Here is a 71,717-nt window from a genome sequence, read left to right on the forward strand (position 1 = left end):
TTGATGACATCCGTGGGGGAGTCTAAGTTTTCTTTACTAATAAGAAAACTGTAGACGTCCTCTGCGATGCCCTTGAGGAGATCGCTAACGCGATCTTCGTCGGACATACTGGGATTAACGACTTTGCACAGCTGCAACACCTCTTCTATGTACGTATTCCAGGTCTATCCAGGCACTTGCGCTCTCTGAAGAAAAGACTACTCAACGCATTTTCGCTTCGCAACGGTGTCCCCGAAGCAGCTGTGGAGCTCTTCCACGAAGCGGTCCCAACTCGTTAAAGAGGCTTCATTGTTTGCCAGCCATGTTAAAGCGGTACCATCCAGAAAGAAAACGACATTGGCCAGCTCCAGAGTGGCATCCCAATGGTTGTATTTGCTCGACCGGGTAATTGGTGAGCCAATCTTCTACATCTTCGCCAGCCTTCCAGCTAAACGTCCACGGCTTACGGTAGTGCTGCCAAGCGGGCGCTGCTGCTCCGGTCGGACGTGTGGCGCTCAGCCATGGCACCACCACTCCGCCAGCAGTGCCCATGTGAGGAGTGACGGGTAGCCCTTGCTGGTGTGCACGCAGCCCGCCTCGCCACTGCGCCGACGGTGGAGCAGACGCCGCCCGCCTCGTCAGTTGTTCGCATGTTCGGAGTGACGTCAGTTGTTCACATGCACGGGGTGACGTCGAAGCACGCAGCTGGAGTGCGCACCGCACGCTTACATTACGCTAGCATTTCCAGCCTTCATCGTGGCGGCGCCGTGGCTGGTCACGTGTTGCGGCGCAGATGCCGGCGGCGCGGCACTGCGGCGAAATTGAGAGGGGGAGGAGTGGTAAAGGGGAGAGGGGGAGAGAGCGAATCCACGCTCAGGGACGAAGATAAAGAAGGAACGCCCACAGAAACGGAGCGGCGAAAGACTGGCTTTGCAACTCGACTCAGCGAGGTACACTCACCCAGCTGTAGATATCGCATCACTCCAGGTTTAACATGAGTTAAGCCGCAGGAAATTTTTGATGTAACTATTTCTAAGTTATTCTGAAGTTGTTAAGGCACGAAAACAGTCGAATTGCGAAATAATGCTCCCGATTACTTAATATGGTATTATTTCACGACTACCGAAATCTAACCGAATGGTATTGTTTTCATCGAATGTGCAACCATATGCAGCTGCCGTTTTGAACTGGATACGCAACTGCGCGATAAGTGGGGAAATGTCACTGCCCTTAGTCGCTGTTTTTGAGTTAATTGCAAGCAAATGCGGCAAGGTAGTCTGTGGCTGGTACACCAGACCATTAGATGCTTTTTGACGAACCGGCATAACAGTGAATAAATTTTGTCAAGCCTCGCCAATTGATAATGAACGGGTGTTACGCGGCGCGTGCCTAGTACGATCCGCAAAGACTTACGTCCCCCCCCCCCCTCCATAAAAACGAAGTGACTAAGAGACCGGGGCTGGAGTGACATCGTGGATAGAAACGCCATTCTTGGCCTCACCACGTGTCGTGTACGTGACCTACAAGTGTATCACACGCGTTCCACTCTCGTCTTCACGCGCCTATCTCGTGCCTTTCCTCTCATAATTACAGAGGCCTCAGGTTGTGCTATGTAACTTACTTCAGTGTCCGAATGTTTTTGCTACGAGCGCGTTCACACTTGCGCTGGGGACGTACGACGTAAGAAGTCTGCTTTGTCTCTCAGTGCGCGAAAAAAAAAGGGTTCCATTGCAATAGCACTACCTCCGATTAAACAACAGAGTGAAAGTACTGGCGCCCGCCCAGTCCCATTAGTGTGGGTTTTCGTCTGCTTTGGGAGGTTTACAGGTTTAGGACTGGTCTGACTCATGGCCGTTACTTATGGTATGCCAATGGACAATCTTCGAAAATTGAACATTGGTTAGGAGGAAAGGAAATGGAGCAGTAACTGCCTCACGTATCTCGATGGAGACCCGTGCTGCGCTGTAAGGGAAGAGGTAAAGGAGGAAGTTAAAGAAGAAAGGAAAAGAGAGTTACGTATTCGAGGGCTCCGCGTTAATTACGACCCCTTGGGCATGATTAATGGACAAATTTTCTTTTCTTCAATTTTGCTTCGTTCGAGACCATATAATTCCTGAATATTTTTTTTAACTCGTCAGCGTCCTATCCAGGTTGAAAGCAGCCCACTTACGTCTCGAATAACAACGGGACCACCCGTGCTCTTTGTTTCCAAAGTATTGTTTTCATTGTTTCTCAGCTGCCTCGACGATGATTTACAACCCCCTGTTTCTCCCTCCCTTCGTCGCGGGAGGCTGAAAGCGTGAATTTCACCTAGCGACTCCCTTTTTTTAGTGGGAGAGGAGATGCAGGACCACCTCGTTCGGGGTTCGTACCGCAACTCTTGGTACTCCCCTTCACGCTCAACCGACGGCTGGCGGCAGCGGTGCGGATTGTCGCGAGACGTACGGGGCCTCCACCTCACTTCCCTGCGACCGCGCCATGCTGGGTGTGCCGGCCGATACGAACAATGCGGCCGGAAGAGACACGGCGGCTGCTTGTGCAAGGTGTGCGCGATGCCACCGCAAGCAGCTATCGGAGAGGAGAGGAAAGAGAAAGCTGCTGCCGGTCATAGCAAGAAGGGACTACATAGTGAGGCAAAACTATCGATAGTACTATCCATACTATCGATTGTTGAGTCACTGTCAAACTATCGATGGTAAAAAAGACTATCGATAGTACTATCGATAGCGCGCTATCGATAGTTATTTTGATAGTATATCGATAGTTCTATTGATAGTACTACCCTATTGAAAGTATTGAGCGTGGATTCTGCGTGCCTATCTTTGCGTGTTTATTGCCACGCAAAATGCGACGATTGAGCGAGGTCGCAGAACGCGAGACATATTTCACATAATTTGCGCAAGCCGAGCAAGCTCGCAAACCTGAGACATCACTCACAGAAAGTGCGCAAGCCGCGTCAGGCTCGCACAGCAGGAGACATCCTCGCCTAATATGCACAAGCCGGATGAGGCTTCCAGAATGTCCGAGAGCCAAGGGTGAGCCCCAAATGTACAAAGCCGACTCTGGCTCACAGAGCACTAGACAGTGTCAAATGGAGTTACCATCATGATACCGATAAAACCTTGCATTGCTGCAAGGCTCCTACATCACTGCTCAACAAGTTACGCCAATGCCCTAACTTAAGGCCTCCTCATCTGTCTGTCACTGCCTGATTCAGCATGGAGGTTGTGAGCTAACAAGCTTTGCAGAAATGGTGCTTCGTGGGATGGCTCTCATGTGTGTAGCATGCTTGCAAAAAGACAGATAAGGTCACCTTAACTGCCTTTATTAATGCCACATCCCTCATGACGGGTGCCACAAAGTGGCTAAACAATTTCTTCAGTTTCTCCAAGTCCTGCAGGTTGGCGTCTTGATACAGGTTCTCACTATGCAGCACCTGCAAAAACGCAGCATTATATGCAAAAAAATTCAGTTAATCTGTTTTCTGGAAAGTCCAGAAAAGGGCACAAGTAGTTCCTCCATTAATGAACTAATGATGATTTCGAAAACTTTCAGGTTTGAAATACAGACATTGGAAAACCCGACTCAAGCACGCAGGGTGCTCAGCATCAAACCTGCACAAAATCTAATAACCGTGTCACACAGGCATTTTGAAGGCTTTCAAATGGCTATGAACTCAGTCGCACTTGAATGCAGCTAAATGGGGATTTCCAATAGCCACAGAGTCCCTAGAACAGTGTGGACATCTATCAAGGTTTTGAAGACTTTTCAGTGGTAGAAATTTGCACTCAGACATGGAGCACTCGCAACTATACACTAAGGAATAAAATCAAAGTAATTTAATCGCTGAAAGAATACTCAACATGAAATGTACAACTTATTTCACTGAAAAAAAAAAAGAAGGCTGGCCACAAAACACTGCAGCAAGCATATTATCACTGTTGCCAATAGCACAAAAACAATAAATACCACCTTTTCAAAACTGCGTGAGTGCTACAACAGCTTCCCGGCTAAATTACCAACTGTGACAGTGGCGCCACAACAGCTTAGTGCGAGATGATGAAATATCTCTACGGCGATCAAGTATTCTGTGTAGCAGCGGCATAACTCCAGAGTTGAAGTGCAAATCTCAAAGCTCAATCTCCCACCTTAACTGTTATCTTTAAATACATATTTAAATTCATTGGAGTGTGCTGCAGAAGTAGGTGGTCAGATCATTCGAGAGGATACCTGAAAGCTATCTCAGGAGACGAAAGATCTGATGAAGAAACGCCAACGCATGAGGACGTCTAACTTCAGAGATAGAATAGAACTAGGAGAGCTATCGAAGTTATTTATAAGTGCAAGGTAGCCAACATAAGAAAGTTTAACATGGAGAAAACCCAGCATGCTCTAAAGCATGGAGGTAGCCTAAAATCAGTGAAGAGAAAACTAATCACAGGTAAAAACCAGATCTATGCACTAAAAGACAAAGAGGGCAATGTCATAAGCAATATGGATAAGATAGTTAAAGTAGCCGAAGAGTTCTACACAAATCTCTACAGCAGTGAATGTAATCAGAACGTTACAGAGAGAGGCAGTAGAGCACAGCAATGGGACATCCCGCCAGTAACGAGGGAGGAAGTAAAGAGAGCCTCAGGAGCAATGCAAAGGGGTAAAGCAGCTGGTGAGGATCAGGTAACAGCAGATTTGTTGACGAATGGAGGAGAGATTATGCTAGAGAAACTAGCCACCCTGTATACGCTTGCCTCGTGACCACGAGCGTATCAGGAGCTTGGAAGAATGCGAACATTATTTTAATTCATAAGAAAGAAGATGTCAACGACTTGAAGATTTACTGACCGATCAGCTTACTATCCATTGTCTCCAAGGTATTTACTAAGGTAATCACTCATAGACTAAGGACAACCTTCGAATTCAATCAACCAAATGATCGGGCAGGCTTTCGTAAAGGATACTCAACAAGAGACCACATTCATGCAATCAATCAGGTGATTGAGAAATGGGCAGAATATAACGAACCCCAATATATAGCCTTCATTGACTACCAGACAGCAATTGACTCGATGGAACCACAGCTGTCATGCAGGCATTGTGGAATCAGGGTGTAGAAGAGTGTTATGTGAAAATATTGGAAGATATTCATAACGACTGCACAGCTACCATAGTTCTCCATAAGGTCAGCAGTAAAATTCCAATAAGGCAAGGTGTCAGGCAGGGAGACACGATTTCACCAATGCTATTCACCGCCTGTTTACACGAGGTGTTCCGGGGCCTGAAATGGGAACAGTTGGGGACAAGATTTATTGGAGAATACCTAAGTAATTTGCGATTCCCTGATGACATTGCCTGGCTAAGCCACTCAGGATATGAACTGCAAAGCATGATGAATGAGTTAGACAGGCAGAGCAGAATTGTGGGGCTAGAAATGAACATGCAGAAAACCAACGTAATGCTCAACAGTCTAGCAAGGGAACAACAGTTTACAATTGGTAGCGAGGTGCTAGAAGTAGTAAGAGGATATGTATACTTAGGGCAGGTAGTGACCGCTGATCCGGATCACGAGAGGGAAATAACTTGAAAAATAAGAACGGGGTAGAGCGCATATGGCACGTTCTCTCAGATCATGAAAGGCAGTTTGCCAATATCCCCCAAGAGAAAATTCTAACACAGCTGTATCTTACTGGTACTCACCTATGGGGCAGAAATGTGGAGGCTAACATTGAGGGTTCAGCTTAATTCAAGGACAACGCAGCGAGCTATGGAAAGAAAAATGATAGGTGTAACGTTAAGAGACCGGAAGCGGGCGGAATGATGAGGGAAAAAACGCGGGTTAATGAAATCTTAGTTGAAATCAAGAGGAAGATATGGGCTTGGGCAGGGCTTGTAATGCGAAGGCAGGATAACCGCTGGTCCTTAAAGGTAACAGAGTGGATTCCATGAGAAGATTAATGTAGCAGGGGGTGGCAGAAAATTAGGTGGGCGGATGAGATTAAGAAGTTTGCGGGGATACGGTGGCCACAATTGGCACAGGACAGGGTTAATTGGAGAGACATGAGAGAGGCCTTTGCTCTGCAGTGGGTGTAGTTAGGCTGATGACGATGAATTTTAACTAATGTATACAGCACTCTTTGCATTACAGTTATATATGTCTGGCCTGCTACAGCCTAGAAATCTTCCATTACAAAATAGGGAAGTGGATAGACAACTACAGCACTACAGTGGCTATGAAAACAGATACGGCACATCTGCAGGTAGTAGTCCTGGAAAGTGCATGTTTCCCAGTCAGAGCCAATAAAACACTAAATTCATAGATGCCATCTCTCGTGTATGTCAACAGGCTATGACAGAAGCTCAGACCAGGAAGACTATCAAGAAGGAATAGCACCCAGAGATGAGGGACAAAGGAAGTGCACAGCATGAGCAATGACTCACAACTGAATTTACTGCCAGAAACCTCATTGTAATCGTTATTACAATTGTAATCATGTAGGAAGGTTGATGCTTGCATTGCGCATGACACTGTTTTTAGCTGAGCGGTCCGGAGCTTGGCAGTCCCCTGCATCTGCTAGACATGGTGCCGAAAAACAAAGGCAGCATTGGAAAAATTCCCCTGTCCAGATGGACAAGTTACAATGACCCACAAGATTGTGGAGATGAGGCAGCTCGGTATGCAAGTTCTACTCCCTTAATATTGGGTTGATGCAACAGCCTGCCTGGACAAAGTACACCTGCCTTCAAACCGTAATGTGCGAAATTTATTGGTGCACTATATAATTTGCACAATCTCTAAATTAGGCTACGAAATCAAAAATTTTCACTAATACTGCCTTCCATTTACTTTCATTTACTTTGATAGCACCTTTATCTTCAATCATGTAGCAAAGGAACGAGAAAAAACACAACCGAGCACAGTTCACATTTGTTAAGCTGTGCTTGATATTGTGCTTTTTTCACTCACTAATGCCTGTCTTCCATTAGTCAATCAGTGGGCAAAGGTGCTCAAGCTTATTAGGGGCCAAAAGGCCCTCACAACCTTGCACCTGGCTCCAGCATTCTTCAAAGAATGAGATAACTGGTGTATGTACGGAATCATCGCTATCCTATGTCACTTTTCTTCCAATGGACGCATTTCCTGATAGCTATTTTTGGCAAGGCTTTTGCTACAGAGGTTAAAACAGATGCCAAAACACCAGCACCTTGAAGGCCTGCTACAAGTCACAAAAACCTTTCATTTACAAAATATATGCCCGAACGCAACAGAGCTGCAGAGGCAAAACATGTTATCCTAGCAGTAGCTGCAGTACAAGCACCACTGTCAAAAATCTAAAAAAAGTTGTACTGCTGTTTTTGCCCACCTATCTCACTGTTGCATTCGTGAGTATATTTGGCAGGACAAAATTTCTGGCGGTTATCAGCCAGGCTTCATTTTTTTTGTATGTTCTAACATTTTCGAGCACAAGCTTTGTAAAAAAATGTAATGGACAAAGAAATGTGATCACGGTTAAAGAATACAGTGCGAAAAGACAAAAACAAACGAAGAAATGGACACCCGCCAGTCCTGTCAACTTTTTCATTTGTCCTTGTTTTTTCACACTGCATTCTTTAACCATGATCACTGACCAACAAGTCCAAACAGCCACTTTAGTTGAAAAGAAATGTGGCCTTTCAATTGTGGTCATTCCATACTTACACAAGTTATATTATTCTGTAAGAACTCTACTGCTATACACGAGGTCGAAGTGCCTTTCTGATGCCTACTCAGCTTATTTACCACTTTTGGCCACTTTTTAACAAATGAAAGATGGGAGCATGTAAGCGAAACGAGTGCAGTATCGAGCACGCTGCGACTTGTCTAGATAGTGCTATTGGTGCTCTGTATCTAACTTGTACTCGAAGGTGTATAACCAGAACAGCTGCTACATCAGCCAGACATGAAAGGTGTACGAACTTAGTTCGTGGAACACTGGCCTCACGTGTCGCTGCTGATTGTAAGACATTCCTCTGTATTCCGAGTTTTCTAACACCACCATCATTTTTGGCACCGTGACCATACCATACAAGAATATGAGACCTACTGCATACCTAAAGAAAATATGTGTGTAAGCCAAGCATCAGCCGTTCTATGCAATAAGAAGTCTAAATGAAAAAGATTTGATGTAAATTAGAGAAAGCCTTGCCCTTTTTGTACTTCTGCTTCTATGACTGCTTGCTGGATTTTTTTCTTTGGTTGGAAGCATTCTTCCATCCCTTATGTCTATACACTATTCCTCTGCCAAATGACTGAGTAACCCAAATAGCAATTCCTAAGTAGGGAGGGGGCCTTCCACAGTGACCACACAGGCGCCTTCAAGTTCTTGCAGCAATCAAAACATCCCTTTGTAGCACTGGCCCTGAATGCACCACTATACTTTTGTGGCAGGCCAAATACTTATACAATTTATGTTTCAAAACCACACAGAAATCCACAACTGCCATTATGAAAACAACCTAGTAATGTAACCATAAGCGTACCTGGCCAGCATGATCAGTATGGAACGGCGCACAGCGTGTGTGCAGCTCCTAAAATGAAAGCAAATTCACATGATTAATTGCAATTTCCACAAAGACATTCTTGAAAAATCATGTTTTTGCACCTCTCAGCCTCCAGCCTGCCTTATTTCTCCTGCAGTTAATGAGGCAAATCTGAGCAGAGCTTGGGTGAGCTGGTGGTATCACATTACGCAGCTGACTCTATGTGCATCAATCCATTTGTATGAGCTTGGTAATGATAATGGTGGGCGGATGAGATTAAGAAGTTTGTGGGGATGCAGTGGCCGCAACTCTCAAAGGACAGGGTAATTGGAGAGACATGGGAGAGGCTTTGCCCTGCAGGGCTTCGAAGCGGACGCGTCGAAGCGGACGCTGGCCTAGCCACAAGGACGAGCCTGAGCCCGGAGGAACTTTGCCAGCTTTTGGAGTTTTGCCTAAGGAGCACAGCTTTTTCCTTCAAAGGAGAATTTTACAAGCAGACCAGCGGCACTGCCATGGGCGCCGCGATCTCGGTGACTGCTGCCAACCTGACGATGGAGGCCATCGAAGAGGAGGCACTCAAGACCTTTCAAGGAAAACCAAAGGTTTTCATTCGTTACATTGACGACTGCTTCTGCATTCTGAAGACGTCGCGGGTCGAAAATTTCCTGGCACACCTGAACTCAGTCGAACCTTCAATTCAGTTTACAATGGAACGAGAAGTGAACGACACATTGCCATTCCTGGACGTCTTCATAAGAAGAGAAGGGGCAGATCCAAAGTTCGGTGTCTATAGGAAGCCAACCCACACCGGCCGCTACCTATCCAACCACCCTACTAGCCACAAGGAATCCGTGGTCTCCTCTCTTCCGAGAAGGTCAAAGGCAATCTGCTCCTCGGAAGCAGAAAAAACTGCAGAAGAGGCCACCGTTCCCGCCGACCTACAAAGGAATGGCTACACACGCGGCTTCATTCAACGAGTTGGTCGCCGTCAGGCTCAGAGGGCAGGGGGAACAACACCCAAAAATGAAACAACGAAACGCGCGCGCGTGGTGCTTCCCTACGTGAGGAGAACCAGCGAAGCACTTGCACGCATTCCGGGAAAATATGGAATCTACGTTGCTCACAAACCTGTTTCAACAATAAGCCGCTTCTTGCCACGACCGAAAGACCGCGTCCCCAAAGAAAAACAACCTGGTGTCATTTAAAAAATCCCGTGCTCCAGGAGTCCGGCTTCATACGTCGGCGAGACGAAAAAACTGCCCCAAAGAATTAGGCAACACAAGAATGACGTCCGGCTAATGAATTCGGAAGCCAACCCCCTCGCCGTACACTGCGAGCGCGCCGACCATCCAATAGCCTTCGAGGAGGTGAGCGTCTTGGCCGTGGAGCCAAACCTGTTCAAGAGGCGACATGTGGAGTCATAGCACATCCGGCTCACAAAGGCGGCGATGAATAGAACTCCAGGAACGCCCCCCTCTGCGTACGTTAGTGGACTCCGCCACGTGCTAACAAAGGGAGAGCGAAGGCAACACCCCGCTGCTGCTGGCACACTTTAGTCACCCCTGAAGAAGGGACCGAGTTGGTCCCGAAACGTTGGGCTAAATTAAAATATTGTTTGACGTCAGTTTTTTCTCTCAATCACATTTCTTTCGCCTGCTGTATTTGTTTCGGTTTCAACAGCTGAATGATGGCTGTGACGTCAAAGCGAGGTTATTGGTCGCGTGAGGCATGAAAAACTGCAATAAAATTGGTACTTCTGGCTCTTAAGGAATGCTGGCGTCAGCGCTGTAGCGAATTAAAATGATGAATCAGTGATTATAAGTGCAGTTTTTCCACGCCTCACGTGACCTATAACCTCTGTTTGATGTCATAGCCATAGTCAAATTGTTCACCGAAGCAGGACGGCAGAAAAATTTGATTATAATTATTTAGCGGTCACACGCGAATACCAGATGGTGATTCATGCATAGTAGTGTCTTCCGCATCATTATAGAGAAGAAAACATGCCACCAAGATTAGGTGTCTATACTCTTTTAAGCTGAACTCTTTTTCATTAGCGCCGCCGCGGTGGCTCAGTGGCTATGTTGCTCGGCTGCTAACCCGAAAGACGCGGGTTCGATCCCGGCCGCGGCGGCTGAATTTCTTTGGAAAAGAAATTCGAGGCCCTGGTACTGTGCGATGTGAGTGCACGTTAAAGAACCCCAGGTGGTCGAAATTTCCGGAGCCCTCCACTACAGCGTCTCTCATAGCCTTAGTCGCTTTGGGACGTTAAACCTCACAAACCATAAACCATTTTTTCATTAGCCTCCACCTTTCTCTCCCAAAAGTGAGAAACATGCAGGCTAAAGAAAAGAAGATTTCACCTTAAGTACCAAAGTGTCTCTAATCACACGATGAAGCAGAAAAACTCTCGACACTTGAACAGAGAACAAATAGGAATTCCAACCAAATTTTAGATTCTTGTAAGGCTATCAAGCATTTCTGAATATTGTAAACTGCACTTTCACACATGCAGTGCGCATGTATGCCAAGTTCACATTCAGTAGCCCTGTTTTCCGGCAGTAATTATCACGGTCTGAGCTCAGTTACAGATTTAAAACCAGCCAAAAGATGCAACACAGGAAAAGAGAAGAAAACAGGTTGGACTATCAATTAACTTTTTGTGAAGGAAAGTAGGCCCGCATGAAGATGCGCACACAAATGACCCACACCAGCGAAAGGCAGGTCAACAAATAACTGTCACTGATATACAAGCACGTCATCTAAAAGAGAAAATTCTTTCCGGTGAAGATTGACTAATGGCTTCGCTACTCATGCAGCTGTTGCCTTGGAGATATGCATCATATACCTTACAGATTTGTTTACCACTTCCATACACCATTGAAGTGTCACAGAAATCAGGCGTGCACACTGATGGGTCATCTTATGATTTACACTCACGACATTGGCGCTGTAGTGCCAGATTAAAAGCTGCCTTCCCCCTAATCAGTTAATGCTCACTCAGGAACACATTAAAGACACCTGCACATATTCCTGAAATAATTTCTTGCACAAGCTAGCGGAATGTGATAAATCTCTTCTTGCAAGTCCTGAACCTAGATTTATGGGATACCATAATGCTATCCCGGCTTTTAACAGCAGCGCAAAGGCCGCCAACACAATGCTTGGCGCAAAAATTACATTTAAAAATTTTCCCCCCACTCGATTTGAACTCATGAATTCTACACAAAGGACTCCATGATAACCGTTCTGAGGTGAATGGCAGCTCAGCCTAGCCTCTGGAATCTGTGCCAAAAAAAAAAACGGAGTCAACGCATCGCAATTGACTTCCGAAATCAGCCGGTGCTGATGACAATTGTATTTTTTGCTTTCTCTGGCTTATAAAGATCCACTTTCAGAAAAAGTGACGTCTTTGTGGTTAGAATGCGGAACTCCATCATCACAGGTCAACTTCAGTTTGCCTTCAGTGTCCCTTTAATGCCTCAAAGTTGAACATTAGCTCCATTCATAGAGGAGGGCTGTGCATAAATTTCGACCACCAAAGATTCTTTAACATGCCCTGACATTGCATGACACACGAGCAAATATGCATTTCCCCTTGTCGAAACGAAGCCACCGCAATTCAATCCCGCGTCTTTGGGCTCAGCAGCCGAACACCAATGCAGTAGTCCACAAAAGCAGGTGAAAAACAAGAGAGAGCCCTTAATAGGCAACCTAACTTGCCAAAATCAACATGACGAGGGGTCACATAAGTAGCAGTGGACTAGGAAAATAAAACCTACTTGTGTCGGAAGATGTCTTCAGTGATTACCTCAAAAGCCTGCTTGCTTGCTGGGCATCCTAGCACCAAGTGAAAGGCTGGCACAGCCATACTGGAGAGCTTGGAAGAGGCATTGCTGGTAAAGCTATGTGGAGCTTGCTACAAGGTAAAAAGACACATTTAACAGCAGCACAGTGCAAAAAATGGACTAGAATCAAGCATGTAAGGCAACATGCAAGGCACAAAAAGGAGCCGGTCGCAGAATGAAACACGACTGTTTAACCACATTTCGAAGTGGGCCTGGCAACAAGAAATTCGTAACCACGGCAGTCATTCACAAGCTAGCCTCAGACGAGACATCGCTTGCATATAGATATCCAGCATCGTTTCTACAATACATGCCACCATTCAAAAGAACAGACCACCACAGAACGATATTTTCAGTAGAAGTCTGGTTTGCTTCAATTTCTGCATGCATCCCTCAATTTGAAATCTGCATGATTAGCACTGATTTCACACTCTTCACAGGTGTGATGAATTAATAGTGCCAATTGCAGAAAAAGCACACTTTTTCCTTTAACATCAAATAAAGTATTGGAGAGGTACCTCAGCATATTTAAGTGAAAGTCAGATTTATTTGCGCCACTGGTTATAATCACGAAATAATCAAGTTTATTCTTCGTACATATTAAAGGCTCAATTATCCTTAAATTTCACTGAAACTTCGGGATTTAGGGCAAATGGAGCTAGGGCACCTGTGTGCATTTTGCAGTTGTTTGTACCGTTTCAGCTCCGAGCCAAAGTATGAAAAAGCGAATGCCAAAATAGAGGCGAAAAACTTCAGAGCAATTTGTTTTTATCTCACCTTTCTGCTATTCAAGGCTCGACTACACTGGCTCGGCCATAAGTACGAACGCAGCTGGATCATACGGAGCTTCATACCTTAAATACACAATTTATAAAAGTACAAGTGAAATACAAGTGAAAGAGGAGGAACCTCAATCCTAACGCATACAGCTGAATCGCAGTCTACGTAGTTAAACTGCTCGAGCGCTGTTACTTCAATTACAGCGTAACATGCGGCGAGAATGTAAAGCCCGGGCCGAAGATCTATTCGCGGGCACATATTCCATTCTCGGCGAGAGATGAATGGCAGTACGGCGGCAGTACGGCGCCGATATCGTGCGCCCCGCGATCGGATCAGCTGTGCATATTTGCATGGCATACTGACCATGACCGTGTGACCACTGACCCTACACGCGCATTCATGCCCGTGTGCCGCCAGCAAAGAACCTTTCAGCGCTGCGTGCTGCCGCGATAGGCACTGCGTCTTCGCGTCTCTGTACTAGCTGTGTTGACGTGGCCAGTTGTGCGCAAAGCTAAAAGAGTGCGGTGAGGGGCTAGTTGGTATGACATTATGAGAACAAATAATAACTGCGCAAAAGGATGGGACAAGAGAAAGAGAACCACACAGGACAAACGCAGACTGACAACTGATTTATTCCACCAACTCCCCTTTCCTTCAGCAGCAAAGCGCATGCGCACCAACCCCAAAAACAAAAACAAAAACCACACTCATCTCATGGAATCAAGGAACTCGAACTCCGTGCGATACAGGTGTACTGAAGCATCGCTAACACACTTGTCAGGCCCTAATCTCGAGATTTCCAAGGCCTCGATAATTTCCCGTTCTTTCTTAACCCTCGAGCGTCCGATAATCTTTGTCCTATCGAAAAGTGGATTACAATTTTTGTCATTATTCTTGCAAGTGTGACAATGCTTAGGCAGATGCTGCCCCCTCGAATCATCTAAGGAATTTGCATGCTCTAATAATCTAATGTTGACGCAGCGGCCAGTTTGCCCTATGTACACACACCTACCACAACTCACAACTCAGGGGAATCTGATAAATTACATTGCATGTGCACTGTACGAACTTATTCCTGTGGTTAATGCCACACACAACCTTCTTGTGCTTATCTTTTCTCGCCAAATTGCACAAACGCGACAACTTGCAAGGTGCAGAAAAAATGACCTCAACGCCGAATTTTCCGGCGACCCTCTTCAAGCCGTGCGAGACCCTGTGAACGTAGGGCACAACTTCATACTTCCGCCTCTCCTGTGCATCCGCTCCCCGAGGTTTTGAGTTTGGGCGGAAGGACATCAACAGGGACTCAGCGACAGCCTGGAGAAGGGCCAGCGGAAAACCAGCAGACCTAAGGCGATCAACCTGAGCCTCAAAGCTAACCTGAACCTTATGTGGACAGGACTTGGCTAATGAAGCCCTGAGGCAAGTTGATACAATGCCCCTCTTGACCAGCTTCGAATGGCACGAGTTAAGCGGCACGAGTGCCTTTTTCGACCTAGGCATGTACGCCCAGCAGAGGTGGTCAGGATTGTTAAAAAATAATTTTAAATCTAAGAATTGCAAACAAGAGTTTTCAGGAAGTTCAATGATAAAATTAAAACTCGGAAATGCAGACTTAAAAGATTCTAAAACCCCCATCCCCACCAGGGCCAAGTCGTCGTTTTGGTAAATATTTAAAAGGATTAAAAAGTCGTCCACGTATCGGAACACTCGCACGATACGGTCGTCAGATAGTACTCGCGATAGCGAGCGGTCAATTTCAGCTAAAAGAATTTCCGATAAAACTGGAGCTACACATGACCCGATGCAAATGATGCGTTTCTGCACGTAAAATTTTTCCTAAAAACTCACAATCGTTGAAGTAAGATAAACCTTTAGAATTGCTAAACCTTTAGAACCTTTTTAGAATTGCTTTGCAAACTGCGCGGCGCAAAACAAGAGTTGCATTGTTGAGTCGAGTTCACCAGATGGCGCCAGCGGTAAAAAACTTTCGTGCCACATTTCGTAGACGGCGCTGTTGCAGTTCAGCGTGTTCATGTTTGTGCAGATCATGCACAAAAATAGGTGGGCGCGCAGAGTCTCTGACTATGTAAGTCAAAACTGCCTGCGGACTACATGGGTGAAGCGGTTCCAACACCTTCGTCCCAAGTTCGGCTTCTTCAGAAATGAAGTACAAACCGACAACGCGAGGAAATGGGCCAAGGCAGTTGATGCCCAAGGGCGTGCGCAGGATATAGGATAGGAAAACTTTTAATGTCCGACAGAGGGTAGCCAGCGGGCTACCCGCATAGACGACGGCCGAAAGGTCTTGGCTCTCGGCGGCGGCTTCGGCCAGTCGGACGAGTTGTAACTGAGTCGCCGCGTCGGAGCTCAGTAGTAAGGTCTCCCATTGATCTTTTTTGTTTATACCTCGTCCTTCCCGGGGGTCATGAGGACATTCCCACAGTATGTAGTCCAAGGTGGCCCTAAGTTCGCAGTTTGCGCATTTGTCTGAAAATTGCCCTGGGTACATATATAAGACTCCGAAAGGCCGGGTTAGGAAAGGTGTAACTTTGTAACCGGCGCCAGTTGATGGCTTGGTATCTGGTCAATGATCTATCCGCTGGAGGAAGTCTAGCTCGTTGCAGACGATAGTGCTGTGTAATTTCTCTGTAGGTCACCATGCGATCCCTGTCTGTAAAGACCACCTCACTCGGGTCCGCCCGGAAGGAAAAGCCTCGGGCGAACTCGTGGGCTCTCTCATTACCAGGCAGGGATACATGTGCTGGTGTCCAAACTAGTGTAATTTTCCTGTCTATTACATGACGGCTTAGAATTGTATTCGTAGAGGGGAGACCCGGCCCCTGCTGAAATTTAGAATGGCAACTTTGGAGTCACTGATGATGTACCTCGCTTTTGTGCCTACACAAGCCAGTGCTATGGCAGCTTCCTCTGCAGTCTCTCGGTTACCCGAGAGTATGGAGGCACTTATTTTGAGGAGTTGTTTATTATTGACGACATCGACGGTCATCGTGTTCTTACCATACTCAGCGGCATCCACGTAGACCACGTCCTCGTCTTTGTAGGAGCGGGAGCGTTTCTCTAGCGCCTCTGCCCGTTTGGCCCGGCGCACTGAGTGATGAATGGGATGCATATTTCTGGGTAATGCGGGTACAACTATATTGTCCCGAATTTCTCCGAGCATGTCAACTTTGGCGGTTGTTCTGTTATCTCGGCTAAGATTGAGTTTTTCTAGAATGGCCCTGCCGGTTGTGGTCCCGGCTAAGCGTTCGATTTGGGACGTTCTCACTGCTTTCGTAATTTCTTCCAGGGTATTATGCATGCCTAGCTCTAGGAGGCGGTGAGTGGATGTACGGATGGGCAGTCCTAGAGCTTGTTTCGTGCACCACCTGATAATTCCATTTATTTTTTCCTTTTCTGAAACTGAGATCAAGGAAGGGGGCAGCATACGAGATACGGCTAACTTCGAACGCCTGTACCAGCCGTAGGAGATTCTGCTCTTTCATGCCGTGTCTCCTGTTGGCAGTTCGCTGTATGAGTCGCATCGTTTGTTGCGCGCAGTTTTCCATCTTAGTTATTGCATCACCGTTATACCGGTTGCTTTGTATAATCATTCCCAAAATTCTGATTTTTTCAACATGAGGAATCTCCGCCCCTTGAGTTTGTAATTTGATGTTAGGGATGGTTCTAGTTTGTCTTTCATGCAAAGGTCGATAAAAAAGAAGTTCAGACTTCTGCGGCGAGCATTGCAAGCCCCTACGGCTGACATAGTTTTCTACCTCATTTATGGCCTTCTGTAGCGTACTTTCGATGTGCGCGTCGTGTCAACGGGTCATCCACATGGTGATGTCGTCCGCATACATGCAGAAATTCAAGCCATCTATCCCCTCCAGCCTCTTCGGGTGCCGTATCATGGCCACGTTGAAGAGAAGAGAGGAAAGTACCGAACCCTGGGGGGTGCCTATGCTGCCCAATTGTATGTCTTGAGAATGACTCTCACAAAAGTGGATGCGCGCTATCCTGCCCGAAAGGAAATTGACAATGTAGTTGTATGTTCGCTTCCCGACGTTTAAAAGAGCCAGGTTTTCTAGTATCGCCACGTGTTTTACATTATGGAAAGCTTTAGTGAGGTCAAGTCCCACTATTACTTTCGCATCGAGCGACTTAGTGTCTAATATGTCATGTTTGAGCTGTATCATGACATCTTGCGTGGAAAAATGCGATCTAAAACCTATCATCGAATGAAGGTATAAGTCGTTGTCTTCCATGAAATTGTTTAGTCACGTTTGTATGACATGTTCCATCAGTTTTCCAACGCAAGATGTGAGGGATATAGGCCTTAGATTTTCTAGATTGAGCGGTTTCCCTGGCTTAGGTATGAAAATTACCTTAGCGGTTTTCCACTGGTTGGGAATCTCACCCTTCTCCCAGCATTCTTGCATGAAATTGGTCAGCGCTGTTATGGATTTATCATCTAGGTTTCTAAGCATTTTGTTGGTTACACCATCGGGTCCGGGGGCTGATTTGGTTTTCAGTTTTAGTATTTCTGCTCGAACCTCTAATTCGTGAATAGGGGCGTCTAGTTCGCTGTTGGATTTACCCTCACAGCGCGGTAAGGAAGTTTTGGTGGCGGAGCCTATATATCGACAACAAATTGCATAGAGGAGTTCCTACTCGGAACCTTCAAATTTATAACCTAATTTGTGTAAATTTTGTCGCTGTGTTAATTTACTTCCTTCTGGATCGAGGAGGTGCCGAAGGAGGTTCCATGTTTTGGCGAGGCCGATATTGCCCTCAAGCTGATTACACATTGTTTCCTAGTTCTGATCGCAGAGTCTAAGTGCATATGCCTCAATCGCTTTGTTGTGGCGCGCTAGGCGTCTTCTGAGATTGCGATTCCACTTTTGTCTCTCTAATCGCTTTTCCATATTAGCTTTGGCCCCCCACATATGAAGAAGGCGGCTGTCTAGTACTTCAAGTTCCGCGTTGTCGTCGAGCGTTTTAGTCGCATTCTTAGCATCCCTGCGGAGTTCCTCCGCCCATTGTTCTATGTTTGTGATTTCTGCCTTTCTCCCGTCCTGGTTACGAACGTCGCGGAAAGCGTCCCATTCGATAATATGCGGGGAGCGCGTTTGGCGCTTGGCAGGGCCAACGTTAGTTTCCGTGACAAGCATGTAATGGTCACAAGAGTTGGAGTTGGTCATTGGAGTTGGACCAATTAGCTGTACCCGCATTCTCCACCAGAGTGAGGTCTGGGGACGTGTCAGCGCACAGGCTGTTATCCATTCTTGTGGGGGTGAGAGGACCCGTGAGCACGGTGAAGCCCATTTGCTGTATGTCTAGCCAAAGCTCTCTCCCCTTCGTACAGGGCCGCGGGTAGCCTCACGCAGGGTGGTGCGCATTGAAGTCACCTAGAATAACCAGTACGTGCTTGTCGCCGATACGCATCACTTTTCTGAAGAGGGAGTCGAATTTAACTTTCTTTTGACTAGGAGTGCTATAAATATTCAGAATGAAAGACTGCGTTGGCTCTTTTTGGCCGGAATAAGTTCCACAAGGGCGTGCCCATGTGGCGTATGCCCGTGTCATGCTCAATGGCCGTAATGTTCCTTCTAACGAATGTGGGAACATTAGGTTTGTCGCCCGCGGCGTTAAAAGCTTGATAACCAATTAATTTTGACGCGCCTCCAGTCTCCTGGAGGGCGATAACCTCTGGGTGGACCTTCAGAGAGGCGCAGGAGCGAGAGGCGTGGAGGGCTGCCATGGAGGGGAAGTCGACGCTGGAAGTGTACCGGTCAGCCAAGCAGGACATCTGCGTGGAGAGCTCCTACGACAACAGTGTAGGCAGCCGCCTGTTGTTTGAGGCACGCGTGGGTGCCATGCCAACGATTGTGTATCGCAAGCGCTTCGACACTACAGTCGAATACACCCAGTGCAGAGCCTGCCGAGAGCACGACGAAGCAACGGAACACATCGTCCTACTCTGCGAGAAGCTGCCATCGCCACCGCACGAGAGCGCTACGCTTCCGCAGGCGCTGGGTTTCCGTTCTTCGAACGAGGCCTGCACAGCGGATGCAGCAAACCGTGCGGCAGTTGCAGCGACGAAGCGCCGATTGACAGAGTGGTGGACGCTGGTGCGACATTAGACGAGTACTGTTTCGTCAGTGTTTGCGTGTGTGTTTGCCGCTTCGCGTTTGATAGTGCGGTTTTTATGTGTGTGTTTATCCAGCCAGGGCACCTTTGGTTGGCGCCCGCCCGTTACAAAGGGAAGGCTACATCATCATCATCGTCGTGTGTGTGTTGTGCTCTGTGTCCGCGCGCCGTCGTCGTTGTGCGGATATTTCCCCGTGCGTCTGAGCGCATGTCTTGGTCAAGCTCAACTTGATCGGCCTCCAGTCAGTCTAGCCTCGCTGTCGTGAACGCGGGAGTGGTGTGCGCGAACAAGCGCGCCGCTAACCTTCCTGACTAGCAGATGGAGCCCTGCAAGAAACGAAAAAGCCTTACCCTGGACGAGAAAGCGGACATAATTGGTTCTGTGACAAGTGGACAGAAGAAATGTGACGTGGGTGCAGCACATGGCATTCCAGCGAGTACTCTCTGTTCAATATTGAAAGAGAAAGATGACATCCTCCGCGCCACTTCGTCGGGGAATCTCTCGCGCAAAAAAAACGCTGAAGACTACTCCTGAAGGCAAAATCGAAGAGTCCCTCTTCGCATGGTTTATAGATTTGCGGGCGAAGGATATTCCCGTGAGTAACAAAAAGCTCGCTCTTTCGCGTGCTTGCGGGGCGACAACCAATTCAAGGCAAGTCCCGGCTGGCTGTCGCGCTTCAAAGAACGACACGGCAGCATTGGAAAAGTGCTCAGCGGCGAAGCGAGCAGCGTAAGCATGGCTGTAGTCGGCGACTGGCAGTCTGAACACGTGCCCGACATTCTGGGAAATTATGCCCCCAGCGACGCCTACAACGCCGATGAGAGCGGTCTCTTCTACCAAATGTTGCCTAAAAAAACGCCCTGAAGGGGCAGGCGTACCACGACGACAAACCCAGCAAACAATGGCTGACTCTTTTGATGTGCGTCAACATGGACGGTACCGACAAACGATACCCGCTTGTCATCGGAAAGAGTGCGAGGCCGCGACGTTTTAAAGCCACCAAAAAGCTTCCTGTGAAGTACGGCTGAACTTCCCCGAGGACAGCTTGATTTTGGATTTCATTCATTGTGGCACCTAACCTTTCAAGATTTTCCATGCTTTTCTCCCTAGCCTAAAGAGGGTCGTTCCCTTGAAGTTTGCGTTTCACCAGTGGCGGGACGGACGCCTCTGTGACCATCTTATCGTCGCCAGGAGGCTGTTGACGTGCCGTTGGGGACATCGTTTGTCTGATGGGTTGTTGTGGAGGAAGGACTCTCTGCTTCTCTAGTTGCTTTAAGTTTTGGATTTCGGACCTTTGCGATTCGACAATCCTCATTAATTTTTCGATCAATTCCTTTACTTTCTCATTTTTCTCGTCCCGTTTATCTCTGTGATTACTTTCGTGGGAGACGTTCCCCACATTACTCACACCCTTAAGCCCCACCTTGATGGACACTTCCGAAGCGTACCCGCGAAGCGCCTGCGCGCCCAGCACACGCCGCGATGGGCGTCGAAAAGTGACATGCACCTCCATGCTCCTGCTGCTGGCTCGCTCCCCCTCGCGAGCCGGCTTGTTTGTGTGTCAATTTTTAATGTATCTGTGAATCCTTTTCCCCTAAGAAAGGCAGTATGTTGTATTGTGGTTCATGTGTTTTCTGTACTTGTTTAAGTTCTTGTTTCGATTCTGTGGAATGTATTGGATTCTGTCTTGTGACGTCATCTCATGTATATATAGGCTGTGTCCGTCCAATAAAGCTGCTCCACTCGCTATGGTGAAAGAACTCGTGCATTCTATGTTCCTTCGTCACTGAATGTGTTGTCGTCAAGCGCATTTTCTGTTAGTACAAATTATAAACTAAAAAAACTATTGCGTTCATCTGCTTTCATCTGACCTTTAACTTCGTTTTTTTGGTATAATGTACCGCCTGTTTTGTCTCGTCGCTCCTTTCATGGTCATATTCCTGGACTTTCGTCGCCTACATTGCCTGATATACATTTGTTGTTGATGTAGTTTAGTGGATTCTACGTTTCTTCCGGTTAACTGTGAAGTCTGATGTGTTTGAACGTTTTTTAAGGCGAAAGCCTTTAATGTCTCATCGTTGTAAGCAGCAGTTGTCGGCAGAAATGTCACGCTTTTCAGTTGGTCGAAACGGTCGTGACGTCACCGTGCGCCAATTTCAAACGGGGCCATTGTACTTTGGCTAGTAACCATGCAACCAATTGAAGGGATCATATAGTGATGCTCCAAGTAAGTGGGACTGAGCTTAGTTAATTGCTTAATTACCCAATTAGCCTAATTAACTTTTCTAGTCAGGCCATATAAATAAATAAAACCGAGTAAGAAATTGGTCGAGCTCGGGAATCGAACCCCGGTCTTCGGAGTGCGAGACGAGCATGCTATCCACTCTGCCATGCCAACTTTTTTTTTCTTTATTGCCTGTCTTTGGCTCATGACATTGCACAACAAAAATACACATAACGCTATATACATACGACACTGTCGTGGTCAGCCAGCACGAGACTGGCTTCGTCAGCTTAAAATTCCCGCAACATACACAACGGCTCTAGTCTTGAGAGCCACTCGGGAGGCTCCGCAGCTGCTTTTTGGATTGCAAGAAACCAGTCCATGCTTCCCCGAAAATAAATTCGGGCCGGTCGTGCATCTTTGTCACAATGGTAGCCTGCCATTCTGGAGCGCCATATACAGTGGAGGGCCAAGAGCATTATGAGATCAAAAGGTGCCCCATCCTCATTATCAGTGCTTAAATAGCGAATTCCGTGCGTGTCAAGTGGTAGCTCTTTCTTTATGGTCCTTTGTAACACGTCCCAAAAATAAACCCCTTCCCAGCAATGCAAAAAAACATGGTCTATTGTTTCAGGCTGTTTACAAATTAAGCAGTTCGATCCCCACGGTAAAAAGAAATCATTTCCCTCTAGAAACTTTTTAACTGGTAACGTCCCGGTGTGTAACTTAAAAAAGAAAGTCTTTACTCCTGGTGGCACCTGCATTTTCTTCACCCTTTTTAAATCATCCCCTCCCGGGCCTCCACTGTACAAGGCCCTGTACATGGGCTCTGGGAAAACAATATCACAAAGATCATTGTACAACTTTTTCCTTTTGCTTTTATACAAATAATCGGTGGAAAAACGTGCCGAAAGAAACCGAACGCTTGCTACAATCTCTTTGTAGTAACCAACCGTTCCACCAGAGAGCTCTTCTGTGGATACCACAAACTCCGGCAGCAATCGCCGCAGCTTCACTTGGCACACGGTGCGCAAGAACGGGCCTGTGACGTCGCGAAAAAACAAAAAACGGTTCACCAGCTGCCTTAAAAAGAGGTGCCCTAGCCCTAGCCCCCCGTCTTTTACCCGCTGGAACAGGTTCGTTCTGCTACAACGTTCCCATTCGGACGCCCATATGAAAACTACAAAAATCCTGTGTAGCTTCTGAACGTTCACACGCGAGCAATGCAAAACCTGCATCACATACAACAGTTTGCTAATAAAAAAAAGATTGCAGACTGTAGCTCTGGCGAAAATTGAAAGGCTGGTGCCTTTCCATTTCCCAGCTCGGTCACGTGCGTCTTTAGTTTGCTCTTTCCAATAGTCCTCGCTATCGCGATAAGCATCGAGCGGAACGCCCAAATACTTGCCCGGGGTCGTCGCCCACGGTACGTTGGCGAAATGGTCCGGGTGGGATGGCCACCATCCATGCCAGAGCCCAAGGCACTTGGACCAGTTAACCCCGCTACCTGTGACTTCGCTGAACGCGCGTACACACCCGACAGCTTCATTTATGCTCCCCTGATCAACCGTAAATACTGCAACGTCATCTGCATAGGCCAGCAGCTTAACTTCAGCTGCTTGTAACCTAAAGCCATTAATACTATTGTTTTCTATGATTTTCATGCACAGCGTTTCGATGTAAATACAAAACAAGAGAGGGCTGAGGGGGCAGCCCTGACGCACCGAACGCTGCACGCTAATGGGGGCCCCCAAAGTCTTGTTAACAATCAGCCTCGTCGTGCAGTTTCGATACGCCAGGGCTACACCCTTACGGATAACTGAACCGACGTTCACATGGTCTAAAACGGTAAACAAAACTTCATGAGAAACACAATCAAATGCCTTTTCAAGATGAATCTGAAGCATCGCTACTCGCCCATTGATGTCGTCACAGCTTTCAAGCACACTGCGCGCTTTGTGAATGTTAGAAAAAATTGAGCGCCCTTTGATTCCACATGTCTGGTGGGGTCCAACAATATCCGATATCACTGTCTGCAGTCTACGCGCCAATACCTTCATAAAAATTTTGTAGTCCACATTAGTGAGTGCTATGGGTCGATACGCTGTAACCAATTGTAATTTCTCTATATCATCCGTTTTAGGTATGACAACTGTATGGGAGATCCCAAAAGACGGAGGTAATACGTTTATTTTATAGGCTTCATTGAAAATTGTACACAGGACTGGGGCAATTTCGTGCTTAAATTCTTTATAAAATGCCGCACTGAATCCATCTGGTCCTGGTGATTTTCCTAGGTTTAACTGATCTATCGCGTGCTCTACCTCGCTGTGAGTTATTGCTAGTTCCATTTTCTTTTTGCTTTCTTCGTCAAGCCGTGGCATTGCACCAAGAAACTGATGCGCAAAGGCTACTGCGTCTACAGGAGTCGATGAAAAAAGCCTCTGGTAGTATTCATTAAAGGCTTCTTTGATGTGGTCAGTGTCTGCCGATAAGATACCCCCCCATTCTATTTTATCGATGTGATTTCTTTCAGCGCGCGCTTTTTCTAGACCAAGAGCACGTTTCGATGGCGCTTCGCCAGCAGCTGTGTCTTCCGCCCTTGCCCTCACTAGTGCTCCGCGATAACGCCGTTCTTCCATAAGCTCTATCTTTTGTTTTGTTTTCCTGGCATCTTCTATCCATTTCCCAGGCTCTTTGCATTCCTGCTTCATCAGCGTTTGAAGCAGTGCCCTTAGCTCAGCTTCGTCTTGTTTTTCCTTATAACGGATACATGTCGCCCTTTCTATTGCTTTGATTTTTAAAGATTATTTACTTAGCTCCCACTGTTGCCAAATCTTCAGGTTCTTGCGCGGGTTTATTTTACCTATTTCATCCTTTACTGCTCTGCAGTAGATTTCGTCTTGAAGAAGCGTGTTGTTTAGCTTCCACATTTCCCACGAAAATGCCTTGCTTCGGTTCACACTTCCCAGGCAGCACTCAACTAAACAGTGGTCTGAGAAGGAGACTCCCACAACTTCATAATGGTTGCAAACAGGGGCAAGGTCGACTGATGCGTAAATGCGGTCCAGCCGTGCATGGCTTGAGCCCTGGAAATGAGTGAACTGCACTGTCCGCGCACCCTCAATAAGTTCAGCCACATCCTCAAGGTTTCCGTTCTCGATCATTCGCATCAACACTTCAGTGCTCCTGTCTCGAAACCCCCGGATGCTTGACCTATCGCGCGCGTTAAGAACACAATTGAAGTCGCCTAATACAATGAGCCGCCTCTCCGTACAAAGGCGCTCTTGGAGGCTTTGGAAAAAGGCAACCCTTCCCTCAACCACATTCGGCGCGTACACAGTAACAATGCGCCACTCATTGCCGTTCAGACAAAAATCAAGCACAATACACCGGCCATACACACACGAGAAATAAGACTGCACCTCTAGCCCCGGCATCTTCTTTACAAAAAGCACGCAGCCAGCCGATGTTCCCACTGCTTGACTGACGACAGCATAAAATCTAGTCGTGAAACGTCGCACCATGCTGTCGGTTCCTGCGTTGCCGTCCACTTTCGTCTCCTGCACGGCCAATACATCTATCTCGCGCTCCGTAAGAAGTCGGTACACCTGACCTTGTTTTTTCCTTGCCGCCAGGCCCCTCACATTCAATGTAGCGACTCTAAAGGCGGAGGCGGGAGCCATTTTTACACAAGAGGAAGGAACCAACAGCACGGTGCTTACCTTCCACGTCTAGCGCGCCGCTAGACGCCACTGTTGCCGCCGGTATCATCCGGCGCAAGAACATCAGTCTGCTCGAGTAGTACCTTGCCTGCGGAGGAGTACCGTTTGTCAGCCGCATGGTTTGGGCGTGGCCGTAACGACGAACGCCGGCCTTGAGTCGTCTTTGCAGGGGGCTGCTCGACGCCGGGTGCTACCACTTTGTCCCCTTCAGGACTGGCCTGGTCATGGGAACGCTTCGCCGGGGTGTTAAGGGGGGGGGGGGGGGGTGACGCTTGTTGTGCGGGCGCCGGTATTCTCGTGGTAGTCCTCGTTCAGGTCCTTTCCCTCGACGACTACGGGCTCTGATGGGCACGCCCCGTTCTCTGGCGTCTCGTTAGAGACGCCGAGGGAGCCTCCCGTCGGCTGTTGGCTCTCTGGTTCGTCGGCCGCTTTGGTGTCGTCACTGGGAGTCCCTGACGTCGCAAGTGTGGAAGCCGACTTGCCTGCCTCGTACGTACCAGTGGCTGCTTCCTCCGCCTCGGCGATGTCCATGAGTTCCGCAGTGTCGTTCGCCTTTCCGAGCCCGGTAGCTGACGCGTAGGTACGGACGCAGTCCGCATCCATGTGTCCGTAGCGCCTGCACAGGGAACACCTTGGCACCTTGCAGTCGCGGCGAACATGACCCGTGCCGTGGCAACGCAGGCACTGCATCGGTCGCCCAGGGACAACAACGAGGGCCAGCTCACCGGCTACTCGGACCTGGTGTGGCAAATCATCCACCTTAATTCCCGGCTTCAACTTCAGTAGCACGGTCCTGCTGGTCGAGCCTTTCTCCTTCAAGCCTTGGACACGCCAACGCTCCCGCGTCACCTCCGTCACGTTGCCGAACGCCGCGAAAGCAGTCCGGATGTCGTCGTCCGCCACACCGTGCAGCATCCAATGCAGGCGCAGCTTTACCTGCTGACCTTCAGGGTCGAAAATAATGCACCGGCGCCCTTTCACTTGTAGCTCTTTGCAGGCAGCAAGTTTCTTCGCAGCTTCTGAGGTGCTCATCGTCACCGCCCACACGTGGTTAATCTGATACGCCCCCAACGCCACGACGTCGGGGAGCGCACCAGCGTTGGCCAGGGCGTCCCGAAAATCTTCCACCCTGTAGGGCCTCGCTCTCACGTCTCCGTGAAGAAACACCGTGTTAAGAACAACACGTCCTGTAGGCAAGGTAGGCAAAACAATTTCGTATTCCTGATCTGCGTCGGCAGCTAACCTGTTTCCGCGGCCAGCAAGTGCCGCTATCGCCGCTCCGCCGGAGCTGATGATCCTGCGTCCGTCACGCTCGGTGGCCGGAAGATCTCACTCTGCCATGCCAACTCGATGGTTTGGAATTAACAAAGGCGCGTCTAGTGAATACGGTGTCTTCGCTCACTTCCATCCTCCTCCCTTCCCTTCCGGTGAGGTTTAGCTGTCCACCGATATATGAGAGAGAAATACATTTCCTTTCCTCAAAAACCAATTTACCGACGAGCGAGGCGTAGAACCGAATGGGCGATGGCGTTCTTTGGACTCCCTGGCAGCGTTGCAAGACGCTCTCGCGTTCCACTCTTGGAGGCGAAGCTTAACATCTTAGCCACACATCAGTGACCGCACTTTAGGTCACAAAAGTGCACCCCCACCCCCTGAATTTTGACGGGTGTCCACCGAGATATGTGAGACAGTTACTGCGTTATTTTCTTTCCTCAAATACAATTTTCATTTTCTTCACTACGGGCCATCTTTGTCTTTCTTCTTTCACTCCCACTTCCTCCCTTCCTCTGCGGTGCGGTTCAGGTGTCCACCAAGATGATAGAGAATTACTGCGCCATTTCCTTTCCTCAAAAACCGTTGCGTTCAAACGGCAAGGCATCGCGCCGAACGGGTGGTGGCGTTCCGTGGACTGCCTGGCAGCGCTACAACAGGCTGTCGCGTTCCACTGCTAAAGGCGCAGCTTAAGGGTCATTAATTAGCAGTTAATTAGTATTCAGGTATTAATCAGTAATTAACCATTAATTAGTGATTTGTCAACACTTAGTAATTAGTACTCCATTACATGTGACGCCACCAGTGCCACAGAAGCAGTGAAAGTGGTGCGTAAAACGCTTTCACCTCTACGCACTTTAGACAGTCAAAGTGCCCCCCGAATTTTTTTTGCTGTTCCTATTTTTCTGTTGCTTTTTGCTAATCTTATTTTGTAAAGCGTCGCACGCGACTTGCCGCTACCTTCCAGGCGCTGCCATACAAGCCCAATGAGGCTTCGGCAGGCCTGAATCTGTAAAATGTATTTGCAGTGCAGAATAAACTGATTGATTGATTGGTCTAGTTCTTGGTCATGGAGGCGGCGGCACGGACTCGACTCTTCTTACTAAGACGGCACACACCACATTGGCGACGAGGGTTGCGAGAAAATTTTTGGGGAAGCTGAAAGAGCTTCGAGCCACGAAGAAAAGAGTCCCCGAGAGCCCCGCGGTTCTCCCATTGTTGTCAACCGCACCCCGCTTCCGACGTGCGCGCTAGCGCCCGTACGCAGGCGCCTAAATCTGACATGCACAGATATCTGCGCCCTGCTCGCGCCTGCTCGCGCGTCGCGCCTCGCGCATGCGCAGACAGGCTCAAGTGTACGCCCGTGCGCCTAGGCGCTTCGCCGGTACGCCTCGGAAGTATCCGTCGAGGTGGGGCTTTCCGCTCCTTGCTCCTTCCGCGTCTCCGTGGGTTGGCAGGATCCTTAGAGCTCGAGGGCCCCTTGGACTGGCACCTGGCACGGGAATCGGAGCGCACTCTTGGCGGCGGCGGTGGTCTGTCTTCATTCGTGTCCGAATTAGGGAAAGAGTCCTCCCGGTTCCGAAGTCTTCTCTCACTTTGGGTTGGCGTTGTCGACTCTGATGTAGCTCACCAGTCGTCGCTGCTTGCTCTATCTTTTCCCATTCGCGATTCTTTACTTCGTAGCGAATGCGGAAAAGTTCACGACACTTGGGGTCTTCTTGTGCGTGGCCTTTGCCACACTGCAGGCATTTCAGCTCGCATTTCTGTTCACGTTACGGGTTCCCGAGGCCGCAGCCACGGCACTTGATGTTTTTCGGATCCGGGCACACGTCATCGCAATGCCAGAGTCGGCAACAGGCGACGCACACTTCGTATTTTTTGCGGTGCAGTTAGCACGTGTGCGCCGCACCATTGAGATAAATCCATCTTGGCACTTCTTTCTCCTCCAGGTCAGTGCAGGTCAGTGCAGCCTTGAGCGTGATTGAACACGGACGCCTAGAAAGGGCGCGCGCGTGGACTGTTGCGTCGCGCCTTCGCTGTAATTTCCCGGAGGAGCAAGAACCCGAATATTTGTCAGTCGACGTGGCGTTACCCCGCGACGCCAAGGATTGGGTGGCGAGTTCTGCGACACATGAAGTCGCGCAACAAGAATTCGGTCAGTGAGTAACTTCCCCATGAGGATGTATTTGTTCGGGGCGCTCCCCCTCCGTGACCAAGGGGCTTAATTAACTCGCGCGAACTCTGTGACTCTCTACTGTAAACATGCGTTTAATGTCCATTCACACTCGCAATAGCAAAGGCCATGCGGCCAGCAGTCGCTTGCGATCGGGCAGCAGCTCCACGACACTTCCTCACACCTACAAGAGTGACCTGCAGCTCGCCTGCTCGTTTGATTCTCAAGTGAAATGAGAAGTCTTGGGACTGACGTCAGTCGATCGCGCGCTTTGGTTCAGTCTCCTGCGCCCTCGCGCTTCGTCCTCTAGAGTGTTCTGGTCCCTCACGCTCGGTCCACTAAAGTGTTCTGGTCCCTCGCTATTAACAGTGTGCTACGACAACCTGAGCGAAGAGTAGAATGTCGGGGCGGTTTTGACGTGCGCCACTGCCATGCAAGCTTAAGGGCGCTCTTCTCGGGACCGGCCTGCCAGCCTGGAAGCCGGCGCCAGAAAAATTCAGTGGTATTGTTTGTTCACGTCCATTTACTAAGCTCTGGGATAGAGTATCGTCAGCCAATATCGAGTTGTTGGTAGAAGCGATAACAGGAAAACAAATTTTCTCCCACAGCCGCTTCTGCTGCCCATTGCAGCTCGCCTGGCTTCTGCTAGCTCTGCTCCTGAAGGGGTCGCGGAAACCGAGCTTATTTCACTATGACGCGGGGCTCACAGTAAAACGGTGGCGAGGGTAGCACCTCAGTGCTAGCCAGTTCCGAATCGCACTCAGCTTAGGCGTCGATGTGCAATCGGCTAAGCTTATAGCGACGACAAGGGTAGCTAGAGAGCAGCGCGCAGTTAGTCGGCCGGCGCGCCCGCGGGCGGCGTCGTTGCCGAACGCTTGGCTCGCTCAATGATTGGCTCAGTAGCTTGCGAACTGAGCAGGCAAGGCTGGAAAATCGAGCAGCGAGCGTCTGTCCTGCGACTGAGCGAGACTTTATTCTCAAGTTTGCAGCATAGGTGAACAAATTTAGCACACATATATGCATCGAATATCTGCTGCCTTACGGCGTTTATTAAGCTCGTCCTCGACGTCACCGTTAGCGCGGAAACCGCGCATATCTTTATTTCACTACGACACATGGTTCACAGTACAACGTACAGTGAAGAGAGTAGCACCTCAGCGCCAGCCAGTTCGAAAGCACTCTCAGCTCTGGCATCGATATGAAACCTGCCAGGCTTAGCGACGAATACGACATCCAGGGAGCAGTGCAAACTTGTCGCCCGGCGCGCTCGCGGGCAGTGTCATTTCTGAAAGCTCAGCTCCCGCAATGCTCAGCAGCCAGCGACTTGGGCTCGCAAGGCTGGAAAACTGAGCAGCTAGCGGCTGGACTGCGACTGAGCCCACGTTTGCAGCACAGGTAAACAACTTTTAGCTCACATATACGCTTGGGATACCGGCTTCGTTGCGGCCACCTTAAGGTGATTCTTACGCTCGTCATCGAGGCCATCGTCACCGCTCGTGACGCACTGGCTGAGAACTACAATTCGAGTGCGTGCTAAAACAAGCTGCTCGTATTTCGCGGAACAATCTGAACTCGAAAACACAGTTGCTTCTATCGGCTTCCATGTGGGCTCTTGCTCAATTGTGAAAGTACACGCGAGCAAGATGCGGCGAGTGCGAGCCGCTGTTGCATATCAGCAAAAGTGTGACGCAACTATCGGCGTAGTTTCGCAAAGCAGTTGATATCAAAGTTATCCGCTTGTACGGGCCACAGTTAAGCCCTCAGTTTCGTGTAAATCTCCGTCGAGCATGCCCGCGTCAGTCAAAGTAATGCATCGCAGCTGCTCTCAGTCCTACCGCTCACGTCCAACATATCCTTGATATGCACCAGCTTGAGGTACGGTGCATTTCTTTGCCCGTTTTATCGCAATTAAGAGATTTTAGCTGGCAGCAAACGAAATTTCATTCCGTCAACAGCGTCGTCTGCGCCGTCGTCTGCTCCGTCGTCTGCTAGAACATCCGGGGCACCCTGGGTGATGGGATCACAGGATCGCAGCTTCTACAAAAGTATTTAAAAGCGCTTTAGTATTCGCACTTAATAAAAAAATAAATTTAAAAAAATTGAAATATTTTTTTTCTGAACATAATTTAAATATTAGTAGTAAAAAAGCGCATTTGAGTTGCAGTTTTTCAACGACGCAAAAACAAGGGCAAAGCCGCTGGCGCCGGCGCCATGTCAGTGCGTGCGTTGCCTCACGTTTTGTGTTATTTGGATTTTCATGGCATTGTTTGAGTGCTTGTGCGGCGGACATGTGTGAAGAACAGAAGTGTGTTTTGGAAGCCAACGACGAGTATTACGCCCAGTCAACATCGGTGAGTTTGGACGGGCAAAGCCATGAAGAAAGGCAGCGCTACGACGTCTTGTCATCTGAAAAGGCAATGAAGACGACGGCGCGGTTTTACTAAGCCTGGATGAGCTGCATGATTGGTGAGTACCGTCACCGCTTCTCTATTACTGATATGTATTCACACGCGTTATTAGTGTGCGGCTATATAGGGATGACAGTGGAGGCAGTCTGCGTGCGGTTGCCTCAGCTATAATGCGTTGCCTGAAAAGAACGGACGTATAGCCTGCGTGACAAGTCTTGCTTCATAGTCTATGTCTGCGTTTAGTACTCAGGTGCCGTGGTAAATAAAAATGCCACCAGAGATCACAACAGAGTTATGCGGTCGCTTGCTAGCGCTGCGAAAAACTACAGAGAATGTTTACTACATTCAACTGGCATGGATTTCTACTGCGTAGAAGACGACGATGGTGCCGCGGGTGAGAGCGCTTTTGCTTGGCCAGCTGAGAACAGGCTAGGGAACTGACAACGGGCGATTTTGCTCGCGGCTGGTACCCATCGGATGGATTTGTGCTATTTAGAAGATTATTATGAGCGGCAGTGCTGCGCGATGAAGCACTCGCGCTAGGCGAACTGCGAACAGACGACGGATGATTTTGCTCGGTGTTGGTGCTCATCGGATCAGTGCTTACTTCTTAATATTCGTCTTGCAAATTTTTTCGAAGACAGTGATCGCATGTGGAAGGCTGGCGCATATTTACTAGTCATTTGTAAACTTTTTATCTGTGCTTCCCCATTGGAACAGAATTTGGCAATATTATGTCAGTTAGGTCGTTCTTGTGTCTTCCCTGAACTGTAGGCGTCCATGCTTCCTCTCCTTCAGGGCACTGAACTGTTGGGGATGCAACTGCACACTTATTTGGGATTTCAAGCTTTTTGCTGTATGCCTCGCTTATGCGGCCCGCTTACAGGTCGTTCGCAATTGGTGATGGTTTGTTATTCATTTTCACTTTCTCTTATTTATTCTTGGTTGACTGCCGGCAGCAGTTCTCCGCACTCGGAACTGTTCCCAGGCACGGAACCCTACCCACAGACCTCCCTGCACCTCACTCACCAGTGTTCTTCGGTATTTTTTTTTTGCTCTTGCCCCTACTTGCATTACCACTCGACAAATGTTTTGCTGTTTTTATTTGTGTGGAATTTGTTAAATGCACTACTGATTTTCGTATCATGCTCAGTTGTGACGTGAGATATCGGACTCCTTGGTTTTGAATGCATGTCTTTTGCATTTTCTCTTCTCATTTATGCAAGGTAAACTGGTCGACTGGGTGCTATGTTCAATTTAAGAATACATTAGACGCTGGTGCAAGGCACCCTAATAGTAAATAACTAAAGCCTGCGCATGCTATATTCGAATAGTTGGGCTCTTTTCATCATGCATAAGAATAAAGCGGTATTCCAGCCAGCTCATCTTTCAATGTGGTTATGACAGTCATGTAAATGTACTCAAAGAATGTGTATGGGTGTTTCACATACAATCTCCTTATTTATTTTGTCATGGGCCACCTCATTGCTTTTTGTGTTCCTATATTAATACCTCATTTTAGTTTCTGAAGCAGTCGACAGTTTTGTCGTCATTCATGACATTGTCACTGGCACTGACAGCTGTTGGTCGGGACGTATTTATCTGCAGTTGCCAGCTGCCAGCATCTGCTGGGCCATGCGTGCTTCCTGCCTTCAGCTGTGCCATCCCTCCAAGCCATTCATGGTAATTATCTTTTTCAGTTACGCATACCTTACCTGCCTGTTTTGAAAAATTTTTTCAACATAGGCTCACTGCTGTGTTTAAAAATGCATGCAGAACTCTACATGCACTTTACAGCAGTACCTCAGCTTATTACATGAACTGCAAATTTGTACGAAATATAGCCGCTCATGTAGCTCTTGACACTGCGCTGTTATTATAAAGTAGAGCCTGCTTCAGGTGCAGTGACTATTCCACACCTGTTGCCTTTTATGCATGTGTGTCCTCTAAAAGGGCCAAAATGTTTGTTTATCTTTTAAAAACGTTGTGCTGTACAATAATACTTTAATGGTATTTCTTGCTTGTACACTGAAATATCAGTCAGTAAAGTAACATTGTATGATGACACCAAATCTTGCGTGGCATAGCATCCTTGCAGCGTACTTGGCAAGCTCCTGTCAGCGCAGATGTATTGCTGGTTTATTGCTGTGGCATGTGGTTATACTGTACAGTTTGTACCTCTACGTTCTTGAAAGTATTCTTGAAAAATTTAAAATTGGTTTTTGAGCCAAGGAAGTGACAGAGTAACTGTCTCACATCTTGATAGGCACCTGAACAATGATGCAAGGGAAGGGATAAAGGAGGGAGTTAAAGAAGAAAAGAGGTGCCGTAGCAGAGGGCTGCAGAATAATTTTGGCCACCTGGGGATCTTTATCCTGCACTGACATCAAACAGCATGCAGTTTAGCCTGTGTTCACTTGGGCCTGCATAAAAAAAGCGAGCAGACCTTCTTAGAACTAACATTTCATTGCACCAGCTACTTTGTAGCTTTGACTGTAGTGACCTGAAATCAACTGTTGTTTACTTTGCCCAACCCACATACCCTGAACAAGATTTGATGATGCTAGACGAGGTGACCCTCTCTGCATAGCAGCAGGTTGGTTCAGGAAATGCGAAGACTCATGGAGAACCGCTCAGTTATATTTGATTTCATGTTATTGTAGTATTAATGGTGAGTTGTATAAGTGATGAATTCTTGCAAATGATTGAGGACATCAATACTCAGTGTGAAAATGAGAGCTAAATCAATACTTAATAATCAGGAAAGAGGCCTTTTTATGAAATGCAGTAAGGTACTGGAAGTCGAAACAGAATACACCTCGGCCAGGTCATGCACAGATATAGAGCATTTGAAAGAAATGGTTGGGAGAATAAGAAAGGGGTTTATTGCCTTAGGCATGCACTCAGAAGTTACGAGCAGCACCTTGCAGTATGCTCAAAAAGAAATTTTAAACTGCTTTGCCTTTGCTAAGCTGTCGAGAAAAGTGGGGTACTTTACAAAGGGCTTCAAATTGAGAACAGTGCGGTGAACCACTCAGGAAAATCATAGGGTTAATGATAAGAGATTGGGAGAGAACTGAGTTGGTTGGAAATAAATGCGAATTAAAATCTGAGCGGGAATCATAATGGACATAGGCAGGACATACATTTTTTAAAGAAGCTGGCTATCCTTTTGGATAGTGGAGCGGTTACTCACAGCAGGAAATTGTGCTGTTCTTGCTTTCATTTTATGGACATATGCTTTGTGTCTTACATCTCTTGGCCTGCCATAGGCAGCATATGCTCATAATAAATTTTTACCTCTCTAATTATGTGGCACATACAGAATTGAACTATATAACCTCATCAATGCACACCCTCTCTGAAGTGAACTTTGTCAGCACCGTCAGTCTCCACATTGATGCATGTCACCCCAAATGGGAGCCGTCATGGTGGCTGAGTGGTTATTGTGCTTGGCTGCTGACCCGGAAGAGGCAGGTTCGATTCCAGCCAGTTTTGATTCCAGCTGTACTAGTCTCATTTCAATGGAGACGAAATGCTAGAGGCCCAGGTACCGTGTGATGTCAGCACACCTAAAGAATTTTCCAGTCCTCTACAATAGCGCCCTGTATAGCCTGCGCCGCTTTTTGGCATTAAACCCTTTAAAACCATGTAAAGTAATGGATACATCATTTCCAAAAATTGTTTAAATTTATTATTTTCTACACGTTAACAATTTTCTGCACCTGTTTTCCTTCGTCTTTCCCTCTTATTTCCTCCCTCATGCTGAGTAACAGGTCAGTGATTTTAAGTAAATATTTTGTTCATTTCATTAGCAAAGTTTCTCTGTCTCTCTCTATTGCTTTGCTTTTTGTATCTGCAGTATAGTATTATGCAGAAATATGTCAAGATTAGATCCAAGAGATATGGCCTAGATTTTAAGTTCTATAGTCAACCACACATTACTTATTACGCTATCAAGGCTTTTTTTTGGCATGTGCTACCTGGTACAGAACTGATGTGGCCTACAGCGGTAAATATTGTTTGAATGTGCATAAATTGAATAGGAAGGCAAATTTCCCATTTGACTATGTAAATAGATTGGGCAGTCATGTACTCACAAAGCTCATAAACTTTTCTGTTTCCAAAACTTTCTGTAAAAGGCACTGACTCACTGAAATACACTACAGTTACTTTTGCCTAATCCTGATATTATTTACTGAAGATTGGTTTGAGGGAAAGTCCACTGAGCTCGAATGAGTGCACGGCAGCTTGTCTTTGTCCAAAGTATTTGGAGAATAATGAATTTTGTTACCTGGCAGAGATAAAGCAAGGATGGCAGTGTTTTGTAATGTCCACAGGGCATTCTTCCAAAGCCCAGTATGCATGTAATTCCTTCATTTTGTGCAACATAAAATGTCTTCCCTTTACACTCATGGTTGAAACAAAATGCTATTTGAATACTTCACCACTCAAAAAATGAAGGCCATTGTGCTGCTCTACAAAATATCAGGCTGCAGCGGTTGTTGCGAGGCAAATTCACCAGGTTGTCATCATCATCAGTCTAACACCCAATGCAGGGCAGAGGCCTCTCCCATGTCTCTCCAATTAGCCCTGTCCTTCGCCAGTTGTGGCCACCGTATCCCCACAAACTTCTTAATCTCATCCGCCCGCCTAACTTTCTGCTGCCCCCTGCTACGTTTGCCTTCTCTTGGAATCCACTCTATCACTCTTAAGGACCACTGGTTATCTTGCCTTTGCATTACATCTCCTGCCCAAGCCCATTTCTTCCAAATAACCCACGTTTTTTTCACACCTATTTGTCAGGCTCCGCGTTTTTTTCTCACCTATTCGTCAAGCTGCAAGCCACTTGCACACTCTACAAACCTATTTAAAGTACATTATCCAGCATTGTTGGCATGGAGTGTGTAGTGCTAAAACAAAAAATAATACAATAGCTGATGATCTGCTAGAGCAACAGAATTCCAAGAGTTTGAGAAGGGCAGTGGGAGAACTAGCAAGGCGGGATAGCGAAATTCGACAAGCAGTGGACAGGGATCCTGCAACTTCTAGAGGACAGGCAAATTGGAGACTTGTGGAAGGGGCTGTAGTCTTGAGTGCGCCTAGCCGGCCTTGTGATGCATTGTATAGGGCCCTTTGTTTTTGAGTAAAGCTGGTTTCTCCTGATTGTTGCATTCCAGAAAGATTCATCAAGATTGGGTTAAACCCAAGTTTCGCGTGCAAATGTGCCTGTAAGAAAGTGTAGATTGATAATGCATGAAGCTAAAGAACCACTGGAGAGTAGTGGATACGTCTCGTATTTCTTCGTAGCTATATTGTTTAAACAGTGCTGGCTATTTTAATTCCTTTTTAATGCTTATTGCTTGTCGAGTTGCATAAAATTTTAGGATAAATTGAAAACTGCAGGTAGGTTTAATTACAATAATTATACCCGTATTTCTGAAGCTCTGTTCGAAGAGAGGTCCACATTTTGTGTGCATGCTTTGAATTTGATTATTTTCACACTGCAAAATGGAGGACAGGTCTGCTGTGAGAGTTTTTTTGCAATGAAGCGAGAGCAAGTGGTGCGGAATGCTTTTTACTGTGTCGCCCTGCCAATATTTCTAGAACCCCTGGGACCACTGAGCTTGTGAGTATCTATGACTCAAAAGGTCGGAGCTGATTGCCCATTCCGTGGTTGTCTGTATTAACCGGTGCAAGGCCAAGGGCTCATCGCTAACAAGCATATGACATCATAGAACTAGATGCAGTCAGGCTGGGACTGTGCAGTATGTCAATGTTAACGAGGTCGTGATAAACGAGGTTTACTCTGCGAAGCTAGTGTGAAATAATAATTGTTCTTATGGAAAATATCGTTTTTTCTTAGTCATTGCAGCAATACAAGCATATCAAATCTGATATCTCTCACTCATCCCTCTATGTTTCAGTTTCAAGGGACCAAGAGTTGCGTGGAAGTCGTGCAAGCCACAAAGTTGCGTGCGGCTTGAGCCAGCAATCAGGAGCAGGCTGGGAATTTGCGAATTGCCAGTGGTATTCGCTCAGTCAAGCAGGCTTTACTGTAAGTACAGTGTTTTCGCCATCGCATTTCTTTGAAAAGTACGCATTGAGCTTGAATAGGACAAGCTGTCGGTCTAGTTGGTCTGATCCTTTGTGGTTGACAGAGCTTAGAAACACAGACTGGGGTCAGAAAGAAAAAATATGAGGGCACAGGTGCTGACTACAGATTTATTCCAGAATCACCGAAACACTGCATATATAACCAAAACACAGGCGCCAACAGGTGGCAATTTTATGCACTCGGGGCAACAATAAGTGATATGGCCAATAGTGGGAAAACAACACAAACTAGAAACAGAAACCAAGACTATAGAGCAGGGAAGGATGAAACCATAACAAGGTTAAAGGAATAGTTTTAAGCAAGTCATTTTTAAGACCACCAGCACGTGAAACAGTGGAACGGTTTGACCAAAATTTTCAAGTACTGGTCTGATAACACGGAACTAAAACACTACACGCAAACACAGATCAAGGGCAGTGAAATAAAAGTAAAGTGGCAAGAAAAAACATGCCGTGAAAAGAAAATGGTGATTGGGCAAGCAAACAAGAATTGGTTTACAAAGGTGAAGTGAGCTAAAAAACTGAAAGAATAAAAGGGGAATAAATGCACATGAGCAACAAAGGTGAAGCCAAGAATTAACATGGCTACAGGAGGAAGATGAGCTACTGTAAAAACGAGAGAGATAAAATATCAAAATATGAAATTCAATTAGTATTAAAGATAAAAGCAAACAAAAACGCGAAAATACAGGAGTTGGCAGAAAAGTCAAGGCATGCAAGATGTTTTTAAAACCAGGGCTAGGTCAAACATCCTGAAGAAAGTCAATCTTTTTTTCTGAGGGTGTTCTTGCCCATTAATCCTCGAGCCTCAAAATCCCGGCGGCTCCCACCAGTTCGTCATGTCGGCTTATTCTGGTGCTTTTTTAACACAATGGCACTTTTTCGAACATGGGTGGCATGGCTTTTTTCGGTCACAGTTTTGGCAATGGACTTGCAGATTTAGGACGTGCTTGTAGGCCAGTTGGTTGGAAATCGTTAGAAAAACCGCAAAACAGAATGGGACAAAGGCAGGCAAAACACAAGGCGGTACGACAACTGAACATTTATTGAAGAAATGAGTGCTCATATGAATCAGTTGCGCATGTAATCTGCAAACAATCATTGCAAAAACAACCTAGGGAGGGAAACAAATTCCAATTCTTTCTGAAAAATGGACACAGAAGGCGTGCTATCCCACCTATCTGGCTTCGACCTCAGGATGGCAACAGCCTTGAGAATTTCTTTCCAACTGGCCCTTTATTCATCCAATAATAATGTGCAGTTCAGTTTAGGTTAACAGTCTTTACAACTGGGACAGTGGACAGGCAGGCAAGGTCGTCCGGGCCTACCCAAGGAATGCTAATACTCTTGCAAGAGAGTGTTTCACCATCTACCAATTTGGCCGGTATAAAATCGACCACAGCTGAGAGGAATCGTGTACACCACCCCCGTTGCACATGGCATGAGGCATTCAAAAAGTACCGCCAACGGGCATGTTGTACGAGATTCCCCTCAGCTGTGGCCAGTTTTATATCGTCCAAAGTGGTAGATGTTTACACATTTGTTTGCAAGAGTATGCGTGTTCCTTGAGTAGATCCGGAGGCATTTGCCGTCCCACTCACTGTCTCATTCTAGACTGCTATCCCAAACTGAACTGCACACAGATTATTGGATGAAGAAAGAAGCAGTTGGAAAGAGAAATTGTCGAGGCTGTTGCCATCTTGAGGTCAGAGCCGGATAAGTGTGTCAGCACGCCTACTGTGTTCATTTTTCAGGAAAATTAGCGTTTCTGTCTGTGTTTCCCCCGGTTGTTTCTGTTTCGTTTTTGAGCAGGTGATTGTCATATTTGCTCAGCTCTATGGTTGCCATTGAATTTTTTTGCCTCTTTACGATTGTTTGCAGATTACACACGTGACTTGTCTATATAAGCACTGCTGTTCAATAAATTTTCAGTTGTCAGTACGGCCTTGTGTTGTCACCTGCCTCTGTGTGATAGTTTTGTGGTTTTGCTCTTTCCGACTGGCAGATTCCCGAGAAATGTACCCGATAAATCAATCTTATGCTCCCTTATCCTTTCATTGATGCCAATGTATACCTTGCCGCAAGACAAAAGGATTGATTAAATGCCCTCCGCGCATGGCGCTAAGGGTTTTCTGTGCTGCGTGGTGCAGCGTCTTTTTTTTTTCATTTAGGATTCCGCAACTGCAATAGGTGCTAGGGGGTCAGAAAAGGCAATGTCTACTCCTGCTTTCTCTCCGATTTTCTTAAGGTTCTGTGAAATTTACCTTTAGAAAATTCGAGAGATAGAGTAGATGCTTTTTTTGCTGCCGCCCCCCCCCCCCCCCCATCACCTATCACACCTCTCTAGCATCGTCAATGAAAAAGAAAAAAGAAACAGGCTGCACTGCATTGCACAGAAACCCTTAGTGGCATGCACAAGAAGTGCTTTCTCAATCCCTTTTTCTTGCTGCAAGGTATACATTGGCATCAATGGAAGGCTAAGAGAGCATTACACTGATTTATCGGGTACATCTCTTAGGTACCTACAAGTCCACTGCTGATAATGGGACGCAAAAAAGCCATGCTGCCCAAAGTTCGAGAAAGCCACTGTGTTAATAGAGCCCCGTAATAAGCTGACGCAATGCAATGGTGGAAGCCGCAGAGATTTTCAGGCTCCGGGGTGAATGTAAAGAACACGCTTGGTTTCACTCGGAGGATTGCCTTTCTTTGTGGACGTACTTGATCTAGCCCTGGTTCTACATGTGTGTTACATGTCTTGCCTCTTCTGCCAACTTTCCTCTTTTGGTGTTTTTCCTTGATTTTTGCCTTCATACTGGTTATTGAATTTCACTTTTTTATATTTTATCTCTCGGCTTCACTGTACGTCATCTTCCACTTTTAACCATCTTAATTGTTGGCTTCACCTTTGTGGCTCATGCGCGTTTTTATTCCCCTTTTATCCTTTTAATTTTTAGCACACTTCACCTTCGCTTGTTGCTTAATTCTCGTTGGCTTACCCAATCACCATTTTGCTTCTATTGCGTGTTTTTTCTTGCCATTTCTCCTTCATTTTTTTTTCACTGCGCTTGGTCTGTGTTTGTGTATAAGGTTTTTTAGTTCCATTTTATCAGACCAGTTATTAAATATTCTTTCGGTCAAACCTATCCACTGTTGGCAGTCTTTTAAAAATGACTTGCTTATAAATTTTTCTCTCACCTTGTTCTGGTTTTATCCTGTGCTGTGTCCTCTGGTTTTTGCTTCTAGCTTTTGTTGTTTTCCCACTACTTCTCATACCACTTCTTGTTACCACGAGTGCATAAATCGCTGCGTGTTGGTGCCTGTGGTGTGGGTATTTATGCAGTATGTCGGCAGTTCTGGGAAAAGTTTTAAGTTCAGTGCCTGTGCCATCATCTTTTTTGTTTCTGTCCCTTGTCTGTATGTCTGAGTGCTGTCAACCACAATCGGTGCATTGAGCTGACTTCTCTGCAGCTACCCATGTGTATGCAATGAAGTGGCTTCAAGAATAATGTACACAAAAAAATTGATTGCTTAAAATTTCTGGCATGTTTTTTAGGAAAACATTTGGCATTTAAAGGGCTAAGAGTGCTCTGAAAATCTAAAAATTATGTGCTTCTTGGGGCCTTTCCTCAAATTTCACATCACCTTGTAGCGTGATGCAAGACGTTCAAGTTGTTACCCACAGTTTACTTTTTTGTTGCCCACTTATTGGCTGCCACCTTCTTTGGGAGGCAGTGTCATGGGGTTTGGGAGACAATCTGATTCCTGTGTGTTGGCTGAAGCTGTCTAAGCTTTTGGATGTGGGGAGCAGGTTCACGGTGCCAACTTTTGGCTGTAACTACAGTTTGGCCATGACTGTTAGTCCTTTTCTGTGATGCAGTGTCATTTATGTAATGCATAATTTGATGATGAAGCAGTCTCAGGGGTTGCGGTGCTCAGCTGTTGACTTCAAAGACACAGGATCGATCCTGGCCGCGGCAGTCTCATTCTGATGGAGACAAAATGCTGGAAGCTTGTGTACTTTGCGATGTCAGTGCACGTGAAAGAACCCCATGTGGATGAAATTATCAGAGCCCTTCACTATGGCATCCCTCATAGCCTGAGTCACTTGGGACATTAAACCCCATAAATCCAAACCCATTTTGGTACTTCTCAGCTTCGCCGCTGGCCTCTGCAGGCCAGCGAAACCTCCCACAAGTTGACGAACGGCAGTTTTTACACCATTCGTAAATGCCTACATAGACGCTACATCATTGGTGGCAAAGGTTGCCAGATGTGCAAGCGTTTCCGGTAGTTTTTCTCTGTTGCTTTCGTCAGGCAGCTTGCAAAAGATGTTTTACTAGGCTAATAAACGGTGAGGTTCTTTGTGTTCTTAAGGTGGTGCAGCGTGATAAAACAGACACATAATAGCCATGCCATGCTTTTTTGTAGCCAAAGGCAAGTTTTCGCCTTATTCTCATCATCATTTGCCTTTCATGCTTCCTCGAGGGACGGCAGTTGGAAGAAGGTCTCTAGAGCAGCTGCTTGTCTGAAGAAATGCCGAGTGGCATTCTTCAATCCTAACTGCCCATCAAATGGAAGAGCAGTTGTTTTCTCCACTCCACAGAGTGGAGACGGAGTATCGAGTTGAGGCGCACTTCTGAATTCGGCGGTTAGCCTTTCATAGGCAGCAGATATGCGCAATAAACTTTATTTGCTGTTAATCTTCCAGTTAAACACCAAATCCTCCTCATTCCTCATCAGTTGCACACACTGTGTAAGGAACTTTGTCACTCCATTTGTCACCACTTTGATGTATGCCATCCCTAATTCAGGGGCTGTATAATTTTTGAAATTTTGTTGAAATTGCTTGAAAACCTTTGCAATTTCCTGCACCTCTCTTTTTCCCCCAAGTCCCAAACCTACGCAGAGTGCAAGTGGGTTTTTAAACTCCAGCTAAATTTTGTTATTCATCAAAGGGCTTTTCTCTCTACTGCTTTGCTGGGTGTATCTGAAGTATAATATTATGCACCAGTGTGTGAAGCTTTGCTCCCAGAGCTATTAGCCCGAGGTAATAATTTTAGAGCATTGCGTTGCGTTCTCAGCCTGGTTGCGTTTTGAGCCTGAGTTGTGCTGATTCCACGGATAGAACCCAAGTTGGCAGCCTCCAATGCAGCAGTGTATCCCAGTAGTTGCCATGGGAGCCGAGGTGGTTAGATAATGGAATAAAATAATAGCAGGTGGCAGTGTGATGCTCGAGCACCACAGCTCGAAACTAAACTATATCGATCAGTATATGTATATCTGTCTGGCAGGCATTAAAGTCTGGCTGCTTAGTCACGACATTCCTGTAAAATTAGTGGGTGAACCGTTTGGCATGAATGTACCAGATGGTGTCATACGATTCACCCTGTCGTGCAGCATAAACTTACTAGTTAAGTTAGAGCCTTTCTTGCAGCACGGATTCGAACTGACAACCTATGTTAGGTGTATTAATGCTCATTATTCGATCTGCTCATTTTTTATATTCAACCACACTAACATTACTTATTACCCCATCTGTGCAGATTCCTTCTGGCACTATTTGAAGCTGAAGGGTTGCTCGGCTGAGGATCTCCAAAAGCGCCACAAGAAGGTGACGCGCTACCTGGCACAGAAGTGCTGTGGCCTGCGGCGGTAAATATCTGTTCAAGCCAATAGTCTCTTGTTATATGCATGAATAGATTGGGTAAGCTCATGTGCTTACAAAACTCGTAACTTGACTGTATTTCCTAACTGTCTGTATGGTACACTTAGGCACTGGAATAACCTGCAAATCGCACTGGAATTTGCCTACTATAGTGAGATACTGCTTTACCCAAGTTCTGCTTAAGGATAGTCTCCTACTGAGATGACGCACAGAAGATTATATTTATGAACCAGACTGTTAACAGCACTTATGGACCACATTAGCAGACTGTTCTGAGACCGCACGCAGCCAGGCTTTTCAGCGTGGAAGAGGCGGCTTTAGACAAGGCAGGCGAGCGCTCTGTTCCTGCACATTAAGTAGATGTCGGATGAATCTCGAAAAAATATGAACGACGCGCCAGGAATATGACTACTACAACCCTTCGGAGATGTGCAGTGCACAGTATACGGCCATGCCAGCGACATGTCTTTCTGTTCAAACTTTCTCTAAAACCACTGTCACTACGCAGAAGCAGGTAGCAGTATCTACTAAGAATCTTAGTGAAGCAGCGCAACGGCACAAGGCCAAGGGAAGAAGGGGACAAAAACAGCGCTGAACTGACAACAAATGTTTATTCCGGATGCTAACAGCATATATATACTCTTTTGCACCTTAGAAAAAACAAAGAAACAGAGAGCAGCAGAAAGTATCAATCCCAGTCATTGTGCGCATGCAGCTGTATCGCGTGTACATCGATCATTTGAAATCAGGAAGTTGTGCTCTTTCACCGAGATGGCAACGGAAGGAGTGCTGATACAATTCGCACACAGCTTCATGGTCTCAGATGCCTCAATAATCTCTCGTGTAAGCTTATCCTTGTGTTTGGTAACAACTTGGCTGTTTTTGAATTCTGGGTAACATGAACAGTCACGACAGTGAGTACCTATGTGGCGGGCCGTGTTCTTGACATTGTTTGCGTGCTCTTTAAGTCTTTCATTAAGACACCGGCCAGTTTGGCCGATGTATGACCCACCACACTTCAACGGGACTGAGTACACCACGTTGTCTTGGCATGGCACATACTTCATCCTGTGATTTTTCTTGCAATTATGACCAGATTCCGATCTTTTATCCGGGCGATTAACTCTCGCACACAAGCCACTCAGTCTGACAGGAGCCGAAAAAACAACATCTACTCCAGCCTTTTTGCCTATTCTCTTCAAATTGTGGGACACAACATGAACATAAGGTATTACTGCCAGATTTTTTTGCTTGGAATGGGAGACAGCTTTGCCCTCCTTCAGCTTTTTCAATATCCCTTCTGCTACTGATGCCAGAATATGAAGGGGGTATTTTGCGTCTGTTAGCCTATCAACCTGATTGGAGAAACTAAATTCAAACTTGTGTGGGCAGGATTTTTGCATGGCATTTTGAAAGCATGACGCCACAATGCCTCTTTTAACAAGCTTCGAATGGGCTGAGCTGTATGGAAGTAAGGGCTTTTTACCCCTAGGATCAAATGTCCAGCATACATGGAAATCAGTAAAATATAAGGTCAGATCAAGGAACTTAATGCGATCATTCACAGCCACTTCATGCGTAATTTCCAGCGGCGAAAGCACTTCACAGAATATCGCGCACAGGTCATTCACTTCCGCAGCGAAGCTAGCCGGGTCACAATCTAGTAAAATTAGGTAATCATCTACATATCGGAACACTCTTGCAACTGTTGAGCTCATGAGTGATTGTTCGAGTGCCCTGTCAAGCTTAGCAAGGAACATGTCACTTAGCAATGGAGCGATGCAAGATCCTATGCAGATCCCATTCTTTTGAACTGTTCTTCAAAAGAATGGGATCTGCATAGGATCTTGCATCGCTCCATTGCTAAGTGACATGTTCCTTGCTAAGCTTGACAGGGCACTCGAACAATCACTCATGAGCTCAACAGTTGCAAGAGTGTTCCGATATGTAGATGATTACCTAATTTTACTAGATTGTGACCCGGCTAGCTTCGCTGCGGAAGTGAATGACCTGTGCGCGATATTCTGTGAAGTGCTTTCGCCGCTGGAAATTACGCATGAAGTGGCTGTGAATGATCGCATTAAGTTCCTTGATCTGACCTTATATTTTACTGATTTACATGTATGCTGGGCATTTGATCCTAGGGGTAAAAAGCCCTTACTTCCATACAGCTCAGCCCATTCGAAGCTTGTTAAAAGAGGCATTGTGGCGTCATGCTTTCAAAATGCCATGCAAAAATCCTGCCCACACAAGTTTGAATTTAGTTTCTCCAATCAGGTTGATAGGCTAACAGACGCAAAATACCCCCTTCATATTCTGGCATCAGTAGCAGAAGGGATATTGAAAAAGCTGAAGGAGGGCAAAGCTGTCTCCCATTCCAAGCAAAAAAATCTGGCAGTAATACCTTATGTTCATGTTGTGTCCCACAATTTGAAGAGAATAGGCAAAAAGGCAGGAGTAGATGTTGTTTTTTCGGCTCCTGTCAGACTGAGTGGCTTGTGTGCGAGAGTTAATCGCCCGGATAAAAGATCGGAATCTGGTCATAATTGCAAGAAAAACCACAGGATGAAGTATGTGCCATGCCAAGACAACGTGGTGTACTAGTCCCGTTGAAGTGTGGTGGGTCATACATCGGCCAAACTGGCTGGTGTCTTAATGAAAGACTTAAAGAGCACGCAAACAATGTCAAGAACGCGGCCCGCCACATAGGTACTCACTGTCGTGACTGTTTATGTTACCCAGAATTCAAAAACAGCCAAGTTGTTACCAAACACAAGGATAAGCTTACACGAGAGATTATTGAGGCATCTGAGATCATGAAGCTGGGTGTGAATTGTATCAGCACTCCTTCCGTTGCCATCTCGGTGAAAGAGCACAACTTCCTGATTTCAAATGATCGATGTACACGCGATACAGCTGCATGCGCACAATGACTGGGATTGATACTTTCTGCTGCTCTCTGTTTCTTTGTTTTTTCTAAGGTGCAAAAGAGTATATATATGCTGTTAGCATCCGGAATAAACATTTGTTGTCAGTTCAGCGCTGTTTGTCTCCTTCTTCCCTTGGCCTTGTGCCGTTGCGCTGCTTCACTAAGATATGTCAGACCAACTCGCCCACCAGTTCATGTTGTACTAAGAATTCGTATCTTAAAGGAAAAAAGAAAGCGCAATGTCCACCTTTGGCACGATTTCTGCAGTGATGTGCGTTCTGCCGGCTGACAGTACACCGCTTGCTTGGTGTTGTAGGCCTAACATGTGCTTTACTCAAGGTGTAGCGAGAAGCGCTTTTGAACTAGCCACCAACGATCACAGAAATGTCTACTCTTTTTACCGCCTCTACAATAACTTTATGGTGGTATGAACGTGCAGTTTTTATTCCCGCAACGTCTTCGTAAGTGAAGCGCGCGGAAAAACGGGCCAGGCGGACCGCCTAGCACTGATAGATGCGGGTTGCATGCACGGACTCATTCTGAGCCGTTGGCAGAACAGTCATTACAGGCCATGATGCACTTGGTCACACGTTGCATGCACGTCTGCATCTTGATTTCTATCTGGAAACAGCTTGGTTGGCGTCACTTCTGTCAGTAAAGTGCTCTGCATGCCAATGTCTCTCCCATTCCGGACGGTTCCCGCCAGCCATCGTATGAAGCGGCGTGTGCATATTCTTCAGTTGTATAATTGAGGCTTTAATGCATTATTCCTATGGGTTTACGTGGGGCCCGTGCCAATTTGATGTTAAATGTGGATCGTTGCATGAAAGGGGAATGCATAATCAAGATTCCACTGTATGACTTTTGTAACATTTGCATGCATTTGTTGTGTATGCATACTATATATATCACTGTTCTTTTTCTTCACCTAGGACAGTCTGAACAAGAGAGACCTGCTGAAGAAAAATTCTGTATATATGTAAATAAATAGTCGATTTGCTCCAAGTGAGGCGTTTTTATACCTGGCTGTACTGCAGGAATGCATCGAATGTTCAGAGTCAGACTGCTGCTCTGTAGCTGCATATTAATTGACAAATAAAGCGTACTTGGTAATGACTACAGGAATACAACACACTACACAAATGCACTACAGAAGGCAGACTACAGAGATACGACACTACAGAATTACGTCACTACAGAAGACAGACTACAGAAATACTACACTACAGAAAGACTACAGAAATACTACACTACAGAAGACAGACTACAGAAATACTACACTACAGAAGACAGACTACAGAAGTACGACACTACAGACTACAGAGGACAGACTACAGAAATACTACATGCCCAAAATACGACAGACTACAGAAGTTTTCTGTCGTAAATTCCTGTAGTTCGTTTTGACTGGGCTGGGTCAGTGGAAATCTCAATCGTGTTTTCAGGTACGTGGCGGGGGCGCCAGCTGCAAAAAAACTGTGCTTTCGCACTTTATTTCGTGCTTAGCAATGCTAAACCGCTAGCATTTTTTGAACTTCACTGCGGCATCTCGTGCTTCGGTCGACAGGTGCCTAGTTTTGTCTTTCAACTATGTTAAAGGCCAAACCATGAAAAAGAGAAAAAGAAATTCAATCAACATCCATGACTGCGAGTCCATCCCGCGGCCGCGCGAAAAGACCTCCTTTAAAGAGATACTGAAGCAAAATCTGAAAATTGAGCAAAAACGCTGGAAATAGATTCTCGAAATGTGATTGCACCGAAATCTAGTCGTTACGGCGCATATTTTTCAGCGGATGGTTTTATTTTCGATGTTTCATGAGCGCGCGCCAAGCCCTCCCGGCCGGCGCGAATGGATTGATGGATGGAAAAAACTTTATTGTTAATAAATTTCAAGTGTTCTTGGCCCTTACGGGTCACTGGGCGCCGTGGTCGATCCTTGGTCCAGGATGCTGCACTTGGGTGAAGAGCGTGACGCCATGGCACTCTCCCGCGGCGACAAATATGGCGGTGCCCTTCGATGAATGAAACCTCGCTTCGGACTGGCTTCGTCGTTTTTACTGACTTCTTCAGCGCGTTCACTGGCCATAAAGGGGCCACCGGTCTTTCGCTTCGTCTGTTGTCACCCATAAATAAGCATATGAAGTGTCCCTGTACGGTGGCTGCACATCGCTCCAGTGAAAAATCTCGCCATCCGCGCAAATACGTTCCCTATACCAAGAGAACTGACTTCATACCATCTGAAGAAGCTCCCGAAGCTCATGCGCCGTCTGGCTGTGTGGCATTGACAGAATGTCCCGCAGTCATCCCTGCAACTGGACTGTGCTCCGAGACTAGGCCTAGGGCCTCCGGTGACGCGCTGGCGGAGGTAACTCCGCCGGTGTCGCTCGTCGCCACGGCTTCAGCAGCACCTCTTCTGACAACTGAGCCTGGGTCCCAGCTCCTGGTTCCTGCTCCCGGTCCATCAACGGCAGCGCACATCCCGCCTTCTTCAAATGTTTCTCAGCCCGTGAGCGACCTGCCCTCTGGGCGGAACACGGCATGGCTACCCAGCCTCCACTTTTGGACGGGGCCTCAACCGCGCTGCGTGAGGAGGAGAGCTCTCCAATGGACATGACTTCAGCACCTGCACCCGTGACTCCGGCTTCTCGCGGTTCTCTAAAGCGTCCATCAGGGGACACTGCACAGGATTCATCTTCGGCCAACAACAGCTCACAAGGCAAGCGTTCCTGCCTAGCAAATGCCAGCCACGTTGTGTCGACGCCTGGATCGGCATCGTATAAAGTGGCCATTAAAGCTCTGGCAAACACAAGCCTCACAGACATCCCGAACAGGATCCTTGAGGCAAACCTGGACGCTTGTCTTGGAACCAAAGGTTTTCGTGGCTTCACGGCTAGAACGAAATCCAGTACCATCGCTGTGTGGCTCCCGACTCTGGCTGCCGTCGAGCGTCTGCAAACGCTCAAGTGTATATCGATTACAAGCGAGATTTCGGTGCCTGTCCAGGTGTACCTTGTAGAAGGTTCGGACCTACAACGGTGTGTTGTGTACAACGTCGACGTCGCCGAAGACCAGGCAACCCTACAGCGTGAGCTATACTGCCCTTCGCACCGTGTTATCCAAGCGCGGTATATGGGCAAAGGGCGCTCCTGCATCGTCACACTGCAAGGCCCACCAACTCCTCCAGAACGCCTTTACTATTGTGAGGGGCAAGCCACTCGCCGCCTGGAACAGCCAAACTCATAAGTGGCCTGGCAACCCTGACTGGCTCCGTGCGTTCCCTCTCGGAGTGCCGAGGCGGGGAGAGAGCCTTCGGCCGCGAGCGAAGACGCTGCCGTCTGTATTTCAAGCCCTTTGTTGTAACTGATGTTCAACGGTAGAATAAATGCATCCGTGCTCACATATGGCGCAGTCGACGTCCCGAACCTCCGTGTAGCCCGCCCATTCGAAGCCGCAAGCCACTTCACCGAAAGCCAGAGTCAACGTGTGTCGAGCACCAGCAGCCGAAGTCCAACGCCCGTCTCACCGCCGCCGCCGCCCCCTCCGCCGCCATGCCGCTCATAAACTGGGAGGGAGCCACCGCCTCGGACCTCGCTGGTTTTAGAGTGGACTTCTTGCGAGATGAACTATCGCAACGCAATTTGGACAATACTGGTTCCAAGGACGAACTTATTTCTCGCATCCTTGCTGACACTGCCGCAAAACGAGTCCTGCTACCGGAAACAACTGTATCAGTCACCGAGGCGCAGCCCGCTCCAACTCAAGGTGACCAGCCGCCGCGGTGGCTCAGTGGCTATGGTGCTCGGCTGCTGACCCAAAAGACGCGGGTTCGATCCCGGCCGCGGCGGCTAGAATTTCTTTGGAGGAGAAATTCTAGAGGCCCGTGTACTGTGCGATGTCAGTGCACGTTAAAGAACCCCGGGTGGTCGAAATTTCTGGAGCCCTTCACTACGGCGTCTCTCATAGCCTTAGTCGCTTTGGGACGTTAAACCCCACAAAACCAAACAAAACCAATCAAGGTGACCAGTTTTTCCAACCTATCCCAGTGTTCAGCGCCGACCCCGTACAGAATATGCAGATTTTGACCGCCTACCTTCAAAATCAACTAGCTTTGTCACTGTCACAAGCCTCTACGAGAGCAGTGCACGTAACAACTTTGCCGGACTTGTCATCAACGCTTCCGACATTCAGTGGCGACGGAGGGTTATCCGTAACCCGATGGATAGACGATCTCGAGCGCACCCAACAGCTTGCCTCTTGGGAACCCGCTACCCTGCTAGCCATCGCCCTCTCAAAACTTCGTGGCCCAGCCGCTGACTGGAAGGAAATCACTTGCCGCCGCGGTGGCTCAGTGGCTATGGTGCTCGGCTGCTGGCCCGAAAGACGCGGGTTCGATCCCGGCCGCGGCGGCTGAATTTCTTCGGAGGAGAAATTCGAGGCCCGTGTACTGTGCGATGTCAGTGCACGTTAAAGAACCCCGGGTGGTCCAAATTTCCGGAGCCCTCCACTACGGCGTCCCTCATAGCCTTAGTCGCTTTGGGACGTTAAACCCCATAAACCTAAACCAAACTAGGAAATCACTGGCCACCAGCTAAAAACTTGGTCAGAGTGGAAGAAAGCGCTTATAGCGCAGTTCGGCGAGCGACTGTCGCTTATACAGTGGCAGGAACTTGTCGGTGCGCGTGAGCAAACCCCCGGTAAGAGCCTGGTTATCTATACTCTCGCCAAACTCAAGATAACTGGAAGGTGCCCGCTTTCATTGACTGACAAAGAGCGCATCGAGTATTTAATTCAAGGCATCCGTGATGAGCAAGTGGCTACAGCGATCGTCGTTCAACGCCCGAAGACTGTCCAGGATTTCGTCAGCATCGCTTCAGAAGTTGATCGTGCCATGGACCACTCTCGCATGACTAGACTGACAAAGCCATCCGCGCCAATTTCAAGTCGACAGCCGCGTCCTGTCACCTCCAGTGCTACAGCCACGACCGAGAGCACTGCAGACATCCGCCAGCCTTCCCGACCTATAAATAGCACCTACCAGCAGCCAAACCGTGCAAGGCTGCCGCCCTCAAGAATATCCAACCTGCCACCTGCTGACCAAGAACATCGGTACGAGGCAATCTCTTCCAAGTATGGTGCACCTGCCTACAGACGAGTGCAAGACCTAAGCGAAGCGGTATGCTATAGCTGCAAGAAAAAGGGCCATCTGGCTAGCAACTGCACTGAGAAAGGACAGCCCTCCCGAGACAAGGCGCAAACAATCCCTAAAGTGCCAGCAGCATGTGTTGGCCGCACTGAGGACCCTTTGCTTGGATTCATGCTCAGGTGTGCGGTTATCACTGCTCACGTCAAGAACCTTGGAGAGATCAATGCCTTCCCAGACAGTGGTTCGAACGTCACTATCCTCGCTGCCAGCCTAGCTGAAAACCTCAGCATAGAGCCGTGGACAAAGCCACCCCTTCTCGTCGTAGGAGGAGCCTCCGTCGCGCCTCAGGGATCTGTCTTCTTGCAAATCAGCGTAGGCCCCCTCTCTGCAATTGTGGAAGCCGCAGTCCTTCAGAGAAATGCCCTTCCCCTTATTCTGGGAGAGGACTGGTTTTATGCTGCTCAAGCGGAACTTCATTTCAGACCACCATACCTTCCTGTTATCTGCCAGCCCTCTACAAACACTGTCGTGCTGTGCAAAGAGGAACTGTTACCGCGTATGTCCAATGCAGTGATACTTAAAACATCAACTTTGTCTCGCTTTGACCCACCGCATACCACCAGCGAACCCCTACAAGTGGATTTTGAACCAGACGAACACGAGCCCGTGTGGAGCAAGCTCAACAAGGCAGCCCAGTCTCAAACTCAGCCAGCAGACTACAAGAGCCCAGCCCAGCCAGCCTCATGCAGCGTATTTCCTTCTGAGCCATGTTCATCCACGCCCAACAGTTTCCCTGATATCATCATCGGGACCCAACTCAAGCCCGAAGAACAGCAAGCAGTGAAGCAAATAGTGCACCGCCACTCACGTCTCTTCGCTACCAGTCCTGATGACATTGGCCTTTATGAAGGCATCGAGCACGAGATCAACTTACTGCCGGATGCAAAGCCTTATGGACGGCAACCGTACCGCTACACAGGCAGTGATTGCAAGTTCCTCGAAGCCCAAACAGCATCTCGTCTTCAAAATGACATCATCCGTTCTTCATCTAGACCTTGGAGATTTCCTGCCATTGTCGTGACGCAGAAAGACAAAAAGAGCCGCTTCATCCCGAACTTCTCGAAAGTTGCCGCACCTCTGCAAGCTGTCATCCGAAAGGCTGACTTCGAGTGGACTGTTGAGTGTCAACAAGCCTTTGAAGCCCTTCGTGCCGCACTTACAACAGCACCTATACTGCGACACTTCCACAATGAAACTGCTGTGCCTACAACCTCTACAAAAGATGCCTTGAAACATCTCCACTCAGTGTTTTACAGGTTCGGTGCTCCTGACCATTGTTTGTGTGACCATGGCAAGTCATTTGAATCACACCTGTTCAAGAACTTCATGCGTACGCATGGTGTGAACATACACTTCGCAGTAGCTTACAGGGCAGCTAGCAACGGACTGGTGGAACGTGCGAATGCCACACTTGTGACCGTCCTCCGAAAACTGTGCAACAATGATCAGGCACTGTGGGTCTCCAAACTCGATGAAGCAGCTTTCGCTGTCAATGTAACCCGCCACAGAAGTACAGGATTTTCGCCATTCGAGCTTCTGTTTGGATTTTTGCCGAAACTCCCATATCAGAAAGTCCGCACAACGCAAGCCGCCGACATTCGTGACAGGCTTATGAACTTGCCAGACCTTCGCAGCGAGACTGCGAGTAACTCCCAGGAAGCTCAAAGGAACCGCAAGAGAATCTACGACCGCACCCACCGCAGCGCCTCATTTGACGTCGGAGACTTTGTCTGGGTGCGAAGACAAGAGCCAGTACTTGGCGGAACTGAAAAGCTCGCGCCAAAGTTCAAGGGACTCTACCAGGTGACACGGAAAAGGACACCCGTCACCTACGATGTTCGGCGCATAACGAACTCCGCCACACCCTCACCAGATGCGCGTACAGTGCACATAAGTCAAATGAAACTGTACCACCCTCCGTACTTTGACCCAGTGCTAGTGGAGCCCACATGCGAAGCCGTGCAACCTATCCCGAGTCCTGATGAAGACAATGCCGAGCAAATGCCACCTATGACCAATGAGCCGGACCAGCCAACTGGTTCAGCGAGTCAGCGACCTCAGCGTCACCGTGCACCACCCAAGCGACTGCTTGACTACGACTTTGCCTTAGTAGACTAATGTTCCTGTCCAAGAGGACTTGGACTTGCAGGCGGGGTGGGATGTGAAGTGCAAGCCACTCGCCGCCTGGAACAGCCAAACTCATAAGTGGCCTGGCAACCCTGACTTGCTCCGTGCGTTCCCTCTCGGAGTGCCGAGGCGGGGAGAGAGCCTTCGGCCGCGAGCGGAGACGCTGCCGTCTGTATTTGAAGCCCTTTGTTGTAACTGATGTTCAACGGTAGAATAAATGCATCCGTGCTCACACTATTATGGCTGTATTCTGCGACCTCGGCTATACAAACCGAGCGCTGTCTACTGCTACAGTTGCTTCAGATCTGGCCACATGCGCCGATCATGCCCTTTTACAACTCAAGATAAGGCTACGCCACAAAGCACACCGTCTTACCGTTGCGGACTTTGCAAGACCGACGACCATGAGATCACCTCTCCAACTTGCCCAACAAAACAAAAGGCAACTGACAAGGATCGGCGTAGGATACATAAACTCGTGCCTCCACCTGAAAATGCAGCCCCGATACAGACATCCAACAGGTTTGCGGCCCTCCAGTGGGATGACGACGACTGGCCAGAGCTTTCCGAGTCCAATCCGCCTGCAGCCCCTGTTCAACTGTCTTAAACCCAGTCAAAACGCACTACAGGAATTTACGACAGAAAACTTCTGTAGTCTCTCGTATTTTGGGCATGTAGTATTTCTGTAGTCTGTCCTCTGTAGTCTGTAGTGTCGTACTTCTGTAGTCTGTCTTCTGTAGTGTAGTATTTCTGTAGTCTGTCTTCTGTAGTGTAGTATTTCTGTAGTCTTTCTGTAGTGTAGTATTTCTGTAGTCTGTCTTCTGTAGTGACGTAATTCTGTAGTGTCGTATCTCTGTAGTCTGCCTTCTGTAGTGCATTTGTGTAGTGTGTTGTATTCCTGTAGTCATTACCAAGTACGCTTTATTTGTCAATTAATATGCAGCTACAGAGCAGCAGTCTGACTCTGAACATTCAATGCATTCCTGCAGTACAGCCAGGTATAAAAACGCCTCACTTGGAGCAAATCGACTATTTATTTACATATATACAGAATTTTTCTTCAGCAGGTCTCTCTTGTTCAGACTGTCCTAGGTGAAGAAAAAGAACAGTGATATATATAGTATGCATACACAACAAATGCATGCAAATGTTACAAAAGTCATACAGTGGAATCTTGATTATGCATTCCCCTTTCATGCAACGATCCACATTTAACATCAAATTGGCACGGGCCCGACGTAAACCCATAGGAATAATGCATTAAAGCCTCAATTATACAACTGAAGAATATGCACACGCCGCTTCATACGATGGCTGGCGGGAACCGTCCGGAATGGGAGAGACATTGGCATGCAGAGCACTTTACTGACAGAAGTGACGTCAACCAAGCTGTTTCCAGCTAGAAATCAAGATGCAGACGTGCATGCAACGTGTGACCAAGTGCATCATGGCCTGTAATGACTGTTCTGCCAACGGCTCAGAATGAGTCCGTGCATGCAACCCGCATCTATCAGTGCGAGGCGGTCCGCCTGGCCCGTTTTTCAGCGCGCTTCACTTACGAAGACGTTGCGGGAATAAAAACTGCACGTTCATACCACCATGAAGTTATTGTAGAGGCGGTAAAAAGAGTAGACATTTCTGTGATCGCTGGTGGCTAGTTCAAAAGCGCTTCTCGCTACACCTTGAGTAAAGCACATGTTAGGCCTACAACACCAAGCAAGCGGTGTACTGTCAGCCGGCAGAACGCACATCACTGCAGAAATCGTGCCAAAGGTGGACATTGCGCTTTCTTTTTTCCTTTAAGATACGAATTCTTAGTACAACATGAACTGGTGGGCGAGTTGGTCTGACATATCTTAGTGAAGCAGCGCAACGGCACAAGGCCAAGGGAAGAAGGGGACAAACAGCGCTGAACTGACAACAAATGTTTATTCCGGATGCTAACAGCATATATATACTCTTTTGCACCTTAGAAAAAACAAAGAAACAGAGAGCAGCAGAAAGTATCAATCCCAGTCATTGTGCGCATGAAGCTGTATCGCGTGTACATCGATCATTTGAAATCAGGAAGTTGTGCTCTTTCACCGAGATGGCAACGGAAGGAGTGCTGATACAATTCACACCCAGCTTCATGATCTCAGATGCCTCAATAATCTCTCGTGTAAGCTTATCCTTGTGTTTGGTAACAACTTGGCTGTTTTTGAATTCTGGGTAACATGAACAGTCACGACAGTGAGTACCTATGTGGCGGGCCGCGTTCTTGACATTGTTTGCGTGCTCTTTAAGTCTTTCATTAAGACACCGGCCAGTTTGGCCGATGTATGACCCACCACACTTCAACGGGACTGAGTACACCACGTTGTCTTGGCATGGCACATACTGTGGTTTTTCTTGCAATTATGACCAGATTCCGATCTTTTATCCGGGCGATTAACTCTCGCACACAAGCCACTCAGTCTGACAGGAGCCGAAAAAACAACATCTACTCCTGCCTTTTTGCCTATTCTCTTCAAATTGTGGGACACAACATGAACATAAGGTATTACTGCCAGATTTTTTTGCTTGGAATGGGGGACAGCTTTGCCCTCCTTCAGCTTTTTCAATATCCCTTCTGCTACTGATGCCAGAATATGAAGGGGGTATTTTGCGTCTGTTAGCCTATCAACCTGATTGGAGAAACTAAATTCAAACTTGTGTGGGCAGGATTTTTGCATGGCATTTTGAAAGCATGACGCCACAATGCCTCTTTTAACAAGCTTCGAATGGGCTGAGCTGTATGGAAGTAAGGGCTTTTTACCCCTAGGATCAAATGCCCAGCATACATGTAAATCAGTAAAATATAAGGTCAGATCAAGGAACTTAATGCGATCATTCACAGCCACTTCATGCGTAATTTCCAGCGGCGAAAGCACTTCACAGAATATCGCGCACAGGTCATTCACTTCCGGGTCACAATCTAGTAAAATTAGGTAATCATCTACATATCGGAACACTCTTGCAACTGTTGAGCTCATGAGTGATTGTTCGAGTGCCCTGTCAAGCTTAGCAAGGAACATTTCACTTAGCAATGGAGCGATGCAAGATCCTATGCAGATCCCATTCTTTTGAATAAAAACAGTTCAAAAGAATGGGATCTGCATAGGATCTTGCATCGCTCCATTGCTAAGTGACATGTTCCTTGCTAAGCTTGACAGGGCACTCGAACAATCACTCATGAGCTCAACAGTTGCAAGAGTGTTCCGATATGTAGATGATTACCTAATTTTACTAGATTGTGACCCGGCTAGCTTCGCTGCGGAAGTGAATGACCTGTGCGCGATATTCTGTGAAGTGCTTTCGCCGCTGGAAATTACGCATGAAGTGGCTGTGAATGATCGCATTAAGTTCCTTGATCTGACCTTATATTTTACTGATTTCCATGTATGCTGGGCATTTGATCCTAGGGGTAAAAAGCCCTTACTTCCATACAGCTCAGCCCATTCGAAGCTTGTTAAAAGAGGCATTGTGGCGTCATGCTTTCAAAATGCCATGCAAAAATCCTGCCCACACAAGTTTGAATTCAGTTTCTCCAATCAGGTTGATAGGCTAACAGACGCAAAACACCCCCTTCATATTCTGGCATCAGTAGCAGAAGGGATATTGAAAAAGCTGAAGGAGGGCAAAGCTGTCCCCCATTCCAAGCAAAAAAATCTGGCAGTAATACCGTATGTTCATGTTGTGTCCCACAATTTGAAGAGAATAGGCAAAAAGGCAGGAGTAGATGTTGTTTTTTCGGCTCCTGTCAGACTGAGTGGCTTGTGTGCGAGAGTTAATCGCCCGGATAAAAGATCGGAATCTGGTCATAATTGCAAGAAAAACCACAGTATGTGCCATGCCAAGACAACGTGGTGTACTCAGTCCCGTTGAAGTGTGGTGGGTCATACATCGGCCAAACTGGCCGGTGTCTTAATGAAAGACTTAAAGAGCACGCAAACAATGTCAAGAACACGGCCCGCCACATAGGTACTCACTGTCGTGACTGTTCATGTTACCCAGAATTCAAAAACAGCCAAGTTGTTACCAAACACAAGGATAAGCTTACACGAGAGATTATTGAGGCATCTGAGATCATGAAGCTGGGTGCGAATTGTATCAGCACTCCTTCCGTTCCCATCTCGGTGAAAGAGCACAACTTCCTGATTTCAAATGATCGATGTACACGCGATACAGCTGCATGCGCATAATGACTGGGATTGATACTTTCTGCTGCTCTCTGTTTCTTTGTTTTTTCTAAGGTGCAAAAGAGTATATATATGCTGTTAGCATCCGGAATAAACATTTGTTGTCAGTTCAGCGCTGTTTTTGTCCCCTTCTTCCCTTGGCCTTGTGCCGTTGCGCTGCTTCACTAAGAGATTCTTAGTACAGATACTCTAACCTGCTTCTGCGTAGTGACAGCGGTTTTAGAGAAAGTTTGAACAGAAAGCCATGTCGCTGGCATGGCCGTATACTGTGCACTGCACATCTCCGAAGGGTTGTAGTAGTCATATTCCTGGCGCGTCGTTCATATTTTTTCGAGATTCATCCGACAGCTACTTAATGTGCAGGAACAGAGCGCTCGCCTGCCTTGTCTAAAGCCGCCTCTTCCACGCTGAAAAGCCTGGCTGCGTGCGGTCTCAGAACAGTCTGCTAATGTGGTCCATAAGTGCTGTTAACAGTCTGGTTCATAAATATAATCTTCTGTGCGTCATCTCAGTAGCAGACTATCCTTAAGCAGAACTTGGGTAAAGCAGTATCTCACTATAGTAGGCAAATTCCAGTGCGATTTGCAGGTTATTCCAGTGCCTAAGTGTACCATACAGACAGTTAGGAAATACAGTCAAGTTACGAGTTTTGTAAGCACATGAGCTTACCCAATCTATTCATGCATATAACAAGAGACAATTGGCTTGAACAGATATTTACCGCCACAGGCCACAGCACTTGTGTGCCAGGTAGCGCGTCACCTTCTTGTGGTACTTTTGGAGATCCTCAGCCGAGCAACCCTTCAGCTTCAAATAGTGCCAGAAGGAATCTGCACAGATGGGGTAATAAGTAATGTTAGTGTGGTTGAATATAAAAAATGAGCAGATCGAATAATGAGCATTAATACACCTAACATAGGTTGTCAGTTCGAATCCGTGCTGCAAGAAAGGCTCTAACTTAACTAGTAAGTTTATGCTGCACGACAGGCTGAATCGTATGACACCATCTGGTACATTCATGCCAAACGGTTCACCCACTAATTTTACAGGAATGTCGTGACTAAGCAGCCAGACTTTAATGCCTGCGAGACAGATATACATATACTGATCGATATAGTTTACTTTCGAGCTGTGGTGCTCGAGCATCACACTGCCACCTGCTATTATTTTATTCCATTATCTAACCACCTCGGCTCCCATGGCAACTACTGGGATACACTGCTGCATTGGAGGCTGCCAACTTGGGTTCTATCCGTATAATCAGCACAACTCAGGCTCAAAACGCAACCAGGCTGAGAACGCAACGCAATGCTCTAAAATTACTACCTCGGGCTAATAGCTCTGGGAGCAAAGCTTCACACACTGGTGCATAATATTATACTTCAGATACACCCAGCAAAGCAGTAGAGAGAAAAGCCCTTTGATGAATAACAAAATTTAGCTGGAGTTTAAAAACCCACTTGCACTCTGCGTAGGTTTGGGACTTGGGGGAAAAAGAGAGGTGCAGGAAATTGCAAAGGTTTTCAAGCAATTTCAACAAAATTTCAAAAATTATACAGCCCCTGAATTAGGGATGGCATACATCAAAGTGGTGACAAATGGAGTGACAAAGTTCCTTACACAGTGTGTGCACTGATGAGGAATGAGGAGGATTTGGTGTTTAACTGGAAGATTAACAGCAAATAAAGTTTATTGCGCATATCTGCGGCCTATGAAAGGCTAACCGCCGAATTCAGAAGTGCGCCTCAACTCGATACTCCGTCTCCACTCTGTGGAGTGGAGAAAACAACTGCTCTTCCATTTGATGGGCAGTTAGGATTGAAGAATGCCACTCGGCATTTCTTCAGACAAGGAGCTGCTCTAGAGACCTTCTTCCAACTGCCGTCCCTCGAGGAAGCATGAAAGGCAAATGATGATGAGAATAAGGCGAAAAATTGCCTTTGGCTACAAAAAAGCATGGCATGGCTATTATGTGTCTGTTTTATCACGCTGCACCACCTTAAGAACACAAAGAACCTCACCGTTTATTAGCCTAGTAAAACATCTTTTGCAAGCTGCCTGACGAAAGCAACAGAGAAAAACTACCGGAAACGCTTGCACATCTGGCAACCTTTGCCACCAATGATGTAGCGTCTATGTAGGCATTTACGAATGGTGTAAAAACTGCCGTTCGTCAACTTGTGGGAGGTTTCGCTGGCCTGCAGAGGCCAGCGGCGAAGCTGAGAAGTACCAAAATGGGTTTGGATTTATGGGGTTTAATGTCCCAAGTGACTCAGGCTATGAGGGATGCCATAGTGAAGGGCTCTGATAATTTCATCCACATGGGGTTCTTTCACGTGCACTGACATCGCACAGTACACAAGCTTCCAGCATTTTGTCTCCATCAGAATGCGACTGCCGCGGCCAGGATCGATCCTGTGTCTTTGAAGTCAACAGCTGAGCACCGCAACCCCTGAGACTGCTCCATCATCAAATTATGCATTACATAAATGACACTGCATCACAGAAAAGGACTAACAGTCATGGCCAAACTGTAGTTACAGCCAAAAGTTGGCACCGTGAACCTGCTCCCCACATCCAAAAGCTTAGACAGCTTCAGCCAACACACAGGAATCAGATTGTCTCCCAAACCCCATGACACTGCCTCCCAAAGAAGGTGGCAGCCAATAAGTGGGCAACAAAAAAGTAAACTGTGGGTAACAACTTGAACGTCTTGCATCACGCTACAAGGTGATGTGAAATTTGAGGAAAGGCCCCAAGAAGCACATAATTTTTAGATTTTCAGAGCACTCTTAGCCCTTTAAATGCCAAATGTTTTCCTAAAAAACATGCCAGAAATTTTAAGGAATCAATTTTTTTGTGTACATTATTCTTGAAGCCACTTCATTGCATACACATGGGTAGCTGCAGAGCAGTCAGCTCAATGCACCGATTGTGGTTGACAGCACTCAGACATACAGACAAGGGACAGAAACAAAAAAGATGATGGCACAGGCACTGAACTTAAAACTTTTCCCAGAACTGCCGACATACTGCATAAATACCCACACCACAGGCACCAACACGCAGCGATTTATGCACTCGTGGTAACAAGAAGTGGTATGAGAAGTAGTGGAAAAACAACAAAAGCTAGAAGCAAAAACCAGAGGACACAGCACAGGATAAAACCAGAACAAGGTGAGAGAAAAATTTATAAGCAAGTCATTTTTAAAAGACTGCCAACAGTGGATAGGTTTGACCGAAAGAATATTTAAGAACTGGTCTGATAAAATGGAACTAAAAAACCTTATACACAAACACAGACCAAGCCCAGTGAAAAAAAAAATGAAGGAGAAATGGCAAGAAAAAACACGCAATAGAAGCAAAATGGCGATTGGGTAAGCAAACGAGAATTAAGCAACAAGCGAAGGTGAAGTGTGCTAAAAATTAAAAGGATAAAAGGTGAATAAAAACGCGCATGAGCCACAAAGGTGAAGCCAACAATTAAGATGGTTAAAAGTGGAAGATGACGTACAGTGAAGCCGAGAGATAAAATATAAAAAAGTGAAATTCAATAACCAGTATGAAGGCAAAAATCAAGGAAAAACACCAAAAGAGGGAAGTTGGCAGAAGAGGCAAGGCATGTAACACACATGTAGAACCAGGGCTAGATCAAGTACGTCCACAAAGAAAGGCAATCCTCCGAGTGAAACCAAGCGTGTTCTTTACATTCACCCCGGAGCCTGAAAATCTCTGCGGCTTCCACCATTGCATTGCGTCAGCTTATTACGGGGCTCTATTAACACAGTGCCTTTCTCGAACTTTGGGCAGCATGGCTTTTTTGCGTCCCATTATCAGCAGTGGACTTGCAGGTACCTAAGAGATGTACCCGATAAATCAGTGTAATGCTCTCTTAGCCTTCCATTGATGCCAATGTATACCTTGCAGCAAGAAAAAGGGATTGAGAAAGCACTTCTTGTGCATGCCACTAAGGGTTTCTGTGCAATGCAGTGCAGCCTGTTTCTTTTTTCTTTTTCATTGACGATCCTAGAGAGGTGTGATAGGTGATGGGGGGGGGGGGCGGCAGCAAAAAAAGCATCTACTCTATCTCTCGAATTTTCTAAAGGTAAATTTCACAGAACCTTAAGAAAATCGGAGAGAAAGCAGGAGTAGACATTGCCTTTTCTGACCCCCTAGCACCTATTGCAGTTGCGGAATCCTAAATGAAAAAAAAAGACGCTGCACCACGCAGCACAGAAAACCCTTAGCGCCATGCGCGGAGGGCATTTAATCAATCCTTTTGTCTTGCGGCAAGGTATACATTGGCATCAATGAAAGGATAATGGAGCATAAGATTGATTTATCGGGTACATTTCTCGGGAATCTGCCAGTCGGAAAGAGCAAAACCACAAAACTATCACACAGAGGCGGTGACAACACAAGGCCGTACTGACAACTGAAAATTTATTGAACAGCAGTGCTTATATAGACAAGTCACGTGTGTAATCTGCAAACAATCGTAAAGAGGCAAAAAAATTCAATGGCAACCATAGAGCTGAGCAAATATGACAATCACCTGCTCAAAAACGAAACAAAAACAACCGGGGGAAACACAGACAGAAACGCTAATTTTCCTGAAAAATGAACACAGTAGGCGTGCTGACACACTTATCTGGCTCTGACCTCAAGATGGCAACAGCCTCGACAATTTCTCTTTCCAACTGCTTCTTTCTTCATCCAATAATCTGTGTGCAGTTCAGTTTGGGATAGCAGTCTACAATGAGACAGTGAGTGGGACGGCAAATGCCTCCGGGTCTACTCAAGGAACACGCATACTCTTGCAAACAAATGTGTAAACATCTACCACTTTGGACGATATAAAACTGGCCACAGCTGAGGGGAATCTCGTACAACATGCCCGTTGGCGGTACTTTTTGAATGCCTCATGCCATGTGCAACGGGGGTGGTGTACACGATTCCTCTCAGCTGTGGTCGATTTTATACCGGCCAAATTGGTAGATGGTGAAACACTCCCTTGCAAGAGTATTAGCATTCCTTGGGTAGGCCCGGACGACCTTGCCTGCCTGTCCACTGTCCCAGTTGTAAAGACTTAACCTAAACTGAACTGCACATTATTATTGGATGAATAAAGGGCCAGTTGGAAAGAAATTCTCAAGGCTGTTGCCATCCTGAGGTCGAAGCCAGATAGGTGGGATAGCACGCCTTCTGTGTCCATTTTTCAGAAAGAATTGGAATTTGTTTCCCTCCCTAGGTTGTTTTTGCAATGATTGTTTGGAGATTACATATGAGCACTCATTTCTTCAATAAATGTTCAGTTGTCGTACCGCCTTGTGTTTTGCCTGCCTTTGTCCCATTCTGTTTTGCGGTTTTTCTAACGATTTCCAACCAACTGGCCTACAAGCACGTCCTAAATCTGCAAGTCCATTGCCAAAACTGTGACCGAAAAAAGCCATGCCACCCATGTTCGAAAAAGTGCCATTGTGTTAAAAAAGCACCAGAATAAGCCGACATGAACTGGTGGGAGCCGCCGGGATTTTGAGGCTCGAGGATTAATGGGCAAGAACACCCTCAGAAAAAAAGATTGCCTTTCTTCAGGATGTTTGACCTAGCCCTGGTTTTAAAAATATCTTGCATGCCTTGACTTTTCTGCCAACTCCTCTATTTTCGCGTTTTTGTTTGCTTTTATCTTTAATACTAATTGAATTTCACATTTTGATATTTTATAATTTAACAAAACTTCTGTTTGGGCTAGATGGTGCATAGCTATAAATGAAATGAAATTTAAGCGCACACGAAAAACGCACACAAGAGGAGATACACACAGGACAGGCGCTAACTTCATCTGATTTATTCGCAGGTAAGAGAGCGAAAATATATACATAAAACGAGGCATGCGCAGTAAAGAAACAGATCGTCATATCACAATGCGTGCTCAAGGTATCTGTATTCTGCCTGCAAAAGATTAACTGATGTATCACTCACACAGTCATGCCCCCTCTTCCTGATGTGAAATGCTTCTAATAATTCACGTGCCGTCTTATCACCGCTCCTGCCAAGAATCTTTATCTCCTTCAGCCGCGCCTCGCACGCTCTGCAGTTCGCACAATGGTCAGCCAAATGTGTCCCTCCACCCCTTAATGCCCGCAAATGTTCCCCCGCCCGGTCATTGACACACCGCCCAGTCTGGCCTATGTAAGCCCTACCGCAGGTCAAAGGTATCTCGTAAACGACACCGGAACAGCAGTCGACATACTTCTTTGAGTGCTTCTTCCTGCAGCCACTCTTCTTTTCCGTGCACGAAATGCGTGAGCAAAGGTGGGCAAGTTTCTTCGGTGCGGAGAACACCACAGGAACGCCGTGTCGGCTTGCCACCTTCTTCACATGATGGGCAACCTTGTGGATATACGGAACCACTACTGGTTTAAACGAGTTCCTTTCTAGTACGTTCGCTTTGGCGAACATGACCTGCTTGGTTTTTCGAAGAAGGGCCTCGGCCACAGAAACAATGACCGCGCCGACATAGGTACATAGGCACGTCCTCAGTAGGTACCTGCAGAAACACCTAGGCTCTCTACAGGTCCATGACCCCTTTACTGTAAAAAACTCGCTGCAGGTTGTAGTTTCTCGAGGGTAATTCTGCAGTTGGGTATATGTTCTCGGTAGATGTGGAAGATCTGTTTTATTCTGTGCCCCACGATGTTTTGTTCGGTGATGTTAGGAGCGCGATAGAAGAAAGCGGAGAGGTGGAGTTCCAGAACTCATGCGGTCTTACAGTGGACAATTTTATGCGCGTTCTTGAGTTTTATTTAGGTGTCACTTTTATCTCTTTTGAGAATAAATTTTATCGTCAGAGACAAGGGATCTGCATTGGGTCCTGCGTAGCCCCTGTGCTTTGTAACCTGTTTTTAGCTTTTATTGACCGCGCCCTTGAGCAAAGCTTTAATGGGAAGGGAGTGCTGAAAGTTTTTAGGTACGTAGACGATTTTCCTATTGTTTTGAAAAAAACTAAACAACATTTCTTACACCGAAGCAGTTGGCAGCATCCTGGAGAGCTTTCAGCAGAACGGGAGGGGATTGAGATTTACGCACGAACTCCCTTTACAAGGTTCGTTGCAGTTTTTAGATGTCAATTTTACTATAGGAGTTGATCATGTTTGTTGGGAGTACGCTCCGAGGGCACAGAAAGAGCTTTTACCTTTTGATTCCGCTCATTCCAAAACAGTTAAGAGGTCTATTGCCGGCCTATGCCTGGGGTCTGCTCTCTCGAAGTCGTGCCCGCATGCTATGCAGTGTAGCTTTAATAAGCAAGTACGCCGGCTACTTATGGCTGGGTTCCCCTGCGCGGTCATTGTTTCTGTGGCCGAGGCCCTTCTTCGAAAAACCAAGCAGGTCATGTTCGCCAAAGCGAACGTACTAGAAAGGAACTCGTTTAAACCAGTAGTGGTTCCGTATATCCACAAGGTTGCCCATCATGTGAAGAAGGTGGCAAGCCGACACGGCGTTCCTGTGGTGTTCTCCGCACCGAAGAAACTTGCCCACCTTTGCTCACGCATTTCGTGCACGGAAAAGAAGAGTGGCTGCAGGAAGAAGCACTCAAAGAAGTATGTCGACTGCTGTTCCGGTGTCGTTTACGAGATACCTTTGACCTGCGGTAGGGCTTACATAGGCCAGACTGGGCGGTGTGTCAATGACCGGGCGGGGGAACATTTGCGGGCATTAAGGGGTGGAGGGACACATTTGGCTGACCATTGTGCGAACTGCAGAGCGTGCGAGGCGCGGCTGAAGGAGATAAAGATTCTTGGCAGGAGCGGTGATAAGACGGCACGTGAATTATTAGAAGCATTTCACATCAGGAAGAGGGGGCATGACTGTGTGAGTGATACATCAGTTAATCTTTTGCAGGCAGAATACAGATACCTTGAGCACGCATTGTGATATGACGATCTGTTTCTTTACTGCGCATGCCTCGTTTTATGTATATATTTTCGCTCTCTTACCTGCGAATAAATCAGATGAAGTTAGCGCCTGTCCTGTGTGTATCTCCTGTTGTGTGCGTTTTTCGTGTGCGCTTAAATTTCATTTCATTTATTGATATTTTATCTCTCTCGTTTTTACAGTAGCTCATCTTCCTCCTGTAGCCATGTTAATTCTTGGCTTCACCTTTGTTGCTCATGTGCATTTATTCCCCTTTTATTCTTTCAGTTTTTTAGCTCACTTCACCTTTGTAGACCAATTCTTGTTTGCTTGCCCAATCACCATTTTCTTTTCACGGCATGTTTTTTCTTGCCATTTTACTTTTATTTCACTGCCCTTGATCTGTGTTTGCGTGTAGTGTTTTAGTTCCGTGTTATCAGACCAGTACTTGAAAATTTTGGTCAAACCGTTCCACTGTTTCACGTGCTGGTGGTCTTAAAAATGACTTGCTTAAAACTATTCCTTTAACCTTGTTATGGTTTCATCCTTCCCTGCTCTATAGTCTTGGTTTCTGTTTCTAGTTTGTGTTGTTTTCCCACTATTGGCCATATCACTTATTGTTGCCACGAGTGCATAAAATTGCCACCTGTTGGCGCCTGTGTTTTGGTTATATATGCAGTGTTTCGGTGATTCTGGAATAAATCTGTAGTCAGCACCTGTGCCCTCATATTTTTTCTTTCTGACCCCAGTCTGTGTTTCTAAGCTCTGTCAACCACAAAGGATCAGACCAACTAGACCGACAGCTTGTCCTATTCAAGCTCAATGCGTACTTTTCAAAGAAATGCTATGGCGAAAACACTGTACTTACAGTAAAGCCTGCTTGACTGAGCGAATACCACTGGCAATTCGCAAATTCCCAGCCTGCTCCTGATTGCTGGCTCAAGCCGCATGCAACTTTGTGGCTTGCACGACTTCCACGCAACTCTTGGTCCCTTGAAACTGAAACATAGAGGGATGAGTGAGAGATATCAGATTTGATATGCTTGTATTGCTGCAATGACTAAGAAAAAACGATATTTTCCATAAGAACAATTATTATTTCACACTAGCTTCGCAGAGTAAACCTCGTTTATCACGACCTCGTTAACACTGACATACTGCACAGTCCCAGCCAGACTGCATCTAGTTCTATGGTGTCATATGCTTGTTAGCTATGAGCCCTTGGCCTTGCACCGGTTAATACAGACAACCACGGAATGGGCAATCAGCTCCGACCTTTTGAGTCATAGATACTCACAAGCTCAGTGGTCCCAGGGGTTCTAGAAATATTGGCAGGGCGACACAGTAACAAGCATTCCGCACCACTTGCTCTCGCTTCATTGCAAAAAAACTCTCACAGCAGACCTGTCCTCCATTTTGCAGTGTGAAAATAATCAAATTCAAAGCATGCACACAAAATGTGGACCTCTCTTCGAACAGAGCTTCAGAAATACGGGTATAATTATTGTAATTAAACCTACCTGCAGTTTTCAATTTATCCTAAAATTTTATGCAACTCGACAGGCAATAAGCATTAAAAAGGAATTAAAATAGCCAGCACTGTTTAAACAATATAGCTACGAAGAAATACGAGACGTATCCACTACTCTCCAGTGGTTCTTTAGCTTCATGCATTATCAATCTACACTTTCTTACAGGCACATTTGCACGCGAAACTTGGGTTTAACCCAATCTTGATGAATCTTTCTGGAATGCAACAATCAGGAGAAACCAGTTTTACTCAAAAACAAAGGGCCCTATACAATGCATCACAAGGCCGGCTAGGCGCACTCAAGACTACAGCCCCTTCCACAAGTCTCCAATTTGCCTGTCCTCTACAAGTTGCAGGATCCCTGTCCACTGCTTGTCAAATTTCGCTATCCCGCCTTGCTAGTTCTCCCACTGCCCTTCTCACTCTTGGAATTCTGTTGCTCTAGCAGATCATCAGCTATTGTATTATTTTTTGTTTTAGCACTACACACTCCATGCCAACAATGCTGGATAATGTACTTTAAATAGGTTTGTAGAGCGTGCAAGTGGCTTGCAGCTTGACGAATAGGTGAGAAAAAAACGCGGAGCCTGACAAATAGGTGTGAAAAAAACGTGGGTTATTTGGAAGAAATGGGTTTGGGCAGGAGATGTAATGCAAAGGCAAGATAACCAGTGGTCCTTAAGAGTGATAGAGTGGATTCCAAGAGAAGGCAAACGTAGCAGGGGGCAGCAGAAAGTTAGGCGGGCGGATGAGATTAAGAAGTTTGTGGGGATACGGTGGCCACAACTGGCGAAGGACAGGGTTAATTGGAGAGACATGGGAGAGGCCTCTGCCCTGCATTGGGTGTTAGACTGATGATGATGACAACCTGGTGAATTTGCCTCGCAACAACCGCTGCAGCCTGATATTTTGTAGAGCAGCACAATGGCCTTCATTTTTTGAGTGGTGAAGTATTCAGCATTTTGTTTCAACCATGAGTGTAAAGGGAAGACATTTTATGTTGCACAAAATGAAGGAATTACATGCATACTGGGCTTTGGAAGAATGCCCTGTGGACATTACAAAACACTGCCATCCTTGCTTTATCTCTGCCAGGTAACAAAATTCATTATTCTCCAAATACTTTGGACAAAGACAAGCTGCCGTGCACTCATTCGAGCTCAGTGGACTTTCCCTCAAACCAATCTTCAGTAAATAATATCAGGATTAGGCAAAAGTAACTGTAGTGTATTTCAGTGAGTCAGTGCCTTTTACAGAAAGTTTTGGAAACAGAAAAGTTTATGAGCTTTGTGAGCACATGATTGCCCAATCTATTTACATAGTCAAATGGGAAATTTGCCTTCCTATTCAATTTATGCGCATTCAAACAATATTTACCGCTGTAGGCCACATCAGTTCTGTACCAGGTAGCACATGCCAAAAAAAAGCCTTGATAGCGTAATAAGTAATGTGTGGTTGACTATAGAACTTAAAATCTAGGCCATATCTCTTGGATCTAATCTTGACATATTTCTGCATAATACTATACTGCAGATACAAAAAGCAAAGCAATAGAGAGAGACAGAGAAACTTTGCTAATGAAATAAACAAAATATTTACTTAAAATCACTGACCTGTTACTCAGCATGAGGGAGGAAATAAGAGGGAAAGACGAAGGAAAACAGGTGCAGAAAATTGTTAACGTTTAGAAAATAATAAATTTAAACAATTTTTGGAAATGATGTATCCATTACTTTACTTGGTTTTAAAGGGTTTAATGCCACAAAGCGGCGCAGGCTATACAGGGCGCTATTGTAGAGGACTGGAAAATTCTTTAGGTGTGCTGACATCACACGGTACCTGGGCCTCTAGCATTTCGTCTCCATTGAAATGAGACTAGTACAGCTGGAATCAAAACTGGCTGGAATCGAACCTGCCTCTTCCGGGTCAGCAGCCAAGCACAATAACCACTCAGCCACCATGACGGCTCCCATTTGGGGTGACATGCATCAATGTGGTGACTGACGGGGCTGACAAAGTTCACTTCAGAGAGGGTGTGCATTGATGAGGTTATATAGTTCAATTCTCCCTGTGCCACATAATTAGACCGGTAAAAATTTATTATGACCATATGCTGCCTATGGCAGGCCAAGAGATGTAAGACACAAAGCATATGTCCATAAAATGAAAGCAAGAAGAGCACAATTTCCTGCTGTGAGTAACCGCTCCACTATCCAAAAGGATAGCAGCTTCTTTAAAAAATGTATGTCCTGCCTATGTCCATTTATGATTCCCGCTCAGATTTTAATTCGCATTTATTTCCAACCAACTCAGTTCTCTCCCAATCTCTTATCATTAACCCTATGATTTTCCTGAGTGGTTCACCGCACTGTTCTCAATTTTAAGCCCTTTGTAAAGTACCCCACTTTTCCCGACAGCTTAGCAAAGGCAAAGCAGTTTAAAATTTCTTTTTGAGCATACTGCAAGGTGCTGCTCGTAACTTCTGAGTGCATGCCTAAGGCAATAAACCCCTTTCTTATTCTCCCAACCATTTCTTTCAAATGCTCTATATCTGTGCATGACCTGGCCGAGGTGTATTCTGTTTCGACTTCCAGTACCTTACTGCATTTCATAAAAAGGCCTCTTTCCTGATTATTAAGTATTGATTTAGCTCTCATTTTCACACTGAGTATTGATGTCCTCAATCATTTGCAAGAATTCATCACTTATACTACAACTCACCATTAATACTACAATAACATGAAATCAAATATAACTGAGCGGTTCTCCATGAGTCTTCGCATTTCCTGAACCAACCCGCTGCTATGCAGAGAGGGTCACCTCATCTAGCATCATCACATCTTGTTCAGGGTATGTGGGTTGTGCAAAGTAAACAACCGTTGATTTCAGGTCACTGCAGTCAAAACTACAAAGTAGCTGGTGCAATGAAATGTTAGTTCTAAGAAGGTCTGCTCGTTTTTTTTTATGCGGGCCCAAGTGAACACAGGCTAAACTGCATGCTGTTTGATGTCAGTGCAGGATAAAGATACCCAGGTGGCCAAAATTATTCTGCAGTCCTCTGCTACGGCACCTCTTTTCTTCTTTAACTCCCTCCTTTATCCCTTCCCTTGCATCATTGTTCAGGTGCCTATCAAGATGTGAGACAGTTACTCTGTCACTTCCTTGGCTCAAAAACCAATTTTAAATTTTTCAAGGATACTTTCAAGAACGTAGAGGTACAAACTGTACAGTATAACCACATGCCACAGCAATAAACCAGCAATACATCTGCGCTGACAGGAGCTTGCCAAGTACGCTGCAAGGATGCTATGCCACGCAAGATTTGGTGTCATCATACAATGTTACTTTACTGACTGACATTTCAGTGTACAAGCAAGAAATACCATTAAAGTATTATTGTACAGCACAACGTTTTTAAAAGATAAACGAACATTTTGGCCCTTTTAGAGGACACACATGCATAAAAGGCAACAGGTGTGGAATAGTCACTGCACCTGAAGCAGGCTCAACTTTATAATAACAGCGCAGTGTCAAGAGCTACATGAGCGGCTATATTTCGTACAAATTTGCAGTTCATGTAATAAGCTGAGGTACTGCTGTAAAGTGCATGTAGAGTTCTGCATGCATTTTTAAACACAGCAGTGAGCCTATGTTGAACATATTTTTCAAAACAGGCAGGTAAGGTATGCGTAACTGAAAAAGATAATTACCATGAATGGCTTGGAGGGATGGCACAGCTGAAGGCAGGAAGCACGCATGGCCCAGCAGATGCTGGCAGCTGGCAACTGCAGATAAATACGTCCCGACCAACAGCTGTCAGTGCCAGTGACAATGTCATGAATGACAACAAAACAAACTGTCGACTGCTTCAGAAACTAAAATGAGGTATTAATATAGGAACACAAAAAGCAATGAGGTGGCCCATGACAAAATAAATAAGGAGATTGTATGTGAAACACCCATACACATTCTTTGAGCACATTTACATGACTGTCATAACCACATTGAAAGATGAGCTGGCTGGAATACCGCTTTATTCTTATGCATGATGAAAAGAGCCCAACTATTCGAATATAGCATGCGCAGGCTTTAGTTAATTACTATTAGGGTGCCTTGCACCAGCGTCTAATGTATTCTTAAATTGAACATAGCACCCAGTCGACCAGTTTACCTTGCATAAATGAGAAGAGAAAATGCAAAAGACATGCATTCAAAACCAAGGAGCCCGATATCTCACGTCACAACTGAGCATGATGCGAAAATTAGTAGTGCATTTAACAAATTGCACACAAATAAAAACAGCAAAACATTTGTCGAGTGGTAATGCAAGTAGGGGCAAGAGCAAAAAAAAAATACCGAAGAACACTGGTGAGTGAGGTGCAGGGAGGTCTGTGGGTAGGGTTCCGTGCCTGGGAACAGTTCCGAGCGCGGAGAACTGCTGCCGGCAGTCAACCAAGAATAAATAAGAGAAAGTGAAAATGAATAACAAACCATCACCAATTGCGAACGACCTGAAAGCGGGCCGCATAAGCGAGGCATACAGCAAAAAGCTTGAAATCCCAAATAAGTGTGCAGTTGCATCCCCAACAGTTCAGTGCCCTGAAGGAGAGGAAGCATGGACGCCTACAGTTCAGGGAAGACACAAGAACGACCTAACTGACATAATATTGCCAAATTCTGTTCCAATGGGGAAGCACAGATAAAAAGTTTACAAATGACTAGTACATATGCGCCAGCCTTCCACATGCGATCACAGTCTTCAAAATAATTTGCATGACGAATATTAAGAAGTAAGCACTGATCCGATGAGCACCAACACCGAGCAAAACCATCCGTCGTCTGTTCGCAGTTCGCCTAGCGCGAGTGCTTCATCGCGCAGCACTGCCGCTCATAATAATCTTCTAAATAGCACAAATCCATCCGATGGGTACCAG

At 46.5% G+C, this 71,717-nt stretch overlaps 3 protein-coding genes across 5 annotated transcripts in view; 1 reads left to right on the forward strand and 2 right to left on the reverse strand.

Moving 5' to 3' along the window:
- Positions 1-25,470: 25,470 nt before the first annotated feature.
- LOC149361453 (uncharacterized) lies at positions 25,471-26,538 on the reverse strand. The gene has a single exon (XM_089572689.1). The coding sequence runs from the start codon at positions 26,254-26,256 to the stop codon at positions 25,471-25,473; it is 786 nt and encodes a 261-aa protein (XP_089428815.1). The 5' UTR covers positions 26,257-26,538.
- Positions 25,537-46,793, forward strand: LOC149361454 (uncharacterized). Of its 3 annotated transcripts, none has more exons than XM_089572690.1 (6): positions 25,537-31,135; positions 32,037-32,118; positions 32,686-32,760; positions 37,005-37,135; positions 42,738-42,846; positions 46,726-46,793. In XM_089572690.1, the coding sequence occupies exons 1-6, from the start codon at positions 31,120-31,122 to the stop codon at positions 46,769-46,771; spliced, it is 459 nt and encodes a 152-aa protein (XP_089428816.1). In that variant the 5' UTR covers positions 25,537-31,119; the 3' UTR covers positions 46,772-46,793. The 3 variants fall into 3 exon arrangements, with proteins under 3 accessions (XP_089428816.1, XP_089428817.1, XP_089428818.1); XM_089572691.1 differs by having other exon boundaries at positions 25,539-31,135; positions 32,040-32,118; XM_089572692.1 differs by having other exon boundaries at positions 25,541-31,135; positions 46,721-46,793.
- An 11,262-nt stretch (positions 46,794-58,055) lies between these two features.
- LOC149361455 (uncharacterized) overlaps positions 58,056-71,717 on the reverse strand; it is a 14,816-nt gene continuing 1,154 nt past the window's right edge. The window contains exons 2-5 of the mRNA XM_089568084.1: positions 71,140-71,221; positions 70,494-70,568; positions 66,121-66,251; positions 58,056-58,168 (exon numbers count right to left, since the gene is read on the reverse strand). Coding sequence (XP_089424210.1) covers positions 58,056-58,168; positions 66,121-66,251; positions 70,494-70,568; positions 71,140-71,221 — 401 coding nt within the window. The remainder of the gene's footprint in view (positions 58,169-66,120; positions 66,252-70,493; positions 70,569-71,139; positions 71,222-71,717) is intronic.

Source organism: Amblyomma mixtum, chromosome 2 (assembly GCF_055824585.1).
Source record: "Amblyomma mixtum isolate Tamu chromosome 2, ASM5582458v1, whole genome shotgun sequence".
Taxonomy (NCBI): Eukaryota; Metazoa; Arthropoda; class Arachnida; order Ixodida; family Ixodidae; genus Amblyomma; species Amblyomma mixtum.

Bases quoted from the DNA above. Each gene is read 5' to 3' on its own strand.
- LOC149361453 (XM_089572689.1), bottom strand. From the start codon at position 26,256: ATGAGCACCTCAGAAGCTGCGAAGAAACTTGCTGCCTGCAAAGAGCTA.
- LOC149361454 (XM_089572690.1), top strand. The intron at 32,119-32,685 runs GTATTTTTTTTT...ATTTATCTGCAG, and splicing joins TCACTCACCAGTGTTCTTCG to TTGCCAGCTGCCAGCATCTG. The intron at 37,136-42,737 runs GTAAGTACAGTG...CCATCTGTGCAG, and splicing joins TCAGTCAAGCAGGCTTTACT to ATTCCTTCTGGCACTATTTG.